Raw genomic sequence first — 60,948 nt, forward strand, 5'->3', positions numbered from 1 at the left:
GTGATGCGGCTCGCAGATGGAACGCGCTTCACAACTAGCAGCGTTTATGGTTCATGCGGCTTGTTTCTGCGGTGGGCCAATATTCTCCCAAACTGTAGGGGGCAGCATGGAGCATGCATCCAACACTACACCATAGTAGAAGTAGAAATTGCTGTTGTTTAAAACAGTTGTTAATGAAAGTTGAGAGTCAACTCAGCTCTTTTAGAATTGGTGGAGTGTTCTTGTTTCCACCAGGATCACCACTTTTCCATTTGTTCCCCTTCCTTGCCTTCACATGTCAGTCCCTCATGTTTTTCCAGCATTTTTTAACAGCGTCCTCATCTTTTCCGACAGTGCGAGCTATTTCTCTCCAAGAATTATTAACAACATGTTGATCACGGTGATCTTTGAGAGCTGAATCATACAAATGTCTTTATTTATGAACTCTGCCATAACAAGTTCTTGCCAGTCCGCCATGTTTTTCCGTGTTCGGCCGTCCGCATGGTTAGAAAATTTCCTAGTTGCGCGGTGTGGAAAGTTTGAGTCGTGCAGGGGCCAGGTGGAGGGGCGTGGTTGTTAAAATGACGCAATTTTGCCGCGCGGAGCCATGCGAAACTCGCGGACGCATCAAGCATAAACCAACCTTCAGGCAGATAGCTACACAGCAACATGCCAGCAGTAATGAGGGACAGAAAGATGCGCTGGTTCCACAGGCAGATCCAGGGGAAGTAAGTATGGAATGTAAGAGGAGAAACATTTGCAAGGATTGATGTTAGGAATTCATGTTTAGGTTGCAATTTTATTTTATGATAACAGCTAAATTTCAACATTTTAACTGTAAAGGGCCACATGTAGTGGGTAATAAGAAATACGTTGTGGTTTAACGTAAAAAGGTTGGTAGTAGTGTTACAGTTAATGCTCACAAACTTTGAAAATCTTAAATACAGAAGTTACATTTGTAATGTTGCATTTTCATTTGGATGTGGTATTATTTGTGCAGTAAGAAGATTAATTACTGCATAAATTATGAAGCTTATCAGTAATACAGCTTTTAATACAAGATATAGTCAACATTAGTGCTGTTAATATAATTTTGATGGTTTGACCACATATGTTTGCTGCCGAGTTTCCGCGCGCCGATTACTTTGGGTCGGGCCTAGTCAAAGTCCAGGGCTGTTTTTTAGTCCCAGTCCGTCCCTGGGTGTGGCTCCATTGGCTACCCGTGAACTTCAGAGTGAAGTTTAAATTCTGACCTTTGTTTTTAAGGCACTGAATGGTCTGGCACCGGTTTACCTGTCTGACCTCGTGACTTGTTATGTGCCAAATTGTGCATTTAGATCTGCTGATTGCTTGCTGCTTTGTGTTCCCACAATGAAATACAAAATGCGGGGTCAGCGTGCTTTCGTCTATGCTGACCTGCCCCTCTGGAATGCTCTTCCTATCTCAGTGAGGCTGGCACTATCCCTTCCCTGTTTCAAGTCACCGCTTAAGGCCCACTTTTACGACCAGGCATTTTAAAACCCTTGACTTTTATTATAGAGGAGGAGATTTAGAAGTCTTCGCAGCTACAGCTCCCGCCCCTGTTCCCCCTCCCTTTCTGGAAGGAGCTACATGCCACACTATATTTATCGAGTTTTTAAACACCTCTAGTTCCTCTTTCTCGAAGAGCAACCAGTAAAAATCTAGCAATTTTCCAGGGTGTCATTAGTAACTTTTGGAGACTGAGATGAAGCAAACAGCTTTGATCTCTACTCGTGGTGCTGGGGTGGGCTCCTCTCCCATCAGAGAGTGTTCAACAAGTGGAGCTGCCACAACAGATCCACCCAGTCCAAGCTACTTACTGATAAGAGTGTCATTTCTGAAGTTACTTAACCATTAAAGTTGCATACCCCAGCTTTACGGAACATGACAAAGGTTTTCTCTTGAATGTGTCTTGTAGTATAAAACGGTGTACAAGAAGACTGTTCACACTCGGAACATTACCCTGACTCTGAACCTCACTGACTCTTTAAACATCACAGAGTCTAACCTGAGTGGAAACATCAGCAGAGTGCTTCAAACCATCCAGGTGAACTGAAATCTCCTTCTGTTTTCTCATTTCTCAACCAGTTACTAAGAAATCCTAACTTGACATTACCCAAGTGGAAAGCGTGCCCCTCCTACTTAAAAAAATTTAGCACCAGAGAACCATCTCTCACGTGGAAGAGTGGTTACAGGAGTGGTAAGATATTTGTGAGCCAGCAGTGCCAGCTTGTCATGAGCTCCTGAATGTGTCAGTCAGTTTGTCTGAGGTAGACTTACTCGAGGTCTCCACACTCTGTGAGAGTGGTTTGTTGTAAGCTGGTTGAGGCGTTAGCCAAAGCGCTAGCAGCATCTCTGACTGACATCATGTTAATGTGGTATTTTGAGCTGGAAGTGCTTATGTGAAAAGAAAATTTGTTCTTGCACAATGTGCATAACACTTTGTCGGTCGACTGTTCTGCCTTTTTTAATACTCAAATTTCCCATCAAGAGGGCTAGTTAGCATCTGCTACCGATTACTAGTGGATTAACTGCACATTTACGCATAACAGTAACTCGACTCAGACAAACTGTCCGAGATGCAAACTCAGAGTCATTGCCTGGGTTTTGTGTCATTCTGCATAGCAGATGGGTTCATCTTGTTAAAACTTTTAATCAGATTAATCATCATGATGGATTAATCCAAGTTAAAGTGTTAATTTTGACAGCCATGGTTTTCTCCATAAATGTTCAGATCCAGGTGCACACCAGTTCAAAAAACTAAATCAGTGGTTTTCCATAACAGGAGATGGTTGAAGAAACTGTCCCTGTGTCTGGTTCCTCTGGCGGGGTAAACGCTCTGGGTCTGGTGGTCTTCTCCATGTGTTTTGGCCTGGTCATCGGTAACATGAAGCAGCAGGGCCAGGCTCTCAGGGACTTCTTTGATTGCCTGAATGAAGCCATCATGAGGCTGGTAGCAATCATCATCTGGTCAGTTAAAACACTTTGAGCTCTTCTACTACGCTTTACCTGCCATTATGCCTGTATAATGTTAGCAGGTACCATTGTAGCTCATATCATTACACACTTACGAGTCTGAACCATCTCTTCCCAGGTATGCTCCAGTGGGAATCCTGTTTCTGATTGCAGGGAAGATTGTAGAGATGAAGGATCTGGCAGAAGTGGGTGGTCAATTAGGGATGTATACTGTATCTGTCATTGTGGGCCTTCTGATCCATGGACTCTTGGTCCTGCCATTGCTCTACTTTCTGGTGACACGAAAGAACCCCTACAGCTTCATTGGCAGCTTGCTGCAGGCGCTCATCACTGCTTTGGGAACATCCTCCAGGTGAGCCTCATTGTGTTGCTATTTCTTAATGATCTTCTTGATATTGTTGCTGTATTTATTTATTTAATTAGTAACCTTCATTTAACCAGTTGAGATGATTGAGAACTCTTTCTCTTTTACAATGACGATCTGGTCAAGAGGCAGCAGCAACAGACACATAGTTAACTTTACATCGAAGAAAAACAGATAAGATAAAAATAAGATAAAACTGTTAGACATAAAGACAAAGGACTGTTCTCATATATAATATGTACAAGTAATCAAAACAGACTTGAACTTTAAGTGCTCAGAACCAGACACATTGATCAGAAGCTATTGCTTGCATGAATTATTGAAGGTAGATAATGGAGTGTAGGTAGTGAGCTTCAGTGATTTTAGCAGCTCATTCCTGTCGTTGGAAGCAGCAAACTAGAATGAGGAGAGGACAAAGGAGGTGCGAGCTTTGGGAATAACCATAGAGATTAAGTTACTGAAATGTAATTTGTGCTGGTTGTTGGAAGTGATGAGAATTTGATAAGTGATGAGTGTTTTCAGCACCTTGCCTGAGATCCTTGGAAAAACACATGGGCAAATTGTGTTCAAGACATGTGATTTCTGTCTGCTGTAGGTTTTTTCTTCCCACTGTGACAGAGTGATTGCACAAAAGAATGTAGTTTTAAAAATTATTTCTTTAAACTATTATTAGAAAACTCTTGTACAAGAAGCTGCAGCAATGAGGAAAATTGTAAATCACCATCCAAAAAGCAGTTTTATAAACTGCAACTCTTTTCACTTGTCTGAGCAGAACCTCCCTGAACCGTCTACAGGTGGTTCAGAAAGCCTGTGCTCGGCTTCTGACCAAGTCCTCCAAACACACCCACATCACCCCGCTTCTCCTCCAGCTTCATTGGCTGCCAGTCAACTCCAGTGTTCATTTCAAGATCCTGGTTCTGGTCTATAAGGCCTTACATGGACAAGCACCATCTTACATTGGTGATCTTCTCAGTCCCCACACCCCCAGCAGGTCCCTGAGGTCCAGTGACCAAAGCCTACTGGTTGTACAGCGCACCAGGCTAAAGACCAAAGGTGACAGATCATTTGCTGCTGTGGCCCCCCAGGCTCTGGAACTCTCTCCCCCTGAGCCTGAGATCAGTGGACTCAGTGGACTCCTTTAAAAAGCAGCTGAAAACTCACCTGTTCAGACTGGCTTTTATGTGATCTTCGGTAGATTCTTATTCTACCTTCTCCTCATCCAGCTCTTTCTAACAATTCTGTCTTTCCATTGATTACATCTTTCTTATTTGTTTTCTCTTTCCTTGTCTTTCCATTTTTTCAATCGCAATTTTGTACTTTTTCCAATTCTTTGCATTTTATTTTATTTTATTGTGAAGTGCCTTGTGATCTTTATCTTGAGAGGCGCTATATAAAATATTGTTTCTCCTTCTCTCTTCTTTATGGTAGAAGGATAAAAAAACATGTCATAAAATTAATTAGTTAATAACCAAAATGCAATTATTACCATAATGTTGTAGCTTTTCCTCATGGATGTTGTTTCTGTATCTCAGTTCTGCTACCCTGCCCATCACTTTCCGATGTCTTGAAGAAAACAATCACGTGGACAAACGAGTGACACGTTTTGTCCTTCCCGTGGGTGCCACCATAAACATGGATGGCACCGCCCTCTACGAAGCAGTGGCGGCCATCTTTATCGCTCAAGTCAATGACATGGACCTGAACTTTGGGCAGATTCTCACCATCAGGTGAGTGATTTTGACTAAAAACTAAACACAAAGAACATTATTGGAACTGTTTGATGTTAACTCCCAGTTTTTAAAATAGAATTTCTCGGGGAAATTTTTTTACTTGAATTAAAATTACAATCCTTCATGTTCCACAGAAATACCTTTCTAATATAATTATTATAATTTTTTTCATAATATCATGAATTTATTAGAATCATTTTTATTCCTATTGAAATAATTTAAAACTTAAAAAATTAGAAATATTTTCACTTTCTTGCCAAGGTATTTTTGGATATCATGAACTATTAGTGTCCCTCTATGACATCAAAATCTGGAAAAATATGGAGATGGAAAACACTTTCAGAGTAAATATATGCATCAGGAAAAATTCAAAACTCAACTTTATTTATAACGCATGCTACAACAAAGTGACCACTGTGCAACTTAAGAATAAAAACCATGTGAAAAAAAATAAAATCATTTATAAAATACATTAGAAATTAAAATAAATAATAAAAGACCGAAATGTCAACAAAGTGAAGTGTGTCTTTAATAGTGTTTTAAAGACAGATATGGGGAATTCATCAACATTTTTGTTATTTCTCTAGTGAGACTTCTGAGAAGCACATAGGGCTCAGTTTGAACACATGACAATGATCGCCAGCATCACTGCATCTTTGATTTGAAATGAAATTTAACATAATGTTTGGGTTAAGCAATGTGTCAATTCAGTATTATAGTTTTACCCATTACTTGTCTTTGGAGTCAGATACATGCCTCATCACGGCCCATTTGCTCACTTCTATGAAAGCGTGTCATACCAGAAGTGTTCATGACTTTATTAATGATAGAGGAAATGAGTGGTCCAGTTTGTGGAGTGCGGTGTGATTCTCTAATTTCACTCCAGACATGTGCTGTTTGTTTGTTTCCCTTTTCTGAAATGTCTCCATCCCTCCCACCACCCACTTAGTATCACAGCAACTGCTGCCAGCATCGGAGCAGCAGGCATTCCTCAGGCCGGCCTGGTTACCATGGTGATCGTATTGACATCGGTGGGACTGCCCACAGAGGACATCACACTGATCATCGCCGTGGATTGGTTCTTGTGAGTTCTGTCTAATTCGGTCTGGGACTGTGCCAGCCTAAATGTCACTGTAAAGCTTCAGAGAGCTCAGAGGTCACACATCTGCAAAGGTTACTGATGCATAATGCAGAGTGGCAGATCAGAATGCCTCTAAATGTTTTTACAGCAGACATGTTGATGGTTCTGCAAATGTCCCACATTTTTCCTGAATCCTCCCATCTCGTCGCTGCAGGGACCGTTTGCGCACCACCACCAACGTGCTGGGTGACTCACTCGGAGCCGGAATCGTGGAGCACCTTTCTCGTGGAGAGCTGCAGAGTCAAGACGCTGAGGTTAAGAATTCCGTGATTGAGGAGAACGAGAAGCCCTACCAGCTGATCTGCCAGGAGAATGACTCATTCAACCACCTCAACAGTGAGACCACAATGTGAAAAGATCCAACCCTTCAGTTCCATGAACCTTTGAGTTCTTTGTTTAAAGGTGTGGTTCACTCATTTATTCAATACATTTGTATTGGTCTCTAGTAGAAATGAATGTTATTGTACTCTGAGTACAAAAAACCCTGGTGCACCTGTTTTAGGATCTAGAAGATCGCCAGGCCAGAGGAGGGCTTCAGACGGCAGGATTTGGATTCTTATTTCCTGATATTTGGACATCTCACCTCTGATTGGGTAACAGCAACCTGATTGTTTGCTTTGCAACATTAATCTCCACAAATAACACAAGCCTGAAGGAGCTCTGCAGTGTGGTGGAGTTACTAATGCTAACAGTTAGCTTCTACTAGCTGAGACGTTCTCTGCTGTTTCCTGGACGCTAAACCAACAACAGCCTTCCCCATCGTGAGCCAAGATGGGTGAGTCCATGAATGTTAGCTATTACTGTTATTTCTATTTTCTATCAGAAGCTAATGCAGGAGATAGGTGTAGGAGACTATTTTCACGTTCAGCCTGCATGAAAACTCAGAGTGACCAATTAAAATCAGAAATAATTTAAAAAAAAATTCAGTGAACCACACCTTTAAATTTAATCTTGCATAGTTTTAATGTAGTGAAAGATTTGCACATCAGTGCAAAAAAAACAAACAGTATTATGACAAGAAAAGTCATAAAAAGAGTGTCAATAGTTCTGCTCATCACCTTTACCCAACTTCAGTTGTTTTACCAGCAGACACCTATTTGGGTTTCAACGCCATGACTACCTCTTTATCAGAAGTTTTAGGCCACTCAAAATTTAAATACAGGAGTTTCAGAGCAACAGAAACGCACAAAATCAGAAGGCTGTCAGCCTATCAGTGCTTTTCATTATTGTTTATTTATTTAATTTATTTTTACCTTGTGTTATTAAGGTTCCCTGACATGATGTAACTGCTGAAGACTTTGAATGTATTTGACTGGTAAACATTGGAATTGTTAAAGTAAATAATGTTTGAGTTTGATGTAATTTTAGTGGCTTTAGAGAGTGGTCCTCACTCTGTGCTCTCTCATAGATATGTGTGAGATGTCAAAATTATGTGGTGCTATTATCTTTAATATTTGACCCATTTTTTTATGTGTGATACTGCAGCAAACAATTGCAGCTCAACACTGTGGTTAGCTTCATTTTCATGTCATATTATTTAAAGAAATTGTCATTTTTATTTAGTTTTATTAAAAAAAGTGAATTAACAATTCTCTAAAGTTTTGTGGGAAGGTAGAGTTAAAAACTTTTGAAGTTTTGAGTTTTTATATGCATTTGTTTCATTGTAAGTTGTGCTCAATAATTAAAATATAGATTACTTAACTTTTGTTTAATTTTTTAAAGTTTACTTAATTTTCTGTGGTTTAAATTTTTGTTTAGAAGCTTGACTTGATGCTCGATGTAATTTTAGATGGAACGTTATTTCTTATTGGAGAACAGCTGAGCTTTTGAATGGACAGCAAATGAAAAATGTGACTAATAAATGTCTCAGGAAGTGAACTGATTCTGATTATTGAGATTGTGGCTACCCCTTGTGGAGGATGTTATCCGGTCCAGAACCAAACGTTACACGGCAGCAAAACAACTGATCATAAAACTCTATGTAAAATATTTGTGTTCATAATAGATCACTTAGAAACCATTTACCTTTAATGCCACTGTCTGAATGTGCTGTCATCCTCTCATCCAAAATAAATAAATATAAAAACATTTAGATTTTCATTAAACTTGCTTTAACCCAACATTCCTTATTAACCTAGACAACGAATACCAGTTTTATCATCATTTCAGTTACTACTCTATGGCCTCTGGTTCTGTTTATAAACATCCATCCATCCTCTATCAGCACTTCTTCTTCCTCAGTAGGGTCATATGGAACTGGTGGCTAACCCCAGCAGCCATTGTGAGCACATGTCCATATGAACATCGTTCCAGCTTTGTGCCAAGATACTGACATCAGCATATATGCAGATGATGCTGTTATCTATGTACTTGATAGGAACATCAGTCAAGCTTCCTCTAGATTATCTGCTGTGTGGGATAAAATTTACAAATGGCTACAAGCTTCATGTATTTTACTAAACGCATAAAACATGATGGTATGGACTTTAGTACCAACAAAGTTAAACATATGCCTAATATTCATTGTTAAAGGAGAAACAGAAGCACAGTTGAAGTGTTTGAATGCTGTGATTGTTTCTCTCACCTACTGTATCTCCAGGCCCAGCGCCACGAGGGGGCGTTCAGGGGCGTCACCCTCTTAAATGAACTACACTACCCCCTCAACAATATATTTAATACATTTTGAAATTATTATTACTTTCAACGTTTTCAACTATTTCTAACAATTCTATTTTAAACTGAATGTTACAATGTGTGTGACCGCTTTGTTTATAGTGTTTCTTAATGCATTGGAAAATAAACGTTCCTTTAGCGTATTGCTAGGTTTCACTCGCGTAACTCACGTGACGTCTGCAGCCGCGTGAAACTCAAATAGGAGAATAGCGGGAAGTGTTGTGCTCTGCAGCAACACAGAGCTACAACACAGCGTTATGGATGAAAGCGATTTAACTAAGACTTTAAATGAGCTAGGACAGACGTGATATCGTGAAAAAATACATCTTCTTTTAGGTAAGCTAGTTTTAAAAGTTGCACTTTTCATACACTGTGGAAGATTCACCCAGTGCTGAAGCGATCGGCAACAAATTACCTTGTGCTGCCTTCCTCATATTACATTGCAAACCAAACGAAAACCTTTTACAAGTCTGAGGGCCTACAGCTGTTTTATTTCAGGTTAGTTAACCTTTTATTGATCCGTAGAAGCTTTACATGGTGATTTCCTGTTGGTCCCAGGCAAATGAGACCTCAATCAAGCCTTAAATAGGTTGAGGAAAAAAAATCACTATTATTATTATGGTATTCTTAGTAAATACAACATGCTAAGTTTTGACTACCTTCAACATTCAAACTTTCTTCTTTTTGTTCATTATTCTCAGGATTTGTACTAATGATTTTATTTATGAAGTAATCAAGTTGTCTTTTCAGTAAATGCATTTTGTGGTAAATGTTTGTGCAGTAAATAATAAACATTTGGACAAAAGGCATGTGACACATCAGACAAGTCCACAGTCAGTAACAACTAGTCACACACAAACAGGGAGGATTTAGTGTTGCCACTTCACCCAGCATGCTTGTTTGGGTCTGTGGGAGGAATGAACCCAGAGAAAACTCACATGTGCTCATGGAGAACATGTAAGCTCCACACAGAAAGGCCGTTGCCAGGATTTGAACCAGCAACTTCTCACTGTGAGGACACAGTTCTACTAACTGTGCCACCATGTAACCATTGTTTAGAATGAATGATAAATAATATCGTATAAAAACCTATTTAACTTTTTTATTGGAATTTTCTATTTTATATGGATTTTCTGAGCAACCCCTGAACAAATGAATGAAAACATGTTAATGTTTGGATTATACTTTGAGTCCTGATGCATTAATAAACATTTGTATTCTACTTTGGGTCAAGAATCTACTAAAGTACTAAAAACAATTTAAAAAGTTTCAAATTTGATTTAGAGTAACAGTAAATTTTCAAATATGCAGCATGGTGGAAAAGAATACAGTTATACATTTTCTCAAAATCATTTTTTTACAATAATAATATAGATAAAGATATTAAAAATACATAGATAATGAAGCATTCATTCATCAACACAAGTACTTTAAGTCATGTGAAGGAAACATGTACAAAAAATAATTAAATCAAAATGCTTCTAAATATGAAGTCTTTAACAAACTGGGTCACATGGCTGTAACGTGGTTGATGGGCCATGGGCGGCATGTCTGAATGGTTTAACCATGTAAAGTAAATTTGAATAATTACATCTTGGTATGACTACAAAAAACAAAAAACATGTGAACATGTGTTTGAACAATGTTTTCAACCAACAAACAATTGTACAGATCCTTTGGGTCCACTGAATCACAGCAGCTGTTTTGTTTGCTTTAGCTTCTACTTCAGAGTTGATGTTTTTCTTGCATGAAAGAGCCATCTGTGCTGCAGTGGAAATGTGAGAGCGCAAAGTGATGTAACTGTGGAGCCTGGAAGGTTTGAAGGTTCAATATGAATGCATCATCAGATGTTTGGCCACTATGTTGTGCACCCATAGTCAGACTTTCTTTAATTTTGTCTTAATCAGTGGTTTTCCGATGACTCTCAGAGCATAAAATTTCTTTTCCCGTGTTGACTTTTTGCTGTTTATTAACTGTAGACAGTATTTTAGACCTGGCACCTTTTGTCCTTACTTCTCTTTTTTCCCTCTATTTTAAATCACACACTTCGCAAAAATATGGACAAATTTTTTTTTTAAAAAGCAGCCAAAGTCCAAAGAAAACCTTAAAGATGTGGTTAACTCCTTCAGTAACTACATTTGCAGTGGTCTCTAGTAAGAATGAATGCCTTGTTAATGGTTCTGGGGAGGAAAAATATAGCGGTGCACAATTTTTTGGACATAAAATTTGCCCACATCACAGCTGAGCTTCAGACGGCAGGTTATGGAGTCTTATTTCCTGATTTTTGGACATCTTGCCCCGGACTGGCTAGCAACGTGACTACCACTGACTTACGACATGGATGTTTTATCTCCACAAATTACACAAGCGAGGAGGAGCTAATGGTTAGCTTAAACTAGCCAAGATGTCCTCTGTTGATTGTTGGATGTCAAACCAATAACAGCCTTTCCCGTTATGAGTCAAGATGAGGAAGTCCTTGAATGCTGATTCACAGCGTGACGTAGATCTGTCAGGCTTTTCAGATCCTAGAATGTATCCGTCTATTTTCCATCAGAAGGTAATGCAGGAGATAGGAGGACGAGACTTCAGGTTCAGCCTGCATTAAAAAACTGTCTGAATGTAATCAGAAAAAATGTTTTTTCAGGGAACCACACCTTTAAAAAATCTTCAGAATTTCTGGAAAACAACTAAAAAGAAACCTGAAATGCTATACTTCTTGGCTGCAATGTTAAATCTTTGGCAAACATTTTAAATCGTATATTAGTCAAAAAAAAACCTAATGTTGGGCCAATATTACAATAACATTTGACTAGACCCACTCAGGACACAAAGTCAAAAATAAACAAAAGACACTGAAATTTTTCAGATTATTTTATAAAATATTTCACTAAAGACACAGTTCATTCTTCTACAATCCAATTCTTGTGTACCTCACACACAAGTGAGCCCTCGACGGTTTAACAGCCTGGCTGTGTGATGGGTCGGCTCATGAAAACTTTGGCATAGTTAAATGTTGGTGAAAAAGACAAATGTAAAGCAGAAATAGAGCCTCGTTTTAAAAGAGCACACAGAAAATATCAGGAGAATCTGGATTCTGGTGTGATGCTGTTAAAAATCGCTTCAACCCTTAATAGAAATGCTTAAAGATAAAAAACAAAATGCACATTAATACTGAAATCATTTTACTCAATATTCTGCAAGTTGGGTTAAATGTGACAAAACCCATCTACGTTACTGATGTATTACATGTTCAAGGTCTACAAGTCACAAAGATGCACAGAATACCTTGTTGATATAATATATGAATATTGATGCTGATTTTAGTACAACTGTTTCACTGATTTTACATCAGCCAAACGTGTTTACGATGTTTTAGAAGGCGGTGACTTTCAGGCAGACTCTGGCAAATAACAGTATAAGCCATTAAGGAAAAACAATCACTCCAGCTTATCTTACAAATATTATTCCTCTGACGCTTCCACCCACAGTTCGTGTTTAATTGTCTAAAGTTGTTTAAATATGTATTGCTGCCCAGATCTGGTCCCGAGGAGACGGACAGAGAGACACGAGATGACTGGATCATCAGCAAGCGTCGTCGAGGGAACTCAACAAGCTGCTGGGATCTTACTTGGCCTGTTGAGAAGTTTGACAAATGCAAACACGTTGCAGATGAGTACTTTATAAAGCAAGTTATGATCTGAAATGTTTATAAAGTCTGGAGAACTTACGTTAGACTACGAGATTTTCTCCAGTTGTGGTGGACTCCTTCACTGCTCACTGAGAACCGCCCAGTTGTCTTTTTTTGTCCTAAATGGGTCAAAACAGGAGAACATCTGGCCTGACACAGTTGATATTGTTGCCGTCAAATCTATTTGAAGATCTCATTGCTAGATTTGAAAATTCTTAATGATGAGTGAATAAAAGCAGCACCATTTGGACATAGGAGAAGCTAGGAGGGAAGGATGTTGATTTTTTTCCTATTTGGTGAGTCATTTCAAACTTTGTTTTGTTGCCATCTTATGACAGCATTGATCAAGGATTTTATTTCTGAACTGGAAGACCTACTCAGGTGAGGATTACACATCCCTAAAGAACTGTGTGGTTATTTCATGTCACGTCTGTGTCGGCTCTGACCTCCGACATGACGGGCAGGTTGTCTCGAGGAAGGAGCCACATGGTTCTCTGGGACTTGAGTTTCTGTCTCAGCAGAAGCTTCCTCAACAACCTCTTCACCTTCCGATCTCTGGGGTCGGCACATTTCACTGCCTTCTTGGTGTAAAGACTGCAGAAAGAAAATAAGTTGTTCCTTTACTCAGCTCAGTGATCAGGATTAAAGAACCGCCGTCTCGTGTTGGATGATTAAACGATATAAATAATAAAACAAGACGGAATAAAGCGGAAGGGCAAAGCATGTTGGTGGTAGAGCTCAAAAATGTGTTATTTGTAGTGAGAGGGAATTCTGTGTTTGTGTGAACTGGATCAGGTGCAAAAGGTTTAAACTCCCTCGCTACATCAGATTTCTCAGACCTGCTGGAAACAATGAGTATCACGATGCGGTTTATTTAACTAAACCCTGCTGTTCTGACTGACTGGCTGGCTGACTGCTGCAGGGTTCAGCTGGCTTGTGATGTATTATCAGATGGCGTGTTATTCCCACATATTTCCTGTCTTACTTTCCTGGCAATTACACATCCAAGCCCTGCCGTAACAACTTGACCTGGAAAGACGACAATGCCTCTGAGCCCAGCTCTGCCCTCCACTAACAAGAGGCATATTTTCCATTCCTGCAAATTGCTCTGTGCTCTTAAGCTGCGGGAGTGGATTTCTGGAATACTTGCATGATGGCTTGTATACTGCAGTCAGGCCCCTCGGTCTGCACCTCAAATCGCAGCACATCTTTGGTCCGCACCTTGCCCTGGGAGTACAACATGCAACACTGGACATCCCTCTGCATCTGCACACCTTTAGCTGGAAAACAAACACAAATAGTTAGTTATTAAAGAGCAAAATCGTGCTTAATATTCCACAATTTCATGAAAACTTTTGCCAGAAACATTTCAAATTAAAATGTTTGTAGGGCATCCTTATTTTGGAACGTGAGATGAGTTGCAGCGGTGAGACAACATACCGTCACGCCTGTGAAATGAGAGGAAGGGTGTGCGTTTGTGTGGCAGCTCTGCCGTAATGCCGCCTCATCCAAACCAAACGTGTAAACAAATCCAGTAGAGATGGGAAGCAGTGGGAGCTGCGTTGTTGTGCCACGGATGAGGAAGAATCAGAGCACTTCTGATCTCACACAGTTCCCATCTCTCTGCATGAGTGTGGTGAGATTTCAGATACTCATCCTTTCTGCTTTTGCCTCTGTTTACATCCACCTCTCCTGCTGCTATCCCATCTCTTCTCCTTCCTTTTTCTGCCTTCGCCTCGGCTCCTTTTTGCAACAGTGTCCAGCTGCAGGGTGCATGCAATCCATGCAGCACTCACACACTCACACACACGCATGCAAAAGAATAGCTGAGTCCTACCTTCCACAGATGTCAGGAAGACAGCAGTGAGACAGAGAACAGTCAACATCTGCAGGATGAACATGATGAGGCTGGCAAGGAATAGAGGATGATCCACTCTGTCACCTCTCCCTCTATATGGCTGCCTCTCCTAGATCACTCCCTCCGTCTCTTTATACACCCCTGCCCATCTCTCACTCACTCACTTTCACCACCTCTCCGTTTTTCTGTCTTACCGTCCTTCCCTCCCACCCTCTGTTTATCCATCTTCACTCATTCTCACGCTCTATTCTCTTCCTCTCTCTTTCATTTTTTTCTCACATGTTCATCTCACCTCTCCCTGCTTTCTCCCTGCTCGTGTTCTCACTCAGGATGCCAAGCTCCATTTCAGGCTTTAAATTCATTTTCCCTCTTCTGTTGCAGTTTTTACTCTCCAGTCTGGAAACAGATCCAAAGAACCTGGAGGAGTCTGCAACCATTCTCAGTTGTTTCAAATAGCAGAAATTCTTTTCCCCAAACGCAGAACAGTGGGTCTGACCTGTGCCTGTATGTCACTTGCTGTCATTATAAACATGATGCAAATAATTAGACTGAATTATCCCTCACTTTCTTAATAATAAAAGGCAGCATAAAGGTCTCATCTCATGTTGGTGGTTGAGTGAAACGAAGCAGATTAGGTTACACACATTATGTCTGTAGGGCTGCTGGCTGTAAAAATATCAGGGTTCCACTTCCACATCAATGTGTTATTGATTAGTGTGTGAAAATATTAATTCTCTGTTTGTTTTATTCAGTTTAACGTTCTGGTATGAAAAAAAGGACTGTTGGTTAGACCGAACACAAATCACAAAAAGTTTATGTTAGGACTTCATTTTTGGTGCTACCTTGCTTCTCCTCTCATACTATCATGCTTAAGTTTTCTTCCTCTGCACACCTGCTCCTAGTTTGTTAATCAGCACACCTGTTTTGGATTTAACCTTTAGCTGTTTCATTGTACACACAGCCAAGATCGTTCAGCTGATTCAGTCCTGCTAAGTGTTCAGATAAATTGGTTTAATGCATCGGTTTGATTCAGGAACAGGGCCACTACTCAACCGCACCTCTTACTTGACAAGCCTTTCATCTTGATGGTGCTTTTGGTGTTTTTGTGCTTCGTCAGCTCAAAATAAAAATCATCATCATCTTGGGTCCTGCTTATTGTTCCTGTTTTTCCAAAAATGCCACTGAAAGTTTTCTTCATCCAAACGAATTGGGTTTGCCTTCGCCTGCCTGCCTATGACCTTAAAGTTCTGTGTAGGGATAAAAATACTCAGTTCATCATAAAACCGTGTCCTGGTTCAGTCGAACACCTGTAACAACTTTAGTTTATAGCTTTGGTGGAAACTAAAACATGGCTGTTGGCTTTTACAACCTAAATAAAACAAACTATCTGTTATTTTTGTTCAGATGTTGCAACTATTTTGTGACTTTTTAACTTCCAGGTACTCTGAAATCTACTGTCTTCTTTACCTTTACATTGCAACTTTCCAATGACTGGTAAAAAATGGTAACCCCCATTACAGTAAATGTTACCTGCATACGTAACTCCTCAAGTGATCCTGACCAGCTGTTGAGAATACTCATTTTCTGTTTACTGAATGTTTGCTTTTGACTGATTTAAACATTTTAATGATTCACAAATCCCACATTATATTCCTGTTTATATGAATAATAATTACAAACTCCCAAAAACTAATGACCAAGTCCACTCGAGTTTTCAATACATCTGCAGTGGTCTCTAGTATAAATGAATGAATCAGTCAATCTCTTGGAAAGAAAAACTCTGGCACTCATGTTTCAGGAAGTAGAAGTTAGCCAGAGCAGAGGTGAGCAGCAGACAGCAGTTATTGCAGTCTTATTTCCTGATATTTGGACATCTCGCTTCTGATTGGCTAACAGCAACCCAACTCTGTCACTGACTCTGTTTGCTTTGCAACGGTGATGTTTTATCTCCACAAATAATGCAAGCCTGAAGGAGTTCTGCCATGTTGTGAAGTTGCTAATGCTAACAGTTAGCTTTTACTAGCTGAGATGTGCTCTGCTCTCTCCTGGACGCATCATTTGGAATTGTAGGATGTACAAGGAAGGACCCGCCTTTCTCGCCTCTGATTGGCCGGAAGGGCTCTACTATGATTGGCTATTTCATGTAAGAGGAAACATTTCTCCCTCGCTGCAGGTTTTTATGTTTACAGCCAGATCTTGAGGAGTTTTTTTAATGAAAATGTGAACTCATCGCTATGATAAACTTCCTTTCCCATTTAGGAACAAACCAGGTTCAGTTTCTTTCATAAGAGAGCCTGAAAAATATCAAATGTGAACTTGTAATAATTCTTGTAGCATTTTATCACACTGTAGACTGACTTTACATCTGTTGGCTCTATTGGGGTTATCTTATTACTTCATTATTGGGCTATCTTGCTTTAATAGGTTAAGGTTGTTTGCAAGTTAAAGCACATCTCTCATCATCAGATTAAATGTATATCATTTAATCAAAAATGACTTTAAAGCTGCTTATGATTCAGACCTATTTTTCACCCGTTTTTATTATTCTAGAGAAGAAACAGACCTGATGCACACAGCTTGGCAGAATAGGGCAGTTTTATTAAATGTCATACCCAGGTGAGGCACATATGTTTATCCTGTAACATCCAGAAATGGTCATTTTTCACCTACTTATTGACCTACATGCCACCGGTCATTTGCAGACATAATTCCATTCTCTAAAGTGGATTTTACATTCTATCTTCCAACATGCCAGAAGATTCTGCAGTCCTTGTTGACATTTCAGGGGCACAAGATATCAGCCTATGTTCCCAAGCAAAACGTTCTTTTGATAAGACTGCAGGACTGAACACTCTCATGAAAGATGAACTTTTACAACTCATAAGTTAAATAATCATTAAATAAACATATGGTTAAATGAACACATGTTATATGAATAATAATGTTAATGTTTGAATAATCTGTGCCTAATTCAATGAAGTTTAAATGAATTTTTATATTACAACGAAACATTTTGATGTTATGATCAGTAATGTTTGGTTTAACAAGTGAATCATCATCTAGACTCATACACAATGTTCATTAGATATAAATTAAAGTTAACATCACTGCACATAAAGATTCTTTATCCACAGAACTAGAACATTCTTGTATCTGGAAAAGACGTGTGTTCTGAGGTTTGTTTGTTAACACCTCTTAACCTCTTTTGTCCTGATTGGCCATGTAATCATAATATGGGAATATTAAAACCGAATCACTTGCGGAGTGATCCAGTTAGTTTGTTTTGAGCAGAGCTCCGGACCGGCCAGCTGAAGCAAAACTCTTTGAAAAAACGATTTCATCTATCTGTTGGGACTCAGGAGACATCCTAGGACTGACTTGGTCGCATCAAGGTTTTCTTACGAGCCACGTGCATTTGGGGTCACCGACTACTTGACATCTCGGATCTCCAGGAACGTGTACCTAGGCATGACACGATTGCGTCTGATGCGGTTTTGATAGGAACCAACTTTGTTAGTTTAATAGAGACCAAATTCTTTTCACACCCAGAACTCAGTTTGCTCTAGATTCAAGGTTCTGATAAACACGCGCCATTCAATCATCATGCTTCACATTCCATCCACTTAGATTCATCCATCACATTTGTCTTGTTTATAGTTGTCACATTTTAATTTGTGTAGAAAATAAATTTCTTACTTTTTATAAATCTGACTTTGCCTGAATTAATACGAAGTATGTTTGATCACTGAAAAAGCAAAGAATCCTAAATCTTCTGATTAAACATTCAAAGACCAATAAAGTTGATATCCTATATTTATATAGAATATCACATCCTATTGGTCATAAGTAGAGGTAATATATTAAGTTTAAAAGCAATAATATTTACCCCCTCTACAATCCTATGTACTCTAATGCTTCAGAGCCAAGAGATATAAAGTAAGTCCAACAGTTTGATAAATGCAACAAGGTTTAAAATTCACATTTTAGTATTTCAGTTTTTTTATGAAACATAAAACATAAAATATTTTGCAACCAGGACAGAATGTTTATTATAGTGCTAAGTTCACATTTTCTTTACTAAACTCCCCAGAACAGCTTTCTGCTGGTGGCAGAAGGACGCAGTCAGGACTTGGTGAGGACAGCCAGTTTTCTGTTAAATGAAATAGCCAATCGTAGTAGTGCCTTTCTAGCCAATCAGAGACAAGAAAGACAGGATCTTCCTTGGACATCCTAGAATTCCAAATGATGCCTCCTGGACATTCAAATTCAAAATACTTTATTAATCCCAGAGGGAAAGTAGAGACACCAAGTCAACAGCAGCCTTTATGAACCAAAATGGGCAAATCCATGAATGATAATTTGACGTGCTAATGTCACCGACTTTTCTAAACCGAGTTTTCCCGTCCATTCCACATTGGCATCTAATGCAGAAAATAGGGGTAGAAAACCATTTTCACAGTTAGCTTGTATGTTAAACTCAGAGGACTGGTTAGAGCTGTTGCCTTGCAGCAGGTCCCAGGTTTAATTCCCGGCCTGGGGTCGGAGTTTGCATGTTCTCCCTGTGCGTGCATGGGTCCTCTCCGGGTACACCGGCTTCCTCCCACAGTCCAAAAACATGACTGTCAGGTTGATTTGGCTCTCTAAATTTGTCCTTAGGTGTGAGAGGGTGTGTATGATGGTCTGTCCTGTGTGTCTATGTGTTGCCCTGCAGTGGACTAGCATCATGTCCAGGGTGTACCTCACCTGTTAACCCGGAGACTGCTGAAGATAGACACCAACCCTTGCGACCCTGCATGGATGAGCAGCTATGGAAAATGGATAGGTGAACGGTAAAACTCAGAGTGACCGATCATATTTTGATAACAAATAAAAAATGGTTTATCAGTGAACTTGGCCTTGCTTTCTCTGCCTTCTCTGTGTGTGTGTGTGTGTGTGTGTGTGTGTGTGTGTGTGTGTGTGTGTGTGTGTGTGTGTGTGTCAGTGTGTACTGCCAGTATGTCAGTATGTCATACTGACATACTGGCAGTATGACAAACTGCCAGTACATACTGTTTATACATTTACATACTGTGTATTTTGTTGTACAGTTACTTTATTCTCAGCTTCAACTTATATTTATTTTATCTTATTCCTTCCCAGCTAAATTTACCTTTTATTCTAATTTGTATTGTGTTGTGTATTTTGTTGTAAAGCTATTCTATTATTCAACTTTAATTCAGATATATTTTACCTTACTCTTTCCCAGTTAATTTACCCTTCATTTTAATTCGTGGTGTACAGTCTTTATTTTCAACTCTTAGGTCATGAGCAGTTGTGTAAGGCATTTCACTGCATTTCGTACTGTGTATGAATGTGTATGTGACAAATAAATTTTGAATTTGATTTTTGAATTTACTGTCAGCATGCGTTGGCAACTTGTCGGACAAAATGAAAAGCTTTAAATGTCAATTTATCACCATTTTTTTCACTTTTTGACTAGTTTAGTCTTGCTTTGCTTGAAGACATGCTACATGAGTATAAAGATAATGTTACAAATTCCTTCTCAAATATTGTCAAAGCTTCCCCCTCGAACCACTTCTGTCGTTTATGGCAGGAGTTTTGAATTCTGGCAGCACATTGACAGAACATTCATATTAACTTTACATGTTTGGCTCACACCCCACAGTAAAGTCACCAAATAAATACAACATATTTTGTCAATGAATTGATGCAGATGTTTTGGATTTTAAATGCAAAAAGTTCATTCCATCACTTTACAGCCTCTTCTTGTGCATAAATCACAATAAACATTGGTTAGGAGATGAAACACCACAAGAAAGCCACAGGCACAATGTGCATTTAAAGTCTTTTATTCATCCATCAAAGGACAAACAGGAAGCAGCATCAGGATCTGATTATACGACATGAACTAGAGGGGGAAAAAAGCGCTTTTGTTTCACAGCAACTATTATTGTGATCTGACCCTGTGATGGAGAAAATTATTATACAAAACAATCAATCAAAAACCCAATAATAGGTACATAAATGTTGCCACATGACAGAGCTGAACTACTCCCATTAGTTTGGAAAACAACAGCATTTCTTTTCTTTTTTATTAATAAAGACATGATTTTGTAGCTAATGACTCATGCATGTCCGACACAATACTACACACTAAACACCAGAGGTTGTGGAGATATTCCCATTAAACTTCTAACTCTGGAGCATTTTCCTTTTCCCCAGCTTGCTACGAGGTATGAGATTTCACCATCATTTCTCAGCATAGAGTGATCTCAGTTTAAAACTTTAGCATAAAAGGGAGAAGGCCTTAAATTGTGTCAGTAATGATAAAAGGATGACCAGCAATGTCCGCGTAGTGGATAAAACATCTTTTAGTGTGTTTATTTTAACCAAATATACAAAATAAATGCGTAAATCAGTATTTGTATTAGCTAAAACCACATAAGGATGAAGAATTTTCTCTGAGATGTTTTATTAGTTCCTCAGGAAGCTTAAAGAGCAAGTCACCCCCAAATAAACTTTTTTTGCTGATAAACTAAATAAACGAGTGTCTAATTGTGCTGCAGACATGTGTAGTCAATAATTTGGCACTTTAGCGCATCTTAGTTAAAATTTAAATATTCTGCCTAAAACTGGCAGTGTTGTGCCATTGTCAGGTAAAAACTCTGCACTGTATTTTAATTTAAATTTGCCACCGCTATTGGCTAAGAGGTACGCTATGATGTAAACAAATTTGTACCAGAAGGGAGTGTTTATTTGTGGAGATTTCAATATAGACTTGCTAAATCCAAATAAAAACAAAAGTACAGAGGAATTTACTGATATAATGTACAGTCTAGGTTTATTTCCATTGATAACCAGACCGACTAGAATAACATTACACTGCACTACTTTAATAGATAATATATTCACTAATATAACGGAAGAAAAGGTGGAAAGTGGGTTATTAATAAGCGATATGAGTGACCATCTACCGGTTTTTGCTTCTTATGACTGTCATTATAAAAATGAAACAGAAGAAACTAACTATATGTATAAAAGAATGAAAACAGACCAGAGGTTAAATAGTCTTAAAAATGATTTATTAGAACAAGATTGGAATATTGTTTATGAAAAAAATGAAGTAGACCAAGCATACGATACCTTTTTAAATATATTTAAAAGTCAATTTGACAGAAACTGTCCAGTTATCAAAAATATTCAGAGGAATAAGTATAAAGAAAAACCGTGGATGACAAAAGGACTACAAAATGCATGCAATAAAAAAAACACACTTTACCGAGAATTTATAAAAAACAGAACTACAGAAGCAGAACAAAAGTACAAAAGATATAAAAACAAACTCATAAATATAGTGAGAAGGTGTAAACGTGAATATTTTATTAAAAAGTTAGAGCACAATAGAAACAACATAAAAGGCATCTCGAAAGTATTAAATGGCGTAATTAGGAAAGAGACAGGGAATAATAACTATCCACAACATTTTATAGAGAGAAAAAATAATATTACAAACATGAATGAAGCAGTGGATGAATTCAACAAATATTTTGTAAGCATAGGATCTAAATTGGAGGAAAAAATAATAGTTGATGAGATACAAACGGATGCCACAGAGTATGTTGAAAGAAATAAAAATTCTGTTTTTTTAAGAGCAGTTGATGAGAAGGAGATTTATGAGATAGTTAGAAATATGAAGAATAAAACCAGTACAGACTGGAACGATATTGATATGAAAACACTGAAATGTGTGATTGAGGGCATTGTAAAACCATTAACACACATTTGTAATCTTTCTTTTCAAAAGGGGGTTTTTCCGAATCACATGAAAGTAGCAAGGGTAATTCCTATTTACAAGACAGGAGATAAGCATCAATTTACAAATTATAGACCTGTGTCAATACTATCACAATTTTCCAAAATATTAGAAAAGCTGTTTGTTAAAAGATTCGATAATTTTGTTGATCAATGTGAGTTGCTGACGGAATGCCAGTATGGCTTCAGGAATAACAGGTCGACAGTCCAGGCACTGATTGATCTTAATGAGGAAATAACAGAATGCATTGACAAAAAGAAGCATGCAATAGGGTTGTTTTTAGATCTGAAGAAAGCTTTCGATACAGTAAACCATGACGTATTGATGAGAAAAATGGAAAAATATGGTTTCAGGGGTATAGTTTTGGACTGGATAAAAAGTTATTTATCAAATAGACAACAATATGTGCAAATAAATCAACATAAATCAGGACTAAGAGAGATAAAATGTGGGGTACCTCAAGGATCAGTCTTAGGACCTAAACTATTCATAATGTACATAAATGACATTTATAGGATTTCACAAGTATTGAAGTTTGTATTGTTTGCAGATGACACAAATGTTTTTTGCTCGGGTGTGGATTTGCAACAGGTCCTGGATGTGGTCACACAGGAAATAAATAAATTAAAAAAATGGTTTGATGTAAATAAACTGTCACTAAATTTAGAGAAAACAAAATTTATGTTGTTTGGTAATGAAAGTAGATACAATGAATTAGATATAGTAATTAATAATGTAAAAATTGAGAGAGTATATGAAATAAAATTTCTTGGGGTGGTCATAGACAGCAGGATCTGTTGGAAGCCACACATCAAATATGTTAGGGGGAAGCTTGCACGGGGCATTGCTATATTGGGCAAAGCTAAGTATATTTTTAATCAGAAAGCACTTTATATATTATACGATACGATGCTACTGCCATATTTGAGCTATTGTGTAGAGGTCTGGGGAAACACGTACAAAAGTAATTTACAAACAATAACGACAATGCAGAAAAGGGCTATCAGATTAATAACAAATGCAGGATATTTGGATCACACAAATGAACTTTTTATTAAAACACGGATAATGAAGTTCCAGGACTTGGTTAAATACAAAACAGCACAAATAATGTATAAAGTAAGAAATAAATTAATGCCTGATAAAATACAGAAACTGTTCACAGAGAGAGAAGGAGGATATAATCTGAGAGGGACACTAAACTTAAAGATACATAAGTTTAGAACAACATTAAAACAGATGTGTATCACAATAATAGGGGTTAAATTATGGAACAATTTAGAAGAAGAAATCAAAGTAAGTACAAATATAAATGTGTTTAAAATGAATTATAAAAAACATATTCTGAACAAGTATATAGTGGAAAATAGATGATTTATGTGGGTGTCCTTTATTCCGAGGAAAAGTAAATTGTATCAATTGTAAAAAGATGTTTTTTTTTCTTTTTTTGTTTTTTTCCATATAATTTGGTGTTTTTTTGGTGACTTGTACCATTTTGTTTGTTTTATTGTAGGTTTTGTGTTAGATTTAAGTAAACAAGTAAAAATTACTTGTATAAAGGGGTAGGGATATATAAGTTTCCACTTCAGCCTACTCCTTTTCAAACACAGATGGGATGATATGTATTTTTTCTGTTTGTGGTACTTTTATGTATGTTTTCTTTGTTTGAAATAAACTAAACTAATAAACTGGTACATTATGATGTCACAATGCTGTCGTGAGTCTGTGTGTGTGTGTATTTGTTAGCGGCTCCGCACTCTCGGTCTGCCAGGCAACGGCATTTGTTGCATTTTTCAAACATGAAGTGGGAGTGGAGTTAGACTCTGGTAGGGGGTGACTTGCTCTTTAAGTTCTCTGAGACAAAAAAGATCAATAAATTAGAATAATCCCCAACATTGGAGCCAGCTAAACAAAGCCGTTACATGTCAAATGTCCAGATCTAATCTGCTAATCCTGCTGATGGATTAGATAAAAGTACTTAAACTTATCTTAGTTTTTCCCAGTTTTGGACAAATCTCAGAATCTGACATTTAAACTTCATAGTTTAGATAAATAAAAAGCCTTTACTGTCATGACTCCTACTCATATTTGGCTTTTTACCTGCATATTGAATCAAAATTCATCCCCAGACTATGTAAACACATGTAGTGTGAACTTTATGAACTCCTTTTTGCCATTTCATGACTTGTACTTTGAAAAAGTACAAAATGAATTAAATGTTTCTTTGGATTAGCAAGTATAAACATTTTATTCACCTGTCATATAGTCAAATGTTGGCCTATAAAGACAGATCGTAGCAGAAGCAAAATTATTTTTATCTGAAGGTTGGTCTATCCACGCTCTTTTGGAACTTAAGTAGGCCTGAATAGTTATGTGTCTGACCAATCACAGTGCTCAGTTTGGTGGGCCAATCAGCACGCTAGTTTGGTGGGTGAGATGACGCAACTGAGCGAAACAACATGGATGGCGACGGGTTGCTTGAAATGGCTTTGGCATCAACTTTGGACTATTTAAAGTTGGGCTTTTATTTGAGCCAAGAGCAGATAGAGGTACTGAAGTCCTTTATTTAGAAAAATTATGTATTTGAGACTTCTTCAACAGTGTATGGGGGACTGTCCCATTGACATTGGAAACAATGATTCCCTTTCTAAGACCACTTCTCCCTGGCAGGACATTAACACACCTGGATAAAGATGTCAAATGTCTTTGTTGGGTTAGAGAAGAGAAATATCCAGACAACCAGGCAACATTACGTCCCTTGTGGAATTATAGGCATGAAAATATGCAGTCAGAGGGGCGAGGTTGGGGAAAAATGCACTCCGTATATACGTATGTGTGTGTGTGTGTGTGTGTGTGAGAGAGATGAGTGTGAGGTTAACTGTTAAAGAATTTGGCCCACAAAAAAAAAAAACAGACTGGAATCGCAGCTGCAAAAACATACCTTCTACAGGAGTCAGATACATTTTGTGCATATTTTTGCAGTGATTAAAATATCTTGTGTTAAGGTGTGCCAACACCCTCAAATAAAGGAAATCACAAATTAAAGCAACAGCAGAATTGATGGGAAAACGGTGTAATGTCTTCCCCTCTTAGGGGGTGAAGTGCTGGAGATGTGAGGAGGAATGTTACGTCCTCCTGAAGCTGATGGAGAGCTTGGCTCAGAGTCCTGGACATGCAGATGGAGGAGATTCTTATGTACCTGAAAGGATTTCTGAGGGATGAAATGCTGGGTTGGGGGGGGGGGGGGGGGGGGGGGGGGTTGGGCAGTTGATATAATCCTTAAATGAAGACAAAAAGCTCTGTGGAATGCAGTTCTGACTGCAGAATATTGTTTTATTCATTTTGTGCAAAAGGAAATCAAGTCTTCTTTGCAAGTTTTGGATTGGGATGGACAGAAGGAGCTTAAAAATGATTTCCTGTTTTTTTTTAGTTAAGTTCAGATTTTGTAAACGTGGACAAAAGACCACAAAGACACCTTTGTTATAAGCTGCTGTTCATCATAGGTACATTTTTGAATTTCCTTTAAATCAGCAGTTTTTACCGTTTATTTCTGGAAAAAGATCCATCGAAATGTTGTTGAAAATGGCTGACCGGAGACAAGGACATGGCTTTGGGCAGCTGCGGTCATGTGGGTTAAGTTTGTTCAATTTAACCGTTTTCTTTGACCAAGAAAGGACAATGTCCTCGTGAGCAAGGCACCTTGACATTGAGAAATGCTTTAAGTCTCTAGGAGAAACCATTTTAAATATCAGGTTTCCTTCTATGGGAGCCCGTAAGGACAAAATGCATATACCGATTTGTAACAAATGGGTAAAAAAAAAACTTTCGCCATTCATAAAGGTTGTTGTTTTCCACATTTACCTGTTCACAAGTTGCCAGTGATGAATTCAGCTCAGCAGCTTCCTCTACCGTCCGAGAGGAAGCTGCTTAAGGAGCTGAAGCTGAGGGAAAAATGTTTGGCCACCATTTAAACATTTATAAACAGACTCATTCGGCTTATTATTTAGACATTACTCACAAGTGGCACATATAAGAAAGCTTTAAATTAAAAAAACTGAAATGCAGATTTAAAGAAGACTTGTTTGGAAATGACTTAGAACAGAGGTGAGCCTACACGTAGATGGGTATCCCACAAAATGGAGATATTTTTCAACGGTACACTTGCAAGAAAACATAAAAAATATTTGCCTTTTAAGTATTTTAAATTGTAGTGTGTAATTGGAACAGTAGATTAAGAACTCAGTTACATATAGTTTAGATAAAACAGTATTTCAATAAGTTTCAATCTGTTTAGCATAAAATAATAATAATAATAATAATAATGCATTGAACTTATGTAGCGCTTTTCTAGACACCCAAAGATGCTTTCACACACTCTCACATTCACACACTGCTAGTGATGGTAAGCTACTTGTAGCCACAGCCGCCCTGGGGAGGTCTGACAGAGGCGAGGCTGCCATTTGGCGCCGTCGGCCCCTCTGACCACCACTAACACAGGTAAGATGGGTGAAGTGTCTTGCCCAAGGACACAACAGCAGGATACCCCTGGCGGGAGCTGGAATCAAACCCATGACCATGAGGCATGAGGCAACCCGCTCTACCACCTGAGCTACTGCTGTCTTCAACAGCTGTGCTCAATAAAAATAAAAAAAAATAACAGTTTTGAGTACCTGTCCACTGTAGTGACCATTATGCATCAAAGGGATATATTTATATTAGTATTTTTATATATATTTATGTTAGTATTTAGTTTAATTTGTCAGAAAAATACATTTATATCTGAGAGCCTAAAAGCCGGGTATCCCACAAAATGGAGATATTTTTCAACGGTTTGGCCTGTCATGCACACAAAAGTGAAGATAAACGACACTGAAAACTTCTCTTTCAAAAACCTCTGAGCAAAGGGAAGATTTGCCAATTCTGGATTGTCAGTATTAAACTTAAATAACCAGGGTTTTCGATTAAGATGATAAGAGTGAGAAAAATGCTCGGACATCACATGAACCTGTGTTCATGCTCGCTGACTTTATAATTTCAGTTACTGCTTTAAGTAGAAGGGTTAGGCTTCTAGCTTGAGCTGTGATCTGTTTTTAACGTGACCGCGTATCCAGATGGCCACTACTGCACATGTGCCCCAAGCAGAAAGCAAGATAAAAGAAAAAAAAAGCTTCATTAACAATAATTTTTAATTTTATTGTTGACTATTTTTGTCGACATCGTGACAAATCGACTAATGGTGACAGCACTGATTTCTTTTTGTTGATTTTAATAAAATATTTATTTGCGTAGCAGAAAATACTGTCCTATCCTTCAACGTGAGATGATATTTTAAAAAATTGTCCTGAGTTCTCCTGAGCCAGCCTAGCATTCCTCTACAGGGAGTTGACTGGAGCCCTTCTGGAAACAAACAGCTCTGTTGCACCAACTCTTAAGGTTTTGGCTGAGCCTTGCCTCGGACACTGGAGACTCTGGAAGCTTCCAGGAAGAATAACACACATCTCATGTCTGGTGAGACCCTGATACCTTCTTAGTGAAATGGGATTTTTCTCAAGACTCATAATGTTGAATGAGAAATCTGAACCTCAGCACTTCAGCAAGGGAGTGAGGTTCATGTGTGCATGTCAAAAACAGACGGCTGCTCCAAAACCCACATTACTGAAGCACATCCTTGGATTTAAATAGTAAAAGCAAGATTATAAAAGGTGTTCATCTTATAGTTTATTTATTTAAAAGGTCATATACATGATCATGGATAGTTTTGACTTCAGAAGTGGGGTATGATTACTTTACAGTAAGTGTGCTGCCATAGTTTCTCCAAACGAAACCTGTCCACCACAGGTGATGGAAGAGGACAGACCAGTTGACGCGTGGGGTGAAATAAAATGTTGTTCTTTTATTTTCTTACAGCTCCATCTGACATTTGTTCCCATAGTCAATCAATTCTTTCTGTAAGCTCCAACATAATCTAACCTGCTTCAGCACGGTCCAAAACTGTTTGCCCCTGTCTCCATCCAACACACCTGTGTCCATTTTGCACCATGATTAAATAGAGGTGGAGGAAGTGACTTGTTCAAAAGATCAGTGGGTTTGCCTCCATCTAGTGTCAAAACCAATAACTACACCTTCAGTTAAAATGGCTCTCACAGTAAGTATACAAAAAACATGTATAAAACTACAGCCTAGAGGCTCTTTTATGCAATGGCAGGAATGCAGAACTGTCAGGTGGCAGGAACAGCCAATCACACGTTAGCAAGTACCAGCACAGCCAATAGATGAGCTTATGGATGGTTCTAATGGGAAACAGGCTTCAACAGAAGCAGTTGTTTTCCGCTTGGTCCTAGTGCTCAACCAGTGTCTATTTAATATGGTGTAACATTGTTTTTGGACGGTAAAAATTGCAGGGTACCAAAATTTTGTTTGGAAAAAAATGGGGTGGGGTCGTGTCCCCCCACCCCCCAAAACTACATCCATTTATATGATAAACTTGTGTAAATTAAGATAAGCTAATAAGAGTAGTTGTTATTAGCAGCTTTGTCATCTCTGCCAAGTTTGTTGTGACATTTGAAATCTAAATTGTTTTGCCACACCTGGAAAAACTGGGTCCTGAAATGGGACAATGATCCCAAATACAGCAGATACAGGTCCTTCTAAAAAATAAGCATATTGTGATGAAGTTCATTATTTTCTGTAATGTACAGATTAACAGACTTTCATATATATTAGATTCATTACACACAACTGAAGTAGTTCAAGCCTTTCATTGTTTCTAATATTGATGATTTTGGCATACGGCTCATGAAAACCCAAAATCCCTATCTAAAAAAATTTGCATATTTTATCCAACCAATAAAAGAAAAGTGTTTTTAAAACAAAAAAGTCAACCTTCAATTAATTATGTTATAATTGTACAATTCTGTTAAAAACTCCATTACTGGGAATTGTATATTTCTGCAGTTTCCACACAAGATGAAAATGTGTTGTTAAAACAAAAGTTTATTCCATTTTCCAGTAACATTACTCACATATTTACAAAACCATTTACACAATATCAGACAAATTCAAAGTTAGAGCTTGTCATATAAAAACATTTAATCAATCTGTGAGGTTGACTTAGAAAAAATGTTCTGTGATTCAACAATGAAACACATTTTAGACAGTTGAGGATCTTTTTAATGTGGTCTTATAAAAAATCTTTAATCCAGTGTTCCTGTAGAGGAAAGAGGTCAACATGATAAGACACACAAACACATCTGCATGTGGGTGAAGTTAAAATACCAGAGTCAAAAGATGACATGGAATAATTTGCAAAACTTTGCAGGATTGTTTCATGTCTTTTTTTATGATTTACCTTCAAGAAATGCAAACTCATCTATGGCCTCTATTGCATTGTCTGTGGAGGAAAAGTAGAAGAGTGTGCAATTAATATTTTCATTTATTATTATTATTAATATTGTTAAAACTGAATCACTTCATGCCTGTTTAAAGTGTTTTCTCCACCAGATGAAATTATAACATTATTATTAACATAAATACTGCTTTTTAGCTACTGAGTAATGAAGAAGAAACAAGCTTTTATATAGTGCCTCTCGAAATAAAAATCAGGAGGCACTTAGTGATTTCTATCAACCTAACTAAAGCTTCCTTCTTTATATATAATCACCATTTTGTTTTGAACAACATGACTTTTAAAGTCATTATATTCTCTAGCACTTCCACTTTTCATGGAGATACACAAATACGTAGCATCCAACTTCGTCCGCTTATCCGGGGTCGGGTCGCTGGGGCAGCAGCCTAAACAGAGGCCCAGACTTCCCTCTACCCAGCCACTTGGGCTAGCTCCTCCAGGGTAATCCCAAGGCGTTCCCTGGCCAGCCCAAAAACATCCAGCGTGTCCTGGGCCTTCCTTTAGGTCTCCTCCCAGTTGAACATGCCTAGAAAACCTCACCAGGGAGGTGTCCAGGGAGGCATCCTAACCAGATGCCCGAGCCACCTTAACTGGCTCCTCTTGATGTAGCAATATTTGTTTCTATAAAATTATGTTGCTAGAAGTATTCTTAATTTCGAAATACTCTTAAAAATGACTTTAAAAAATGTATCAAAATAAAAGGAATCAATTTCTGAAGTCACTTTGAAATGTTTCAGCTCTTACCCAAGTCTTTTCTTTGTAAAGTTTTCCTCTTTCCTTGCTGAGCATACACCATAGCATCTTTGGCAATCATCTCAACAAACAACTCCTGGAAAAAAGGGAAAATTAGGTCAAACTTGTAGGTTTGGTGTATTTTACCTGAAACTAACACGTGTGTTTTGCATTAAACAATGGCAATTGGTTTATATTAACTATTTTGTGGACTAAAAGGTTTATTCTAGATAAAACGTGGGGGACGTGACATGAAAACATTGACCTTCTTACTGAGTAAACCGTTTTACCGTAGCTTTAGCGATGATGAACACAGACTCCTGGCTAGCCAAGGACACGTCTGGATCCGTCTTCATCAGAGCTTTGATGCGGGCCAGCGGGAGTTTGGACAGACGGTTATGGGGCACGACGGCCGGGCCTGTCAGCTGCTGACCCCGGTCCTCTGCCTCCACAGCACGGTTCTCCTCCTCACTCCCGCACCGCTCAGCTTCGAGCTCCGCCGAGGGAACGGGCGTTGCTGATGACATTTCCTATGGCCTCACAATCGTGTTTTGCTGTTATAAAAACACTCGAATATCTCTCATTTTACACGTCCCAGACAACAACATCAACCGCCTCGAGCCAGCATGTGCTTCCGGTACATCGTGGAGCGAATGGTGTTTATTGGTCAAAAGCTCAGACCCCGCCAACAAATACTCGTCTGTGATTGGACAATTGTTAAAGGATGCCTTGTCATTGGTTAGAATTGACGTCAGTCAAAATATGTAGCAGCAAGATTCTGGAGTGAATGTACAATTTGGTGACGCTGTGTGGCGATATTTCTAGTTTTAATTCACGCATTAGAGGTTTTAATGTTGTGATTTTTATTTTTCTACATTATGAGAAATTAAAAACAGTAAAAATAAGTTGGGGTCAGCTCACAAGTGGTCCACTGGAGGGCGGTAAAAGGCGCTGAAGACACCAAACTACTGAAATCAATTCCCTGCAGTTTACTTTTTAAAGTACAATGTTGGCAGATAAGAGCCTTATATCACAATAGCAATTTTACGTTTCTGGAAAAAAGTATGTGTAAGTGAAATAGTGTCTCTTTGTTAAATCTCTGCTTACACCATCATCATCACCACCTCCATCATTCTTAGCTGATCATTGTCAAGAGATGGACAAAATCCAACCAGGTAATCAGATTACAAACATGTCTTAAAGACCTGAAAGACTCTTACTTTTCTATTTCCATGTTCAGAGAAGACATTGGCTGTATTTTTTGGACCTGAGAGTTTTAAGATCACAGCTTGAAGACATTCACTTGGCCTCCAGTACTAGTGACAGGATCCTTGGTGTTATTCTGGACCAGGATCCATCCTTATACTCTCAGATAAAACATGTTACAGTTAGGGTAAATTTGAGTAACTCATCACTTTAGTCATGCTGCTGGATTTAGATTGCTGGGGGGGAAACTGACTACATTTCCTAAATTAGCTGCCTTAAACTCTGTTTAAATACTGACTACACACAACACCCCTCTGATAGTCCAAATATATATATATATATTTTTATAAATGCCATTTTGACCTTTTACTTCCTTGACATCTGTAGGGCAATAGTTTCCATATAGGTCTAACTATCTGTAAAAATATATTTCTTAGGACAAACAATCACAAAAATTAAGATTTTCCTGAAGTTATACAGTATTACCTAATTAACGAACATCATATTCACCGTTTGTTTAAAACTCGTATGCAGATGAAGTTTATTCTAAGAACAGCTGTTTTAATATAATCACCAACAAATAACCAACATTATGTGCTATATGCTTAGGTACATAGGTGCTTTAGTCTTCAAAAGTATGTTTTCAGCATTTTTATGAGGTCAGTTTGTGCCAGAGGACATGATGATCAGGCCACTAATACACAGTATTAATAGGATTGGGAGGAGTGCTTTAGCCCTCTGAGGATCTCTTCACACGTAAGGACACAGTCCGGCGTCAAAGCCTCCGGGAACAGACATGAAGGACCCACAGCTCCCAGGTAAAACCCTTTCATTTATGTTATATTTGATTTAACTATATATAATTATCATTTAACTCACCTTTAAGAAAGTAAAATGCTTTTATTCTTTATGTATTGGTGTTTTAAAATATTTGTAAGACTGATGACTTATGAACAGGTCTAACAACATTTTTCATTACTTAGAGTGAAAATTAAAGCCTATATTAATATTTTCTGTAAGTTAATTTAATGTGATAAAAGCAGAAACTCCTGTTAAATATTATCCAAGAATAAAGTATGTGCACCATACATTCATTTGTTTAATGGTATTTCATCAACCAGGCAGTCTAAGTTATGTATTTTCTTTATGCTTCGTCATTCAGATGATCTGTTACCACTCTGACTTTATTGTTGTTCTGCCAGCACAGTTGGCTCGTGTATTTATCCTAAAAATAACGTCCTACCTTTAGAAGTGACATCCAGTCTAGGAGAAACAAGTAATCCTCATTAACCGGGAAGTTTGCCAAGTAGCAACTAAATTTAACCAACAGTGACCAGGACAAGTCAACCTATCGCTGTTTGGAACAAATGGAGTTGCCCAGCATTAGCAAATTCTGACATGGGAACTTTTGGGCCCATTTTATCACCTCTCAATGTCAGGCTGAAACTCTGAGGGACAGTTTCCTGTAAAACAAAAGAAACATTGTGCAGAGCTGAAATGTAAAACACTGTCCTGCTTTGGCCAGATGTTTTTTTTTTTTTGTTTTTGCGCATTGTTTCAAGAATTATGTCTAAGAAATAGTCGGTTTCTAGAGCTGACAGAAAGTGGATAGGTTAACGTGATCTAACGTGTTTAAAGATTTGAAATGAAAACAAATGTGCTGAAAGTGATGAAAACTGTTCATCCATGCGTACCTCAAACTTCAGTCATCCGGTTACACTCAGAATTCAGCGGAGCAAAAGGAGCTCTATTAGTTTTTTCAATAAAGTTATTTTGTACAGTAAAGAAAAAAGTAAAGTTAGTACACATTTCTTTGCATTTTAAATAAATCAAGGTTATTCTATGTTTTAATGTTTCACCCAATTTTATAGGCAGGCAGAACCCAAAAACCAACAAAATAAGTAGAAGAAATAACCTTTATTCAAAGATGTAAAAGCAAGTGGACTTTTATGTCACATGAATGACGCAGAGGTCAATCTCATTACCGATAGGACAACTTTACGTCTTCTGCCTGCACACTAATTAGCAATCAGAGTCAAACTCTGACGTCAGAGCTGCATCGAATCTAAAAAAGGTGCCTCTCTCTGAATTCCAGTATTTTACAGGTCTTTTCTTTTCCTTCTTTCCTTTTTGAAGGCATCAGAGTGCGACTATGGCCAAAGCAAAAAACAAACAAAAGTTCAGACAAGCCACCAAAGGTGGAAAAGTCAGCCTTGGCCCCCCCTTCTGCCACCTGTGTCATCCCACAGCTTACTGAGGCAGAGAAAATGAAGCAGACCCCATTTGAAAGGATCATCTACGACATGGCTCACAATGAGAGGATAATCAATGACCTGATGCTGGGGCGGAGGGTTGGCTTTTATGAGCTGAGGGGAGAGATCGGTCATGGAAACTTCTCCACAGTGAAACTGGGGGTCCATGCCCTGACAAAAGGTAAAAAAAAAAATGTTGTATCTTTTATTTATATTTATTTTTCTGAGCTTTCTCTCATTCCTCTCCAGCTCTTCCTGGAAATTTTGGTATTAAATGGATCAAGTTAAACATTTGGCGGTCACTTCTATGTGTCTTAATTATCCTCGGATTCTCAGCATGTGTCTGTGTCTTCATGTTACCCATTTACTTCTTCAAATTAGTCACTGAAGGCCAAATTCTCCTCCTTTGTCACAGAGAGAGTTGCTGTTAAAATTGTGGACAAGCCGCGACAGGGTAAGAAGTGCTCACCTGTCAACCCCCTGGAGATCAGCTGCATGGAGAAGCTGAACCATCCCAACATCGTGCGCCTTTACGAGGTGATTGAGACCAGCAGGAGGCTGCATCTGGTGATGGAGTACGGCAACGGTGGAGACCTGTTCTCCAGAATCACCACCAGAGGGAAGCTCGATGATCTGGAAACCAAACTTGTTTTTGCTCAAATCATCTCCGCTGTTAAACACATGGTGAGACTCCCTCTGTCGTTATGCACTGTGCCACATGTGGCATGGATTGTGTTGGTTTTTATTACTTCAGTCTTGAGGAAATCTTTGATCATCTAAACGAATGATGATTTTTATTGTTACTTTAGTTGCATGAGACAAGAGATGAATGAAGTAGCAATAAAGCTTTTAATTTCAGCTGAATGCAAACTATTAGGTTGTGTTTTTACAACCTAGAATAAAATGGGTTCACAATTTTGGGAAAACAAAAGAGCTAGAGGATTTAAATGTTTCCATCAGACGTTGTTAAAACCTGACACGATGGATGACGAAGTTGGTGTGGTGACTCAATGGGTTGAAGTGAGTAAATCTGTCACTTTAACTGACTTTAGTTCAATTAAAAAGAGATTTTCATTTCACGTCTTACTTATTCAACAAAGTTTTTAATTGTGAGCGATGCAGCTGTCGGAAAGGGATGGAAAAAGAGGATTTCAAACTCCTTAAACTATTCTATTTGTGTGATTTTTCAGCACGACCGCAACATCGTCCACAGAGACCTCAAAGCAGAGAACATCTTCTACACCACAAGTTACTGCGTCAAGGTTGGAGACTTTGGCTTCAGCACAGAATGTGGCTCCAATGAGCATTTGACCAGTTTCTGTGGCTCTCCACCCTACGCCGCTCCTGAACTCTTCAGGCAGAAAGGCTACAACGGCCAGCACTCGGACATCTGGGCTCTGGGTATTCTCTTGTACTTCATGGTGACGGCGACTTTACCCTTCTATGGAGACAACATGGGGAGGCTGAAGCGCTGTATCCTGCAGGGGGCTTACAGCATCCCTGCTTATGTGCCTGACCCATGCCAGCTTGTCATTAAGGGAATGCTGCGAACCGTGCCTGCTGATCGCACCCCAATCTCACAGATTACAAACAGTACTTGGCTGAGAGGGATTGAATACCCTCAACCATATGTGTTTTTACCTCCATCTCCTGCTCACTTTGCACAGGCCAACCCTCCCTTGAGTGTGGAGGAGGAGGAGGTGAAGAACTTCATGTCTGCTTTGGGTGTTACAAAAGTCCATTTTCAAAACAATCCCAATTTGGACTGTAAAAGCCCGTTGACAGGGACCTACAGGATCCTCCTCCATAGAGCCCAGAAGAGGAGGTTAGTGGAGGCTGTGGGATACTCAGCACTTCATCCTGAAGACTACGAGAGTCCAAACAAGTGGACTGAAACATCCATTGGTAAACAGATTCCCTCCGCTGTTTGCGTTATACTATAGAAGAAATGGCTGGTGCTTCAGACTCGTGGACCTTGTTATATCACATGTGGATCAAAATGTCCCACACATGGAGGATGAGGGCCCTTAATAGGCTTTCTGTTCTGATCACAGTGGACTTACTGACACAGAACATCGTCTCCGAATGGCTATCAGCATCTTCCAATCCCTCTTAGAGAGAACGTAAACCCTGTGAGGTAATCCAGGACCACAGGTAATCCCGCTCAGGGAGAACATGCTTCCTCTGACAGAAAACGTGAGCAAAAAAAAAAAAAAACAATTGTAGAAATTAACATAAAGTGAGTGAAACGTAAAACCAGTCTAGGCCGCAGTAAAAGCACCATTCAAGTAAAGTTTTGCAATACCACTAGCAGATATTTCCCAGAAACAATTAATACATGCTTTGTTCATTTACTCACACGTATCTGGGGCACGTCTAATTTATTCACCGTCTGAATGAGTTGGATTCAGTTCAAAACAGTTTTAATGGAGCATTTAGAAAAATTGGCCTTAAAACAAAAACAGAACAGGATTTATTGTGTCATTAATGCTGATTAAAATGAGATTGTCTCATCAAAAAGCATTTCTAAAGCCTTGTCACCAGGAAATAAGAGAAAGGTGAAACGTCAGACCTTGAGAAAGAGGCGGGTTTTGAAATGACCACAAACTCTTTAGTGATGTTGAAATATCAACCATAGTTTGGCAATATTCATGAAACATTGTTTTAGTGAAATCTCCCGTTCATTTAAGATTGTGGGAGCCTTTTCACTTTCTCTTTTCTCCAGCGATCTGCCTTCAGGGTTTACCGGTGTTTCTGAAACAGTCCAATGTTAGTTTTGCCCGTGTTTGCAGGCACCTGTCCTGTTGTAATGCCCGCCTCAGAAACTTGATATTTTGCAAACTGTCATCCTTCTGCCTGTTCACACATGAATGTTTTAACAAGAGCTAACACTTTGATTTTATCAACATCCAAAAATGTGCCAAGAAGAACTTTATTTAGGAGTCCTGTTGTTGCTCAACGTTGCTTCCACTTGAAAAATCACCAATCTGCAGAATCTTCTGCAGATTTATCTTTTACACTCTAAAAGGAAGCCACTATTCATGTTTCTTATGACGTGCAAATTAATGATAGCATCTGTGTGCAGCTTCAGTTTTTGGAGGGTAAAAGTAGCCCTACCCAGGGCTTTCCATGTTAATTATTAACAGTGGATGTTGTGTAAGGTAGTTTTATAATGTTTAGGAAAAGCTTACGGTCACTTGTGCATTCATAAATATGAGATTATGTTATTGAACCTTGTTTGAACAAGTTAATCCCTACTTGATTGGAATTTTCAAAAGGATGTTGAAAATAAAATATTCCTTTCTGATTCTGTTTCTCACTGTTCCACACTGCTTCATCTGTACTTTTCCTTTAGGGGTTATTATGTCGAGCCAAGGCTTCAACTGAAGAGGTAAACTCGCGTTTGTTGGTAATTGTACTTGTCAGCAATGGAGCAGCTTAGAGTTTTGGATGAATGACAAAAATCTCCAGATCATAAAAACAAGGTTGAGCCGATTGTGAAATTTCACTTTGCCTTATTTAGACATCCTTCTCTTCCCGGAAGAGGCAGAATGGGATCATGAGGCTACAGGAGTAAAACGCCAGATGCATTAAGTCTTGATCTAAATGCCTCCATATCAGGTTATTCCTGTAATAACTTAAAAAGTGTATGGGTTCATTGGGGAATCTAAAAGTAAACTCTTGCCAGAGAGCTTCAAAATGTGTCAGGTTTTTGGTTGCTGTTGGACCCAAGAGCAGCGTTATGATTCAGCTGGCAGGTGAACTATAAAGAGCAGGCTCTAACAGGTAAACATGATGTGAACAGGGGCTCTCAGTAGTGTGTGAACTGGGGGAACATTTGTCCTGAGGCAGGTGATCACAAACAAGGACCAGGTGAGCAGAGCATATTAATGAAAAACAGGTGTACATAATCACTGACTGGGAAGCTGGGAGAAAAGCCTAAACAACGCGGATCATGCCACTGAGGGGTCAGTTTCACCAAATTAGATTTTGTATTAAAATCATTTTATTGGACATGTTGTCAGAAATGCTCTTTATAACAAAACATCTCTTTCCTGTAAAAAAAAAAGAAGATTTTTTTAGCTTTTCTTAGAAAACTGCATTCATACATTTCTGAACATTCATAGACATATACTTTTATTTTATTTATTTTTTTACATAGGATTCATTTGCATTGGGCCCATTGTTCCATCTCTTGAAGATGTTTCCATTTGCTTCCATAGGTTTGAATGTTGGTAATTTTACTCTTAAAACAATTCTCAATTTTTACTTTCTTGCAACCAATTTAGAAAGGTTTCATATATTTGATTCATTTGTCAACATGAACATAAAAAGACTTAACAGTTTATCCATCCATCCATCCATCCATCCATCCATCCATCCATTCATCCATTGTACCCACTTTATCCATGCAGGGTCGTAGGGGGATGGTGCCTATCTTCAGGAGTCCTCAGGAGAACAGGTAAGGTGCACCCTGGACAGGTTGCCAGTCCAACACAGTGCAAGAAACACACTCACACATACGCACACACCTAACCTAGCCTAACAGTCACGTTTTTGGACTGTGGGAGGAAGCTGGAGTACTCGGAGAGAACCCACACATGCACATGGAAAACAGTTCTCGCTGCAGAAAGCCTCCGAACTGAGATTTGAACCTATCTTCTTGCTGCAAGGCCACCACTGCTCCACTATGCAATAACATTATTTTATTACTTCCACATTAGAAGTTTAGCAGCTCAACTTCTTCTCCCTTCATGTTACAGCTTGACATAACACAACTCAAAAGAGGCAAATTAAAGACAGCCTGTTTACATGAAACAAAACGTGCATATGCGTAATAAAGATTATGTTAAATGCTATTTTTACTGTAATTATCTTGACAGTGTCGCGGGGGCGGGGTTAGAGGGTGGCAACTTGGGCTCAAGCCCCAGATGTTTTCTGAAAGCCCTGAATCTGAATTTTACTCTCAAATGAGAGTGGGAAAAAAAGGCTTGGAAGTAACATGCAGTACCGACAGACACCAGAGGGGGTGCAGCTCTGCAAAGTAGCCTGCATGCAGCCCGTCGGAGTCTTCAGTTGCCTGTAAACTGCCCCTGCGATGCATGCATGTGAAGACTGATGTAAACATGAATGTAAGGAAGTTTGTTAGACTCAAAGAACCACGACAGATTGATAACGATCAACCGAACAACAATCATCAAACATAAACAAAAATGGCTTCAACTCCTGGTAAAGAATCTTAGTGGTTAGGAATCATCTCCATTTGTTGCACAACATCTTTTCTCAAATCTTTGTGGGTGGTTGAACATTTTAGAAGTTGGATACAAATCATTTGGTGTTTATTCAAATCTAACATAGGACGCACAAAAACACACTATTAACTTTTTGTTTGGAAAAAATGGATGTGCATGTTGCACCTCTCCTTTGTGGTCTCAGAGTGGAAGTGTAGGACGACAAGCATGCAGATGGGCTTCCCGTAGACGGTTTCTGACAGTTTGTGCAGAAAATCTCTGGTTATGCAAACCAAATGGTGCCACAGCTGTGTGGGTGGCTGGTCGTAGGCGATCGTGGAGGAAGTAAAGGTACTTCATGGTCTGGCACACGTTTTATAAACCATTTATATGAGTTACTACATCTCTCCTGTTTTAGTTTAACTTTATTTTCTCTCCAAGTGGTTTTCTCCTCAGAAGAAGCCACAATGGTGTTCTGCTGAGCTTTGGTGGTCTCGTGGAGGGGTACACTGCTGACACAATGTTATATTTTCTCATTGGTATGAGTAAAAAGATCAATGATTACGTTGGGATTTGAACTGGTCTGATCTTTATTCAGTCATCTTGATTCTCACACATGCATACCAAAATCTCGCGTGAGTTAGTCATCACACAGTCGGATTGATTAGCATCACCACACCAACGTTTTTGTTCTTTTTTTTATTTGAAAAAAGAAAATAATAAAGTACAGATAGAGTGCTCATATAAAAAAATAAGTCTAGAGCATTATAAAAGACTCAGCTCAGCTTATCACTAAGGTGTTTTACATTTATTTCACAGAAAGGTAATTACTCACATTTCAAAGCTGCCAAAGGGTGGCTCATTGTTAGCAGGTTTTACGTTTCATAGAGAAGTGACCTGCATCATAGAGTGTGTTTACATGCAGCCAGTAACCCTTTTAAAACCCGAATATTCACGATAACCCGGTTCCGCAGGTCCATGTAAACACAGCCAAAAACCCGGATATGCTCATAACGGGGTTTTTAAAAACCCGGTTACTACACCTGGGGTAACCCTTTTCTAACCTGAATGTTTGGTCGTGTAAACGCATATCGGGATATCCCCATCAAAGCGCGTGTTCTGCGCATGCTCTGTTCGCAAGGAATCTTGGTCTTTTGAGTAGCGAGACGTCTTGTATGCGCCAGAACACTGGAAGTAAACAACAAGTTGGGAGCAACATGGCGAGTCGCGGCACAGCACCACACTTTTGGAGTGACGAGGAAACTAAAGCGCAAACAAACGCGGTCGCTATCTCTTCCGAACTGGGAAACATGTTGTTGTTTTCACGGACACCGGAACAAGAAGAACCAGAAATGATGCATATGACGCTACCCCAACGTCCGCATTTAAATCGGGTTATGCAAGTTAGGGGTAACTCTTTCTATTTATGCTTGTAAACGGGTTATTCTGATCAACTCAGAAACCCGAATACCGACCTTAACCCGATCATAACCCGGATATTGGCTGCATGTAAACGTAGTGACTGTGGCTCATATAGGTGGCTCTGGTTTTACTGTTCTTGCTAAATACTTGAGATTACAGCTTTTGCTATAAAGAACTGCTTACATGATTCACATTCTCTGTCAACAACTGGAGAAATCTCACTCTGATAAAGATGATAACTGATGGCTGACAGAGGGGTGAAAAGGCCTCCCTCTTCTCCAATCTTGTTTATCCTCTTTTTTGTGATCTGCAAAGACACATTTCATCATGACAAATGGGTGAGAATGTCTGCTATACTACATTATGGAGACGGTGTGTTGTGCAACTTTTCACCTAGGGTTTAGGTCTTTTATCCACATCCTGGATCAGAATCTGCACCCATTTGTCCATTGGATTGCTGCAGATAGTCCGCTCGGTTCCACCACGTTTCTTTACGAAGAACCTGGACAGCAGAAACATTTTCGTTTTTACTGCTCTGACATGGATCGGTTACCTGCTTGTGTGTGCAGGTTTTTCCATTATGAGTTGCCAGTTGTAACAATGTGGAAAAAACAATAGATCAGGATACAACATTAAGTACTCACACAACCGCTCTGATGTTGCAATCGCCATCTGTTTCCTGCAGCCTGTAATGAAAAGTGTTTTTCCTTGCAACTTTGCCCATCATTTTAACATAGCCAAGGCAGCAGTTGTCATATGAACCTGAAGGGAAGAAAAACACACAAAGATACAGAAAGTGAGCAAACATTTTTAAATATTGTTTTTAGAGGAGACGTTGAGCTTTTAAAAAAGCATTTCTGTTCTCTATCTGCAGATCAAAGTCCATCTCAGAGGTTTTAGTGATTATTAATAAACTGGGGTCCATCCCCTTGTCTGAAAACCACTTTAACCCTGATGTCATCAAAGATTCACCCTTTTTGAACCATTAACTTTATATTAATAGATAAAACCATCTCTCCCTAAATGTAGACTTTTTGGCTCTGTTGCAGATTACAATCCAGTAATGTTTGGAAAACTCCTCATGTGAGTCTAAAATAGATCTCAGAAAAAGAAAGAACAGTAAAAGGTGATTTTCTTTCATTGACTATCTTAAATCTACATCTGGTCATACCCATCAGGTTTTACTCCCTGCTTGGATGCGCCTGCTGCTTTTGTATCCTTCTGCTGGATTCAACTGGTCTGTGTAAACATTTGCATACCATACTGATCAGAATATTTGCTCATATCCTTTGTATTCCTGTTTAATTTTGCAGGTTTTCACCCAGTCAATCATAATTTGTACCAAATAACGTAGGCATGCACATGGGTACTTTAGCTGTTATAGTTGTGTAAAAATGACTGGATTGTAATCGTTTTTGCACCCTGTTATGTTTATGAACAAAACACTAACTACTCTTGTGATGCCTCATTAGGAGAAAGCTGCTGCAGGAATTTGAAGCATTTAGGACAAATCAGGAATAATTAATCCCAAAATAGTTTTGATGCACAGAGCTTTGGGCTAGGTCTGCAGTGAACTCTGTGGCCTTTTAAAAAGCAGCAGTAAACTCGTCTGTCCAAGCTGACTTTGTGTGACCTCGTCATCTTCTTCCTCACCAGCTTCTTTTCTTGCTGCTGTTTCTGTCATTTCTGGCTTCTTTGGGATCCTTTTTCTTTTTCTTTCTTCACATTTTTAATCCTTTTTTTTCTTTTTACTCCTTTTTATTATAATTTGAAAAGATTTTTTATTTTGTTCTTGTAAAGTGTCTCTTGATTTGTATCTCGAGAGGCACTATATAAATAGTTGTTTCTTCATTTTCTTTTCCTTTTTTTTCTTCACATTTTTTATGAAATTTTTCCTTTGTACCAGTTTTTTATCATTATATTTGTATTCTTTTTTTGTTCTTGCCAAGTGCCTCGTGATTTTCATCTTGAGAGGCACTATATAAAAATGTTTATGTTTCTTCTTTTCTTTTATAAATGTAATAGATTCATCAGAGTTATAATTTTTACTGATATATTAAAGAAGTTGAAAAAAACTGAACTTGAACTTGTGAGAAAGTGTTTAGAAATAAATCTGTTACTCTGGCGGATTAAAGCAAATCCTATTCTTTTGTGGAACTTCTGTCATCACACCTAAAGGCTCCACGGTGGCAAGTCCTGACAGACACAACCTCGGTATGTTGTGGTAAAAAGCTTCCAGTGCAATTATTCTCTTCACTGCTGGTTTTGTTAAAGTGTGCTTAGTAAACCATCTGAAGCTACAATTGTTGTAAACTAGGTCAAACCAGGACTTTCTTAAAAAAAATAAACAGTCCAGACTCTGAAAGCTGCACATTTTAACTCCCACAGGAACAGTGAAAATGTTGCACCATAGTTAAATGGTTCCACTCAACCTAGTATGTTATATTACAAGGCTGACTGGAAGCAGTTGACAACTTGGTTAAATGAACTCAACATTTCATTTCTTAGAGTGTATATTCTGCAGCAAACTGGGATTATAATCTGTTCAACGCACCTTGTGCCAGACTCAGGTACATACAGGTGAAGAGCAGGAGGAGGACGAGAGCTTGACACTTCATGTCTGCTGTTGCCGGCTGCTGCTATCTTGGATTAAAAAACAGAGAAAGCACAAACATGACTAGTCCACCGACTCGACACTGCCTCGCCCCCATCTCCTGGGGCACAGATAAAGTATTTTTCCATCACAAATTCCTTCATCCATCCTGCTGTGCATTAAAAAATAGGGTTTGATCTCTAATTACAAATTCAGCTTGGGCTCCAGCTGTGTCCAGCTGTTCCTTCTCTAAGGCTGCTTGTTTACAGAAATCATGCAAAAGTACAGGAACTTAAGCAGTTCTCTCAAATATTACAACGTTAAAATATTATACATTCAAAAAAACTCCAAGTAAAATCAGACATGTTTTCAAAAGCCTGCAGAAGATCATACCTGCTCACATCCAGGATCTCACACGACGTCTTCAGAAAAGGAAAAATCTTTGGTCTAGCCTGAGGAGGATGTGTGTTCTTATAGCCTGGTGATACCACACCTCCTCCGACACACAGTTTTAATCACTCACGAGACATGCAACTTGATCACTGGCACACACACACACACACACACGCGCACACACGCACGCACGCACGTGTAACCGGATTACAGGATACAATAAGATAATTAAAAGAAAAAATAAACAAATGGGCCAATAATTAGGTTCGGGGAGAATTGGAGGTTGTTTAAGAATGACTGGAGTCACGGGTATAGCATGAAACGGTTTATATACTAAATTTTAATAATAATGGGAAATATAACACATAAAGATAACACACAAAAACAGATGAAAACAATCGACAATAGTAAAATGGTCGGTATGAGATTTGATCATATGAGTCACAAGTCAGCCGGCGTCAAGTCAAATCCCCACGCTTGGGGTGAAAGTCAGAGTCCGGTGGTGCGATTTTTTCCTACCACACCGTTGAGATTGTTCACAGAAGAGAGCAGTCTGCTCTTCAGTTACTTGAGATGTCCTGGTTCGTTCAGTGGTTAAGGCTCGCCATCTCCCTCGTCAGGAAGAAATCCAGTTCTCGTTCCAAGTGAGTGATCATAGGAGTCGGGATCAAACCCAAGGAAAAAAAAAAAAACCCAGCCTGTAAACAACAGGACTGTTAGCGAGTTGGCATCGACCCTTCTCGTCACATCACAGCATAAAGTCTTACAGACTTAAACAAATGCTTCACTCTATTGGCATAGCCAATCATGTTTGGGTTCACAGTTCAACTAACATAACATCAATTTGATTGTCTATTAAAATAATTCTCAGTAGCTCTGGAAATATAATTACATATGACAACAATTGTTCAGCTCAATAGGCTCAGTTAGATTCTATTACTCTACACTATTCAACAAGAAATACATTCATGACAACAAGGATACATTTAGTTGTGTTTCTATACAGCATTGTGACACCTTGTATATCTGTAACACAATAAATAAATAAATAAATAAATAAATAAATAAAATGTTCTATAACAAAATTCAACAAAATATAAATTCTGGTCCTTTGGTCCACCTTTGTAAAATAATTCCTCCCTAATCAGTTAGCTTTTATTTATTTTTATTTATCTATTTTTTTTATTATTAAATGTTTGGTTAAGGGACGCATTGCTAATTCTATGGCGTTAGCTATAACGCCCCTGAGGACCTTGTACATCTAGGCCGTACCACCATTAACTGGCGGTTTGAGCCGTTAACTCCTGGGAATCCCATATGCCCTACCGCCGTTAACTGGCGGTTTGAGCCGTTAACTCCTATATGCCCTACCACCGTTAACTGGTAGTTTGAGATGTTAACTCCTGGGATCTAACGTCTAGCAGCCCACTGCTGTCACCTCGGTTGCTGTAATTAGCTTTTTGAATTTAATAATTTACTGAATTTAATCTCATTCACTCACCAACGCGCTCCAACGGTTCCCTCCTACAGAGGATTGGTTCACTCTGTCGTCTCCACACAAATCTATAAGAATGGAATTAATTTGATAAGCTATTTAAGTTTCCCTTTTTTTTTAAGTTGCATCGTTAGCTTTTTCTCTTCTTTTTTCTTTACTCACCGCGTTGGTTCCAAGTTCCTAGCTCTTATTAGAAGGAGTCAAGTCCGCCTCTCCCTCTATCTATGCGGCACCCAAATCAGGGTTCTTCACGGCCTCGACCGTTGTTTTTTTTTCTCTCTCTCTCTCTAACCGCTCAGTCTTTGCTTTCTGTATCTGCGTGCTGCACAGCCGTTTGTCTCTCCTCTCGCTCAGCTGCGTCGCACGGTTTTATTTCGCGGAGGCGGGACTTATTTCTCTCAGCCAATGAAATTTCAGATTCCCACCTGGACCAATAGTATACAGCTTTCCTCTTCTGTTTCTGTTAGGGATGTTCAAGATTCTTGTTTTAACCGATGTTTAATATTAAACTCGTTATTTTAGTTATTCACCCTTCCAATAATTCATTATGAAATTATCTATTAGTTAATTAGATATCTATTAATTAGTATTGTTAATTTCCTTAATTTATATTTTATATTTTATCTAAATTGAGGATGGATCATATTAGTAAGCCAATTAGTTAATACCTCATTAAGGTTCTAGCTTCTGGGTTACATCCTCCCCCATTAAATATCATGCACGTCCCTGTGCATTGTTTCTACGGGGTACACAACTTCTTGAGTAAGAGAGTCAATAAAAGCTTTACTAAGTCCTTGGAAAAGGGACCTAACTACGGTCACTAGTGGATTGCCCAATTGAGAGTAAGTTAGTCTTTGAGGAGGCTGACTACTTCGTTCAGATCTCCTGACATACATCTCTGGTTGCACAGTATCATGCTCATCCGTTTCGGTTTGATTCTCAACTGAGACAGGACGAAGTGAGCTCTCTGTTTCCGACAGAGCTGATGAGCTATTCTCTAAGACTTTGGTCTTTTCAGATGTATGTGTCTGATCGTGTATGATGGGTTCAAAACTTACATCACGTTGCTGCGACTTTAGGACACCATCCAATTGAGGTAGGTTTGTGTTAGTTTCATCCCCCGTTTCTACGTCAGGTAAGTATACTTCGTTTTTTTTCGTTTTTTCAGGTAAGTATGTTGCTGCTTCTTTCACTCTTTCAGGTAAGAATGTCGCAGTTTCACTCATTCTGTCAGGTAAGAATGTTTCGGTGTTGATGCCTTTGTCAAGTAAGGACAATTCAGCATTTTCATTACCAGCTAAGGTTGGTTCCTTGCGATCCCCTGTGTGTAAGGATAGTGTGTTTTGTTGTTGAATATTATTTACCGGTCCTGAATCTGCTATGAGTTCCCTATTTGGCAAGGTGACCGCTATTTGATAGGATGGTCGGTTTAGCACTTGTGGAAGATCAGAGTAATAAAACTCATCTACCTCTTCGTCAAGTGGCTCATCTGGGTCAGGTTCTAAGGCTGAACTCTGTCTTGTATGAGGTCTGCTAGGTTTCGTAACGCATTCTGTTTCATTTTCTAATGAAGAGAGAAAACCACAAGGCAGTAAAAGATCTCTGTGGAGTGTTCTGTTGGGTCCTTCTCCGTTCTGTGGTTTTACAGTGTATACTGGCAAGTTTTCCATCTGTTTGAGAACTATATACACTGTTTGCTCCCATTTGTCTGCTAATTTATGCTTTTCTCTTAAGCGAAGATTTCGGACTAAAACACGATCTCCCACACCTAGTGTGGACTCACGAATGTTTCTGTCGAACCGTTCTTTGTTCTTCCTCGCTGTTTTTTGAGAGTTTTTTATGACAATGTCATAACTCTGTTCCAGATGACTCTTCAGTTCTTTAACATACTGAGAATGAGTTATAGAGGGCTTGTTCAAATGCGGTAACCCAAAGGCAATATCTATAGGCAACCGAGGCTGCCTACCGAACATTAGCTCGTAGGGAGAGTATCCCGTCACGTCATTTTTTGTACAATTGTACGAGTGAGTAAGTGGTTTTACAAAATCGCGCCAGTGATGTTTCTCAGTGGCTTGTAAAGTTCCCAACATGCTGAGTAATGTACGATTGTACCGTTCAACGGGGTTGCCACGAGGGTGATAAGGGCTCGTTCTGACTTTACGGATACCAAGTAAAGAACAAAGTTCCTTGATTGTACGTGATTCGAAATCCCGTCCCTGATCACTATGAAGACGCTCAGGAAACCCGTAGTGGACTAAAAAATGTTCCCACAGGTTCTTCGCGACGGTGGTGGCTTTCTGATCTTTGGTTGGGATGGACACTGCATACTTTGTAAAATGGTCTGTAATCACTAAGACATCTTTAGTGTTCTTACTGTCTGGTTCTATGGAGAGAAAATCCATGCAAACTAACTCCATAGGTCTGGTGGTGGTAATACTCACCATTGGAGCAGCTTTGTCAGGGAGGGCCTTCCGACGGATACATCTTTCGCAAGTTTTAACTTTGATTTCGATATCACTAGCCATTCTTGGCCAGTAAAAACGGGACCGAATGAGATCTGTCGTACGTTCAACCCCAAGATGCCCCATATCATCATGTAGGCTTTGCATGACTGTTGAACGTAATGAATCAGGCAAGACTAACTGCAATGATGTCTCTGGTCCTAATTGGCGTCTCCGGTACAGTAAATCATTTTGAAACTCAAACCGTTTCCACTCTCTCAAAAGGTTAAGAACCACCGGGGGTTCTGCAATAGTATCAGTTGGCGGTTTATTGTCAGTCATAAGCAGCTGAATGACTCGGCCAATGGTTGGATCTTTCCTCTGCAAGGAGACAAGGTCAGCATGGTTATACTTGGGCACAGCAAAGAAACTGTCACTATTGTCTTCCAACTGGAATAGGTCTGGAATGGCCGCTGCAGACATGGCAAGTGACTGAACTAAACCACAAGGAGAATCAGTCTCATCCAAGACCATGTGCTTTTGGCATGTTGCCTTCACTGCTTCGGCTTGAAGTTGAAGCTCGACTTCTTTGACAGAGGATAAAAGATGAGATCGGAACTCATCTAGTCGTTGGCATTCCTCAGTGAATTTTGAGTTGTCTTCAGGTTTATCATGCAGCCTCCTAGACAGGCCATCCGCGTCAACGTTCTGTGTACCTGCACGGTATCTGATGTCAAAATTATAGGTGGACAACGCAGCTAGCCAACGATAGCTCGTTGCATCGAGTTTTGCCGTTGTTAAGAGGTAAGTTAACGGATTATTATCAGTAATGACAGTGAATGTGTTCCCATACAAATAGTCATGAAACTTATCTGTTATGGCCCACTTTAAGGCTAGAAACTCCAACTTGTGCGCAGGGTACCTAGTTTCACTAGAGCTTAAACCGCGACTTGCATAAGCGATTACCTGTGTGACACCGTTTTGCACTTGGTATAGCGCTGCACCGAGTCCGGTCGTACTAGCATCTGTGTGTACTAGATATGGGAGTTTTGCGTCAGCGTAGCCAAGAACTGGCGAAGTGGTAAGTTTTTCAATAATAGTTTGAAAGGACTTCTCACAGTCTTGGCTCCAACGATTCCCAAAGGGTTCTTTGGGGTTCAAGTACTTTGATCTACATGGTGGTGTTTTAAAGTTTTTCCGTTTGGGTGGATAACCAGCCGTGAGAGATGTTAGTGGCTTGACAATATTTGAGTAATCTTTAACGAAGCGTCGGTAATAACCGGTAAATCCTAAGAAAGATTGGAGTTCCTTCAAAGTCTGAGGCTTCGGCCATGTTTTGAGTGCTTCCACCTTATCTGGATCGGTTTTTATGCCATCTCGAGATACTATATGTCCAAGATAACGCACAGATGTCTGGAAAAAACGACACTTATCTGGTGATAGCTTGAGTCCGTATTCTCTAAGCCGTTCAAGAACGTGAGAAAGTCTGGTTTCGTGTTCTTCCAAGGAGTTGGAAAAGACGATCAAGTCGTCTAGGAAAACTAACACTTCCTTCAGATTAATGTCCTTCATACACTTTTCCATAACCCGTTGGAAAGTGCTTGGAGCATTTGTTATTCCTTGTGGCATACGGTTAAATTCATAAAACCCAAACAGGCAAACAAAAGCAGTTTTAGGTTTATCCTTTTCACACATCTCTATTTGATAGTAACCTGACTTGAGGTCCATCACAGAAAACCACTGTGATCCAGCGAGAGCAGAAAAGGACTCCTCCAAGTTAGGCAGGGCATATGCGTCGCGAATGGTTTGCAGATTAAGCTTTCTATAGTCTATACATAGACGTACCTCACCATTCTTTTTCCGAACTACCACTATTGGTGAGGCAAATGGAGACTCCGACTCTCTTATTATACCGGTTTCCAAGAGGGCTTCCAAATGTTTTCTCACGGCTTCATAATCATGTGGATGGATCGGCCGAGATTTCTGTTTGAATGGGGTCTCGTCTTTTAAGTTGATCTGATGTCTTATCTGTTGTGTATGACCAAAATCAAGATCGTGGTGCGAAAACACATCGGAGTAAGTGTTAAGTTTGTTGGTGATCCTCCCTTTCCATTCTTCGGACAAGGGCGAAGTACCGAAGTCAAAACTGAGAGGAGGGTTTGAAGGTGAAGTCTGTTGCTGCGAACTACACGCCGCAAGTACTTTCTGATCACTTTTGTCAGGTTCTGGATATGGCATAACACGATCGGCTTTAACTAACTCAGCGATCACACAGTTAGTGGGTAATGTGATGTCATGGTTAGTTTCGTTTCTTAGTACAACAGGTACTTTGTATGGACCATGTGAAGGTAAGGAAATGAGGCAACAGTCTACAATTATACCCCCTGGTAGAGAACCATTGGTGGGTTGTTCAATGAGTGCATAAGGCTCATGCTTGTTTTGGCTGGGTTGCATAAACCCTTCTAGTAACAGTTTTTTATTTGCAGGGAGAACTTCTTGGGTTCTCCCTCGAAGCTTCACCACACCAACTCGTCCATCTTTGCTTTGTTTTTTTCTGACTGCTAAGGCTTTTAGCACGTGTTGGTACCCATAAGAGAGTGCCTTGGAATCAGGTAAGTTATTGGCAGACAATTGCTCATACAAAGGATCGAGTGTGTTTGTGCCAATGAGTAGTGGTGTATCAGAGTTTGAGCTTATATCCGGAACCACTAACGCAAGGGTAGGTAACTCAAGTCCAGACTGATCGAGCTCTTTTGGAAATGTGACACTTATCTCTATGTATCCTAAATAAGGAACTGCTTGACCGTTTGCGCCCTCGACTTCTAACAGATTACTGATGGGTTTAATTGAGAGGTCAGGTAAGTGTTCTTGGTAAAAAGAATTGGCAATGGTGGTTACCTGGGACCCTGAATCCAGTAAACAATTACATTCAACACTGTTAACTGAGACTGTAGCTGTGCATCGCCCACCCACTAATCTTTTGGGAAGTTTTGGCACTGAATGAGCATGAACTGGCTTGCAAAAAAGTCTCTCTGTCCTTTCCTTAGAGGGACTTGGTTCTACTTTAGCACCTATCTGTCCCACGATAGGAGCTTCTACCGGTTTAAAGGAGGAGACTGAGCAATTGGCTTTGACATCTCCCACTCGCGCTGCTTCTGTCTAAGAGCAAGTCTTTTAGTTGCAACTAGTGCTGGATTTGGCTCGTTGCTACAGCTAGAAGCTATGTGGCCATCTTCTCCGCACTTAAAACAGTATCCAGGCTTTGGTCTGGGCACCACTGCTGTTATCTGCTGAATCTGTTTGGGCTCATCTGGAATTTTAGTCCCCACACGGGGTTTTGACTCTTTTTGAGTTTTCTTTGCCTTTTTATCTGTGTTGTTAACCTTAAGCTGTGCAATTTGGCTCCTGAGCTCAGCGATTTGTTTGCGTAAGTCATCACAGTTATCATCTATTTCCAGTTCACAAGTGTTTTTACTCTGAGAGCATGTTGTTTGCACATTTGAATACACTCTAGTTCGTTGTGCCCCTAAGTGTTGTTTCATGCGTGCTGCTTTAGTAGCCTGTTTGTCTTCTTCAGTGCGCAGTTTGAGGAGAAGTGCTGTAAAATGAGGCGGGTTGTCTTTCTTTTGTTCGAGTTGCAGGTTTGAAATCAGCGAGCTGTCCCAACAGCCTCTGCAAAACTGCTTGAGCAGCTGCTGGTCGGCGTCACTGGAGGAAATTCCATTCCTCTGAATAACTAGGTTTAACAAGGTGTATAACCTCTGAAAGTAATCGGAAGGTTTTTCACCACTGTCCTGGTTTGTGTTTAAGAAGCGAGCAAAGAGCTCGTCGCCGTCTTCGACAGCTGCGTAAGCTGAATCGAGATGTTCAAGGTACGTTTCCGGGTCGGATTTTGGACTAAGAGCTTTAACGATGCTCGCTGCTGGGGCTGACAGACTCTCCACGATTCTTCGTACAATTTGGGACTTGGTGAGTGAAGGATCATTTATGCATAACACTACACTACTACGCCAAGTATCATAGTCAGTTTCAAAAGAAGGGTGTGGAACTCGCCCTGAGAACGGTTTTAGTCTGTATTGTGAAGTAGGCGGAGGGATAACCTCACTGCTTTTAACAATGTGTTCCACAATAACTCGCTGAACCTCAGGTGTGTTTAAAAGATTTGGTGGAATGCAAGGGTTTTGTTTTCCAGTCTCTGTAGGTGGACAATTGTCCTTTGAGTTGTTCATATAGTTAACTTCTGGTGTTAAAGGCAGGGAATATGTAACTTGGTCACTATGGAGCATTGGCTCTGGTTCAGTGACTGGTTCAGATGCATGGGTATCCCTTCCTAAAGATTCCCCAATTTTTGCCAGTTCCTCCATTAGAAGGTCTTTAAATGATTGATTGCTACGCGCAGCTATGTCCCTGAGCTCTGACAGATAGGCATCAGTGGCAGATGTGCTAGTTTCTAGACTGTACGCGCTGGCTAGGTCTTGAATATGGAAGAAAACATCTGGGTTCCTAGTACAAGGTTTGTCATAGGGTAAACATTGTTTCTTTAATTCCTTAACAGTGGCTTCATGTTGAAACTCCACAATAATCTGATCACAGTTTGGTAACTTAATGCGCCTGTTAACTGGTCCGAATCCTTCCATAAACCCAAAGACTTCGTTATCAAGGTCTGTATCAGTTAACCCACTGATTAAAACAGCATTTGAAACCTTGACCTTTTCTGTTTTTACAACTTCCATTTTAAAACACTCAAAAGTACCAATAATGCCAAAATGGCAAACCACTGTGACCTCCAGGCACTCTTATGATGTCAGTCAATGGTTAGCTAAGGTAACAACTCTACAATTCTCCTGGCTGGCTCGCCAAGTTTTATGTAACCGGATTACAGGATACAATAAGATAATTAAAAGAAAAAATAAACAAATGGGCCAATAATTAGGTTCGGGGAGAATTGGAGGTTGTTTAAGAATGACTGGAGTCACGGGTATAGCATGAAACGGTTTATATACTAAATTTTAATAATAATGGGAAATATAACACATAAAGATAACACACAAAAACAGATGAAAACAATCGACAATAGTAAAATGGTCGGTATGAGATTTGATCATATGAGTCACAAGTCAGCCGGCGTCAAGTCAAATCCCCACGCTTGGGGTGAAAGTCAGAGTCCGGTGGTGCGATTTTTTCCTACCACACCGTTGAGATTGTTCACAGAAGAGAGCAGTCTGCTCTTCAGTTACTTGAGATGTCCTGGTTCGTTCAGTGGTTAAGGCTCGCCATCTCCCTCGTCAGGAAGAAATCCAGTTCTCGTTCCAAGTGAGTGATCATAGGAGTCGGGATCAAACCCAAGGAAAAAAAAAACCCAGCCTGTAAACAACAGGACTGTTAGCGAGTTGGCATCGACCCTTCTCGTCACATCACAGCATAAAGTCTTACAGATTTAAACAAATGCTTCACTCTATTGGCATAGCCAATCATGTTTGGGTTCACAGTTCAACTAACATAACATCAATTTGATTGTCTATTAAAATAATTCTCAGTAGCTCTGGAAATATAATTACATATGACAACAATTGTTCAGCTCAATAGGCTCAGTTAGATTCTATTACTCTACACTATTCAACAAGAAATACATTCATGACAACAAGGATACATTTAGTTGTGTTTCTATACAGCATTGTGACACCTTGTATATCTGTAACACAATAAATAAATAAATAAATAAATAAATAAATAAAATGTTCTATAACAAAATTCAACAAAATATAAATTCTGGTCCTTTGGTCCACCTTTGTAAAATAATTCCTCCCTAATCAGTTAGCTTTTATTTATTTTTATTTATCTATTTTTTTTATTATTAAATGTTTGGTTAAGGGACGCATTGCTAATTCTATGGCGTTAGCTATAACGCCCCTGAGGACCTTGTACATCTAGGCCGTACCACCATTAACTGGCGGTTTGAGCCGTTAACTCCTGGGAATCCCATATGCCCTACCGCCGTTAACTGGCGGTTTGAGCCGTTAACTCCTATATGCCCTACCACCGTTAACTGGTAGTTTGAGATGTTAACTCCTGGGATCTAACGTCTAGCAGCCCACTGCTGTCACCTCGGTTGCTGTAATTAGCTTTTTGAATTTAATAATTTACTGAATTTAATCTCATTCACTCACCAACGCGCTCCAACGGTTCCCTCCTACAGAGGATTGGTTCACTCTGTCGTCTCCACACAAATCTATAAGAATGGAATTAATTTGATAAGCTATTTAAGTTTCCCTTTTTTTTAAAGTTGCATCGTTAGCTTTTTCTCTTCTTTTTTCTTTACTCACCGCGTTGGTTCCAAGTTCCTAGCTCTTATTAGAAGGAGTCAAGTCCGCCTCTCCCTCTATCTATGCGGCACCCAAATCAGGGTTCTTCACGGCCTCGACCGTTGTTTTTTTTTCTCTCTCTCTCTCTAACCGCTCAGTCTTTGCTTTCTGTATCTGCGTGCTGCACAGCCGTTTGTCTCTCCTCTCGCTCAGCTGCGTCGCACGGTTTTATTTCGCGGAGGCGGGACTTATTTCTCTCAGCCAATGAAATTTCAGATTCCCACCTGGACCAATAGTATACAGCTTTCCTCTTCTGTTTCTGTTAGGGATGTTCAAGATTCTTGTTTTAACCGATGTTTAATATTAAACTCGTTATTTTAGTTATTCACCCTTCCAATAATTCATTATGAAATTATCTATTAGTTAATTAGATATCTATTAATTAGTATTGTTAATTTCCTTAATTTATATTTTATATTTTATCTAAATTGAGGATGGATCATATTAGTAAGCCAATTAGTTAATACCTCATTAAGGTTCTAGCTTCTGGGTTACACACGCACGCACATACACACACACACACACACACACACACACACAAACACACACAGATATTTCTTTTGTAAGACTGTCATGACTTCATTTAAATCTTCAAACACATCACAAACTCATTAGAACTACTTAGTGTCTTTGCTCCGGTTCTGATCACCCTCACTCAGAGACAGAGTGGTTTGAAAACAGCAGACATAAGAAATTGAAACCCACGTTTCGAAGTTGGCCGAAGGGTCGCCGATCGAACCCAGGAGCCGTGGAGATGTGTGACAGGCGCTCGGTGGGTCTAAGCTGAATCGTGTGTGACATGTTGTGTTGATTATTCACATCATTTCCTTCTCACAGCTGAAAGCAGTTAGATAACAGCCCCGGTCTTCACCCCTCAATAAATCACGCTTTATGTTTCAGTCTCAGTCAGCCTGCAGCCATTTGGTGAACAAGTAGGTTCTGGACTCAAAGTCCTGCTGGCAAACTAATGTTTTACTCAATGTTGCAACCAGACTGGTTCTCACAACTTTTGTGCGTTCTTGCTGTGTTTGTCTTCAAATTCTATTTTTGGTTCTTTTTTTAAACACAGATGAGGTTTTTCTTTACCTCGCTGACAGTTTCGTTTGCGGCTGCGAACATCTTCAGAGCTGACGCTGATGGTGGCGTCACTTCCTACTCCGTTTATTATTAACTTGGTTCTCACAGACCATCCTCAGGAGGACTGCGTGTAATGGGTAAATCTGTGAAAACGACATCAGTAAAACTGTAAATTATAAAAGTAGCATCAATCTATAACAGGAATTCAAACCGCCTGCCTGGACAGCAGCTTGTTACAAGAAGGTAGAAGCTGCTGGTGGTTCTGCAGAGTTTCAGAACTCTTCATGCTCTTCTCTTAGCTTCTCACTCTGCTTCTCCAGCCTGGCTTCTCCCTAATCCTTCACTAAATCCTCAGTTCCAGTTAGTTTAATCAGCTTTAAAGAGAAGACCCTCTGTTTTTTGTTATAAAATCATTTATTTTTCATTATGAAACGGTCTTGATCTAAACTGGTCAACATATCAGAGTCCTCACTGGTGTGTTTTTCATTTCATGATGCTTTTATTTAGTGTCTGACCTGAACTGTAGGCAGGTCTTTTGTAACTGAGGTCTGTGTGATATTAAGTGGCTCCACGCCTGTCCTTCAGTATGAATCATGTCTTCACCGATCTACAATTGTTTGCATTTGTGCGTTTGTGTGAGCTGGGTTTGGAATTTGATAAATGTATTCTTGAGCTCACGCAGTCATTTCTGGAGCAAAATGTTTCATGATTTTTAAGTAAAGCTACATCTGAGCCTGAAAATTGTGTTTTTCAGCTTTTATTTGGGGCTTTTTAAGTAGTTTGTTTCTTAAAATGTTTAAAGTTTAAAGACCAGAGAACAGCAAACCCTTCGCCAAACAGAATGAGCTCATCTTGTGGAAGACTGCATCGGTGTGAAGGCTATGCGCAGTTGCACAACTTTTAAAAAATGCATTTCTGGCATCAAAAGTCAAATTAGACCTCTTCAAGAAAAAAATCTAAAAAAGAAGATAAACTTGAGTCTGGGAACTGTTGGTGGTCGGAGTTATTTTTATACGACCGTTTACGAGAATGTTTGGTGAAAGAAACACGGCAATAAAAGACTGAAAAATACTTCCAAAGCCCTCAGAGATGGTATGCTATAGAATCTCCAGACCTAGCTTCTTAAGCATTCTTTTTATGCTTATTTTATATTTCTCATTCTCATGAGGTATTTTTGGTTTTCCTGCATCAGTGGATCAAAATCAGAAAAATAAAATCAGTGTACATGAACTCATAAAGCAACCCTTTAGGAAAATGTTCTTAGTTGTTTTACATTTCCCCATAAATGCTTGTTGGAAATGGAAGGAGTCCATCCTTAAGTCTGTAAATTGTGCAAAATGATCACCAAAACACAGACGCTGACCTCAGGGACAAGATTTGATGCCCAGTTGTCTCCAGCATGGTAAGCATGTAAACATGTAGTAAACTCTGAGCCATAGATTTATAGCTGACTTCCCAGTTTGCACTCTTGGTCATGTCTCATCACCAGACCCTGTTGTTCTCATGAGCTCAAGTTGCCTGAAGCATAAGCAGGACAGTAAATCAGCTCATAATTTATGCCACATGAGCTGAAAATTCAATGCACGAAAACCCCAAAGTGCATATGTTATAACTTTAGAAATTAAACTTGAATGTATTCTGGACAGAGTTCACATGAGTGATCCTTCTTCCTGAACCGTGTTAAGAACTGGTTTTCTGTAGGATTTGTGCTCCGGACTGCGGGGATTTCCTGTTGTTGAGTGGGAAAGTCAGGCGCTGATGTCACAGCGGTCAGTTGATCCTTTGTGCGGAACAGTTTGCTTTCTACTAAACTTGACAAAAATAATTAAATAAAATGAAGCTTTGACCCAGCTTCGTGCTCCGAGTTATTTTCTCAAACAGGAACCGCCGCCCCTCATTCCAGTTAAAACCCCTCTTGTTCTTATTTCCTTCATATTAAAGAGACACATGAGCTTGCCAAATCATCAGTCAGAACTGTACATTTGCACAATGTTTGTCTCATTATCTCAGTTAAATCATTTGTGCTTAAATGTATAAAAAATAATTCCTGTTTTTTCAAAGTTTGATTTATTTTCTCCATAAATAAAAGTGAAGAATCAAAAGTTCAGTTAAACAGAAGATTTATGTCTTTATTTCTTGACAATCTGCTTTCAGAAATGATTGAGTTTGTTCAAAAGCATACAATTATTTTCAAAATGACATTTTTACAGGACATTTATCAAAACAAACAACAGAAAACATTCCTTATTCTACCATTTCTGCTGTGTTTGGGCTTTTGTTTTCCAATTTATTTTCTCATTATGCCCAAAAATACTTGCTTGGTTTTGCAGCAACTCCTCATGGAAAAAATAATTTTTGGTTATGTGACACACAGAGGGCCATTCTTTATGACTGACTTGTTGAATTTTTAACCTTCTTGCAGTTTAGATTTTGCTCAGAAAGTTGTTACAATAAGCCGAACAGAGAGTGAAAGTAAGTGCTCCAGCTCTTACTCAACATGTTCTCTTTTTTTGTTGTTGCTGTTTTTGTTGGATGTTGCAAGAGGCTTTGTTCTCAAACGAAACTCTGACATGTCAAAGGAAATCAGCGCTTTTAATTATGGTTCTGGCTTCATCCCAGCCACTTCTGATTTGCAGCACTTATGTTAACAATCGCAACAAGCATGACAAACTTAAACACAACAGATCCATCCTATGTGACGTTACACATGTCTTCATTTTCTACCACAACCAGATGGATTCCATTCTAAAAAATGTTTGTTTTCAAAATAATGTAATTATCTGATTTTAAGAAATTATTTGTACTTTTTAAAAAAGGGTTCAAATTATTTCATATTTTTATTATTTTATTTTACAAGGTGTAGCAACTTTAGAAATATGCACAAATATCCTTTTTAAAGGTGTGGAACTCTGAAAGAAAAATTGTAATGATTATTTCTATTTATAATGGGTCACTCTTAGATCTTCATGCAGACTTAACATGAAAATAGTCTCCTACAGCTATCCCCTGCATTAGCTTCTGATAGAAAATAGACGGTGAAACTCTAAGATTTTAAAAGCCTGACACACCTACATCACACTGTTGTTGGTTTAGTGTCCAGGAAACAGCAGAGAATCTCCTGGCCTAGTGGAAGCTAACGTCAGCATTAGTTACTCCACCACACAGCAGAACTCCTCAAGGCATGTGTTGTTGTAGGGTCTCTAATGACCTTCTGACTCACAGTGATGCAGGGGACTGTTCTGTTCTGGTCCTGCTAGACCTGACTGCAGCCTTTGACACTGTTGACCATCACCTGCTACTGGAGAGGCTGAGAGACTGGGTAGGCCTATCAGGAACTGCTCTGGAGTGGTTCTCCTCTTATCTCTTTGAGCGCTCCTTTTCTGTGGCCATCTCCAAGTTTAGGTCCTCCACCACCTCTCTTACCCATGGTGTCCCACAAGGTTCTGTGCTGGGGCCTCTGCTCTTCCTCCTCTATCTGCTTCCTCTTCAGCACATCCTGAGCTCCTTCAAAGGAATCTCCTACCATCTTTATGCAGATGACATTCAACTGTACATCTCCTTTAAGCCCCATGAGATGTCTAAGCTGCAGCTGTTACACACCTGCTTAGACTCTATCAAAACCTGGATGGCTGGGAGCTTTCTTCAGCTGAATGAAGATAAGACTGAGATCCTCATCTGTGCCCCAGACAAGCTGGTTCCCAAAGTCAGAGACTCTCTTGGTCAGCTTTCTTCTCACACCAAACCTTCTGTCAGGAATCTTGGCTTGACCTTTGACCCAGCTCTCACCCTGGTTTCTCATGTCAGTTCGCTTGTTCGCTCTTCCTTCTTCCATCTCAGGAACATTGCTAAGCTGAGTCCCATTCTGTCTCGCTCTGAACTTGAGACAGTTATCCACGCCTTCATCTCCTCACGCTTAGACTACTGTAACTCTCTTTTCACGTGTCTGAGCAGAACCTCCCTGAACCGTCTACAGGTGGCTCAGAACGCCTGTGCTCGGCTTCTGACCAAGTCCTCCAAACACACCCACATCACCCCGCTTCACCTCCAGCTTCACTGGCTGCCAGTCAACTTCAGGGTTCATTTCAAGATCCTGGTTCTGGTCTGTAATGGAATGAAATGACTGTTTTCCACCAAAAGTCATTTCCCCCCTCTCCTCTGACACAGAACTAGTCTGCATGAGATATGGCCTCAAGGTCTCATGCATTTGCTTCTAAACTGCTTCTTTCCAGCTCAAGAGAAGAATGAAGAAAGGACTTTCTCCTTTTAATAAATCAAAGAACTCTATTTTTAATAAAGCTAATCAAACAAAGTGTTAGTCAATAATAAGATGTGACCTATCTGTGAAATCAAAATATTAATTACTTTATTATAATCCTATAGAATATATTAAGTAATATGACTTTAAATGTTTCCACTAGGACTGATCTCACGTAGCATTAGGAGACGACACATTGCTTTTATCGATCTTGGAGAAGGGGAACTGAAGGCAGGTGTTAGAAAACCCCTGCCGTTCACTCCACCTTCTTTCCCCGGCTCACACTGCCTTGCAGTAGGTGACCCTGAGCATGGGGAAACCGCATGCTCACTGCCGAGCTCAAAGCCATCAGAGACTCCCTCTGATGTTTTCTCTCAGATTGAACAGGTCGTGGACCAAGCAGATGCTCTAACCAATGATGTCGAGCGAGACAAACAAGTTTTGTTAAAATTTTCTGATTGCAATAATCTTTCTCTTTCCACCATGTGGGCAGGTAAGCACCTTTCCAGCTACATTGATGGCCAGAAACTCAGCTTTGAAGCTCGATTTCTGCCAGAGAACTTCCTTAACGGTCATCTCAACAACTTTACAGACCCTCTTGCCACTCAAGGTAAAGATGTGGGCACCTCATGGTCCTTCAAACCTTTGTGGTCCCCTGGAGATGCGTCCATCTTTCAACCATCTGATGGGTTTGTGTCTGTTCAGCTTGGCTTTTCTATAAATGACCTAGTCAGTCTTCAGTTCCAGGACCCTGCTATCAGCAGGATGATCTTGTACCTTTCTGATCCAAAAGCTCATCTACGTCTTTCTCTGGGGTTTGACTCCGTTCCTGAGCTGCGTGCTCTCTTTTGTGTTCGTGTCACTCCTCGTTCAGGTGTTGTTGACCACAACGGCGCCGGACTGACCAGGGAATCCAGTACCTCTAAGGTCATTGATGTCCACAGAGCCTGTGTTGTCCCTGCAACAGAACCACTCCTGCCTGAGTTGCGAAAGCCACCTGACCCAGGGGAGGCTGACGCTTGCAACGACGCTCCGCCTGAGACTCCACACCCTGCAGTGGGGACACCACCTGCCGCAGGGAGAGTTGATGGTGGCACTGAGACTCCAGCTGAAGCCCAGTACTTTGCGATGGAACACCCCCTACCAAGAGAGGGGCCGAAGCCATCACTGACCTTACTCCACTACAGCTGGCACTGATGACCTCTAAACCTCAGGTGGGTGACTTACCTACCAAAAGGGGGCTCGGATGTCGCCCTGTACCTCTGCTGGCTGACCCTGATCTCTCTGATTGCACCTGTTTGTCAACCGGGGGCCCTCCAGAGAGCACATCTTGCCCGGACCCTCGTAAGGCCGCACCTGCACCTGTCTATAGCCTAAATCATTCTTGGTTTCAGTCTTCAGGACAGACAATGTTTCTCTTGCTAGTCACATGTCTGTGTCTGTTCCTAAACGTGGCTGTGCTTCCTCCGCAGCCTCCTCTAATACGACCATATGAGCCTGGCTCCTCTTCAGGTATCTCACTCCGAGGACTCCCAGATCTCTTGATGTCCAACCATCACCTGCTGTCCCAGCCAGTTCAGTCTGGTGGCGCTGTGGCTTTCACTAGTGAGCGGGCTTTGCAGAGCCTTAACGACAATCTGCATGCTGTGTTTTCTTTTCCACAGACAAGTCTGAAGAAACCAGCAGGGGGCAGTATGACTCATGATCTGAGGGCCTCACATTCCGACCTCAATTTTGCTCCCTATTCTGGTCACACAAAAGTCACCTCTGATAGACTGGTCAATAACCTTTCTCAGGAAAGGTCAGGTCCGTACCTGACAACTAAACCACTCTCTCCGGTC

General features: G+C 39.6%; 5 protein-coding genes across 10 annotated transcripts in view; 2 read left to right on the top strand and 3 right to left on the bottom strand.

The window, feature by feature from the left end:
* The window catches only part of slc1a6 (solute carrier family 1 member 6), a 49,194-nt gene extending 40,860 nt beyond the window's left edge, over positions 1–8,334 (top strand). For 4 of the 5 annotated variants that reach the window (XM_054730074.2, XM_054730075.2, XM_054730073.2 and 1 more), the window contains 6 exons: positions 1,919–2,047; positions 2,786–2,970; positions 3,095–3,328; positions 4,873–5,067; positions 6,020–6,154; positions 6,366–8,334. In XM_054730074.2, the coding sequence (XP_054586049.1) occupies positions 1,919–2,047; positions 2,786–2,970; positions 3,095–3,328; positions 4,873–5,067; positions 6,020–6,154; positions 6,366–6,564 (1,077 nt within the window). In that variant the 3' untranslated portion in view covers positions 6,565–8,334. The remainder of the gene's footprint in view (positions 1–1,918; positions 2,048–2,785; positions 2,971–3,094; positions 3,329–4,872; positions 5,068–6,019; positions 6,155–6,365) is intronic. The other variant, XM_015941671.3, reaches the window with a different exon arrangement.
* A 3,715-nt stretch (positions 8,335–12,049) lies between these two features.
* ccl44 (chemokine (C-C motif) ligand 44) lies at positions 12,050–14,698 on the bottom strand. The gene is made up of 5 exons (XM_015941670.3): positions 14,410–14,698; positions 13,723–13,852; positions 13,019–13,166; positions 12,613–12,691; positions 12,050–12,517 (listed from the first exon to the last, which is right to left on the bottom strand). The coding sequence occupies exons 1-4, from the start codon at positions 14,471–14,473 to the stop codon at positions 12,659–12,661; spliced, it is 375 nt and encodes a 124-aa protein (XP_015797156.1). The 5' UTR covers positions 14,474–14,698; the 3' UTR covers positions 12,050–12,517; positions 12,613–12,658.
* A 14,520-nt stretch (positions 14,699–29,218) lies between these two features.
* Positions 29,219–31,029, bottom strand: pole4 (polymerase (DNA-directed), epsilon 4, accessory subunit). Its single transcript, XM_015941672.3, has 4 exons — positions 30,671–31,029; positions 30,393–30,477; positions 29,592–29,633; positions 29,219–29,450 (listed from the first exon to the last, which is right to left on the bottom strand). Exons 1-4 carry the CDS (start codon positions 30,905–30,907, stop codon positions 29,437–29,439), a joined length of 378 nt encoding a protein of 125 aa, XP_015797158.1. The 5' UTR covers positions 30,908–31,029; the 3' UTR covers positions 29,219–29,436.
* Positions 31,030–32,326: 1,297 nt separating this feature from the next.
* LOC107373553 (serine/threonine-protein kinase NIM1) lies at positions 32,327–36,047 on the top strand. Its single transcript, XM_015941674.3, has 4 exons — positions 32,327–32,404; positions 33,723–34,019; positions 34,254–34,522; positions 35,029–36,047. The coding sequence occupies exons 1-4, from the start codon at positions 32,383–32,385 to the stop codon at positions 35,779–35,781; spliced, it is 1,341 nt and encodes a 446-aa protein (XP_015797160.1). The 5' UTR covers positions 32,327–32,382; the 3' UTR covers positions 35,782–36,047.
* A 4,331-nt stretch (positions 36,048–40,378) lies between these two features.
* ccl25b (chemokine (C-C motif) ligand 25b) lies at positions 40,379–43,613 on the bottom strand. Of its 2 annotated transcripts, none has more exons than XM_015941669.3 (5): positions 43,478–43,613; positions 43,046–43,134; positions 41,136–41,253; positions 40,885–40,993; positions 40,379–40,798 (listed from the first exon to the last, which is right to left on the bottom strand). In XM_015941669.3, the coding sequence occupies exons 2-4, from the start codon at positions 43,107–43,109 to the stop codon at positions 40,885–40,887; spliced, it is 291 nt and encodes a 96-aa protein (XP_015797155.1). In that variant the 5' UTR covers positions 43,110–43,134; positions 43,478–43,613; the 3' UTR covers positions 40,379–40,798. The 2 variants fall into 2 exon arrangements, with proteins under 2 accessions (XP_015797155.1, XP_054586057.1); XM_054730082.2 differs by having other exon boundaries at positions 43,046–43,130; positions 43,478–43,523.
* Between the last annotated feature and the right edge of the window lie 17,335 nt (positions 43,614–60,948).

Source organism: Nothobranchius furzeri, chromosome 8, assembly GCF_043380555.1.
Source record: "Nothobranchius furzeri strain GRZ-AD chromosome 8, NfurGRZ-RIMD1, whole genome shotgun sequence".
Lineage (NCBI taxonomy): Eukaryota > Metazoa > Chordata > Actinopteri > Cyprinodontiformes > Nothobranchiidae > Nothobranchius > Nothobranchius furzeri.

Coding starts and splice junctions, on each gene's coding strand:
- ccl44 (XM_015941670.3), bottom strand. CDS start 14,473: ATGTTCATCCTGCAGATGTTGACTGTTCTCTGTCTCACTGCTGTCTTC. Junction 13,167..13,722: donor TGCAGTATACAAGCCATCAT/GCAAGTATTCCA, acceptor TTCTTTCTGCAG/TCTTTACACCAAGAAGGCAG. Junction 12,692..13,018: donor ACCTGCCCGTCATGTCGGAG/GTCAGAGCCGAC, acceptor TGACCCATTTAG/GACAAAAAAAGACAACTGGG.
- pole4 (XM_015941672.3), bottom strand. CDS start 30,907: ATGTCATCAGCAACGCCCGTTCCCTCGGCGGAGCTCGAAGCTGAGCGG. Junction 30,478..30,670: donor TCATCATCGCTAAAGCTACG/GTAAAACGGTTT, acceptor CCTTTTTTCCAG/GAGTTGTTTGTTGAGATGAT. Junction 29,634..30,392: donor TTTACAAAGAAAAGACTTGG/GTAAGAGCTGAA, acceptor TTTCCTCCACAG/ACAATGCAATAGAGGCCATA.
- LOC107373553 (XM_015941674.3), top strand. CDS start 32,383: ATGAAGGACCCACAGCTCCCAG. Junction 34,020..34,253: donor GGTCCATGCCCTGACAAAAG/GTAAAAAAAAAA, acceptor CCTTTGTCACAG/AGAGAGTTGCTGTTAAAATT. Junction 34,523..35,028: donor TCTCCGCTGTTAAACACATG/GTGAGACTCCCT, acceptor GTGATTTTTCAG/CACGACCGCAACATCGTCCA.
- ccl25b (XM_015941669.3), bottom strand. CDS start 43,109: ATGAAGTGTCAAGCTCTCGTCCTCCTCCTGCTCTTCACCTGTATGTAC. Junction 41,254..43,045: donor GTACCTGAGTCTGGCACAAG/GTGCGTTGAACA, acceptor TCTTCCCTTCAG/GTTCATATGACAACTGCTGC. Junction 40,994..41,135: donor TGCAACATCAGAGCGGTTGT/GTGAGTACTTAA, acceptor TCTGCTGTCCAG/GTTCTTCGTAAAGAAACGTG.